The 72,089-nt window shown below is 39.7% G+C and overlaps 2 protein-coding genes across 5 annotated transcripts; both read right to left on the bottom strand.

Annotated features, from left to right (window-relative positions):
* Positions 1-14,258: 14,258 nt before the first annotated feature.
* On the bottom strand, positions 14,259-46,998 carry CAV1 (caveolin 1). Of its 4 annotated transcripts, none has more exons than XM_024555774.2 (3): positions 46,699-46,998; positions 45,149-45,313; positions 14,259-16,459 (listed from the first exon to the last, which is right to left on the bottom strand). In XM_024555774.2, exons 1-3 carry the CDS (start codon positions 46,726-46,728, stop codon positions 16,118-16,120), a joined length of 537 nt encoding a protein of 178 aa, XP_024411542.1. In that variant the 5' UTR covers positions 46,729-46,998; the 3' UTR covers positions 14,259-16,117. The 4 variants fall into 4 exon arrangements, with proteins under 4 accessions (XP_024411542.1, XP_024411543.1, XP_045047524.1 ...); XM_024555775.4 differs by having other exon boundaries at positions 46,689-46,827; XM_045191589.3 differs by lacking the exon at positions 46,699-46,998 and adding an exon at positions 46,090-46,329.
* Positions 46,999-62,194: 15,196 nt separating this feature from the next.
* CAV2 (caveolin 2) lies at positions 62,195-70,043 on the bottom strand. The gene is made up of 3 exons (XM_024555376.4): positions 69,770-70,043; positions 69,268-69,455; positions 62,195-63,944 (listed from the first exon to the last, which is right to left on the bottom strand). The coding sequence occupies exons 1-3, from the start codon at positions 69,917-69,919 to the stop codon at positions 63,794-63,796; spliced, it is 489 nt and encodes a 162-aa protein (XP_024411144.1). The 5' UTR covers positions 69,920-70,043; the 3' UTR covers positions 62,195-63,793.
* Positions 70,044-72,089: the final 2,046 nt, after the last annotated feature.

Raw genomic sequence — 72,089 nt, 5'->3', positions numbered from 1 at the left:
CTAGTTTTGTCCTGAGTGGAGGTGAGTGTAATATCTACCAACTCCACCACCATCCTGTCATCTTATTATTTCAAAAAGTTTGTTTCTTTCCATCATTGAAATTTCTGTCCTGGAGTCTGTATATCAACTCATCACTTGGTCATTTTAGTGTCTTGAAAGTCATTAAACTATAATGTGATAGAGTATACACTATTAAAAAACACTTTTTATGTTGTAAAAATTTATGCTTATATTTAAGTCTTTTTTTTTAATTTTTGCTCAACTACAGTTGTCCCACCTTTTCCCCCTGTTGCTCTCCCCTGCCCTGCCCCCCCATGCTGCTCCCGCAGTCAATCCCTACCCCATTGTCCGTGCCTGTGAGTCCTCTATACATGTTTTATACTTTCCCCTTCCCCTTCTTTCCCCATTATATCCCTCCCCACTCCTCTGGTCACTGTCAGTTTGTTCTTTATTTTCATGTCTCTGGTTCTATTTCACTCATTTGTTTGTTTTGTTGATTAGCTTCAATTTAGGTAACTCCATGAGAACAATTTAATTTTAGATTTTAGATGTAAAATGCTTTAATTTGCCTTACTTGTTTTCAGTAGAGACACAACTTGCTTTCTGGTTGTTGGCATTATCAGTAACTCTGCGGTTTATTGCAACAGTTCAGATCCCAGACTCTAAGCCAGTCTCCATGTGAATTACTGTCTGTGTGACCTCGGGCAAGTTATTTTACTTCTCTGTGCCTAAATTTCCTAATCTGCACAGTTGAGATGATAATGACAGTACATACCACATAGGGTTACTGGGAGGATTAAATGAACAAATATGTTAAGTTATATAGAATAATCCTTGGTAAACAGAGATTATTATGAGTTTTAACTGCTATTATGTAACTATTGCTAAAATTTACTCCAATTCTACACACATTAATTGCTTATTATGTATTTAAGCGTACACAAAATGACTCTGTAAACCAGTAGGAAAAGGAAACCTTATGAAGGGGAGGAAGACTTAGGACTTAGAAACCACACAGAGTGGGAAGTTAGAGGAAGTGGAAGGATCAGGGCTTTGGTGTCAGACTCACCTGGATAAAATGAGAGCTCCAGTGCTTATCAGTTGTGTGTAATTGGTGACTCACTGAATCTATGTATCATTTGTAAAATAAGGACATCAACACCATTTGGCAATGTTGTATAAAAGACTTAATGCCTGTACAGTGCCTGATGGGCACTTGGAAATGATGCAATTATTTTAATCCCCTCCCTCCATTTTTTTTAATCCTCACCGAAGGATATGTTTATTGATTTGAGAGAGAGAGTGAGAGAGAGAGAGAGAGAGAGGGGGAGAGAGAGGAGAAAGAGTAACATTGATGTGAGGGAGAAATATTGATTGGTTGCTTCCCTTATGCACCCTGACTGGGAATCAAACTGGCAACCTTTTGGTGTATAGAATGACATACCAACTAACTGAGCTCCTAGCCAGGGAACCCCTCCATTTAAAAAAAAATGTAGCAGCATATTTTACATACAATTTTTAACTTTACTTTGAAAGTTAACATATCACGAACATATTTCTATGTCATTAAATATTCTATTACATAAAAATATTTAAAAACCTACCTAGTAGCCTACTAAATGTATCCAGGGGTGTCCAACCTGCAGCCCACGGGCCATGTGCAGCCCAGGATGGCTGTGAATGCAGCCCAACACAAAGTCCTAAATTCACTTAAAACATTATGAGATTTTTTTGTGCTGACACATTGCGATGTATGTAACATGTGGCCCAAGATAACTCTTCTTCCAGTGTGGCACAGAGATGCCAAAAGGTTGGACACCTCTGGTAATTTACTTAACTTATTCCATATTTCTGAATATGTTGTTACCAGTATTTTCTACTATTGACAATCAAATAATGAGCATCCATGATGATGAAACTTGGTGTGCCTCTATTATTTTTATTTAGTAAATGAAATTGTTAAATCAATCACATATACCAATTACAATCACTGAAGCACTGATGAATGTGCTTGCTTCCCTGCAGCCTTGCCAATTTGGATATTATTTTTATTTTTGTTCACTGCAAACTTAGGCAAAAATGATATCTCATTGCTTTGGTTTGTAGTACCTCATTACTAATAACTTTTTTCATATTACTATTCTCACTTTTGTGTTACGTTAAGGATGTCTTTCTCTACCCCTCTCTTTCCCTCCCAATTTTATGTGTGTTACAGTTTATAAACTAGACATGTAAATGTCAGCACCTGTCTCAGAGAAGGTATGAGTTAACTATTCATATTGAATGACATTCTACTAGGTTGTTGAGTATTATTATGTAACTAACATTTACAAAATGTGGGAAGTATGATGCTGTTTATTCCCAATATGGAGTAAATAGCCATGTAGTTATTTGTGCAGCCAGAATGGAACTGTTTCATGTGTGTGTGGCTGAACCAAAATATAAATAAATAAAATCTTGACTTAGTTAATATGCATTTATTTAGAAACTAAAATAATAAAACCAATAAAAAGATAACCCTTTTGAGTCACTTCAATAATTTATCTTGAATTGGGGGCATAAACTTTGGCTTCAGTCTCATACTGCTGTGGCCAGAAGCATGTCTCTACACTTGTTGGGTCAACATAAATACCATGCTGGGTTACTATATCAGCAGCCTCAGTGCTTGCTTGAGAGACCAAGAAAGAGAAGGACTCTGTAAACTACATGAAAGGAATGTCAGGATGAGAGAAATTAGATCACCTCTGCAAAATTTTGTTTGGAAACTGCGATGGTCAATCTTCATGTTAGCTTGACTGGAATGCCTAGATATCTGGCCAAACATTATTCTGGGTGTTGCTGGGAGGGTGTTTGGGGACGATATTAACATTTAAGTCAGTAAATCAGATTGCTCTCCTCTGAGTCATCCAAAGAGTTGAAAGAGTGAATAGCACAAAAAGGCTGATCTTTTCCTGAGTCAGAGAAATTCCTCCTGCCTAGAACTTTTTTTTCTGCCTTTGAGCTCATATGGAAACTTCAGCTTTTCCTGGGTCTGGAGCATGCCAGGTTTTAGACTGGCACTACACCATTGGCTCTCCTGAGTCTCTAGCTTTTTGACTTATCCTGCAGATCTTGAGACTTGTTAGCCTCTATAAATTGGGCAAACCATTTTTTTATAATAAACACCTTTAAATACATATTATTCCACTAGGGTCTGCTTCTCCACATTCTCTCCAACACTTGTTGTTTGTTGATTTGTTTATGATGGTTATTCTCACAAGTGTGAAATGGTATCTCATTGTGGTTTTAATTTTCATCTGTCCGATGGCTAGTGATGCTGAGCATCTTTTCAAATGTCTCTGGCCCCTTTGTATGTCCTCCTTGGAGAAGTGTTAGTTAAAGTCCTTTGCCCATTTTTCAATTGGGTTGTTTGTCTTCCTGGAGTGGAGTCATGTGAGTTCTTTATATATTTTGGAGATCAAACCCTTGTCCGAGGTATCATTGGCAAATATGTTTTCCCAGACAGTTGGTTCTCTTTTCACTTCAATGCTGTTTTCTTTAGCCATGAATAAGCTTTTTATTTTGATGAGATCCCATTTGTTTATTCTTACCTTTATGTCTCTTGCTCAATGTTAATAGCAGCACAAAAATTTACAATAGCCATGTACTGGAAGCAACTTAAGTGCCCATCGGTAAATGAATGGATCAAAAAACTATGGTACATTTACATGATGGAACACTATGCAGAAGAAAGAAAGAAGGAGCTCCTACCCTTTGCAACAGCATGGATGGAACTGGAGAGCATTATGCTAAGTGAAATAAGCCAGGCATTGAGGGACAAGTACCATATGATCTCACCTGTAAGTGGAAACTAATCAACAAAACAAATAAGCAAGCAAAATATAACCAGAGACATTGAAATTAAGAACATACTGACAGTAACCAGAGGGGAGGTGGGAAGGGATAATGAGGGAAAAAGAGGGAGGGATTTTCAGGAACATTTATAATGGACACATGGACAAAATCAAAGGGCAGTAGGATCAAGAGTGGGAGGTGTGGATCACTGGGGTGGGCGGGAGTGGTAGGGGGAAAATGGAGACAACTGTACTTGAACAACAATAAAAAAATGGAGAAAAATAAATACATATTATTTCTATATTCATATAAATTTCATATATATATATTTTTATTGGTTCTATTTCTCTGGAGAACATTGACTAATATAAAAGCTCTGATTTTAAATTTACCCAAGGCCAAAAAATAATTGTTTCTGAAATGTGCTGTTTAAAAATTTCCAGTTAATGTAACAGGGTGTAGCCAAGAGGGAAGCCCCAAATAAAGATTTGTAATGGGGTCCAGAACTCAAGATGCCCAGGAAATATTAGAAAATATATATATATATAGGATGTGCTCACCCCCACAAGTCTGAGCCAAGGGAAGGGAGACATGCAGCAGGGTCATTCAGAGCTGTTTTGCATAGCAACAGCTGTGCAGCTAATCTCTGGCATGGTTATTTAACATATCTATAACCTTTAACTGGTTTCATAGATATGTTAAATAGAGAGTGGAAGATGGCAGTGAGATAGGTGGGAGTGGAGTCCACTTCCCCTTGGCACCAGTGAAACACCTAGCTGATCTGAGGAACAGAGCGAACAGCCAACAGTATTCCAGCATATATGAAGATCATATATGAAGATCGGAGACCAAAGATAGAGGACATTGAAAGATCTGACAGTAAGAAGAGTGCTTAAGGACAATAAGGTCCCTGGGGCCAGCTCGGGGACCAGGGTGGCTGAAGGCCCGGGTGGAGGGTCTGCTGCAGGATTCGTGGGAGAGAGCCAGGCTGGGCTGTGTGAGCAGCCAGATGCTTGTTTGGACCAGGGGGGCTTGAATAGGAAGAATTTCTCAAAAAGGAAAAGAGAAAATAGAGGTACTCAGTAGCTAGTTAGAGAAATCTCTGTAGCAGCCTCTGCCTCTGGTGCCCTTCCCCCCTCAGCCCCTGGACTGTGAACCCAGGATAAGCAGCCCCAGCCCACCTGAAGCCCACAGGTGCGCACCCAGATCAGTGGACTGGGCGCCCACAACTGAAATTTCGGGTGGGCGTGCCCCCGATAAGTGGCCTGGGTGTCTGGGCACACAGGCCTAAAGCGGCGGATTGGCCGTGCAACCCAGGCCCAAAGCTGCAATGGGCCTCCCAACCCAATCAATGCCCTGGCTGCCTACAGGAGACCACACCTAAAAGTACCGGTTCTGAACAACTCCTACCTAGCCTCTGCACACAGAGCCCTGCAGGGCCTACTTGCTCTCTAGGAGGAAGGCAGAATGCCCAGCAGAGGGGAGCTGCAGGGCTAGGGGAGACTGCAGTCCCCACAAAGATTTGACCCAGTAGGGGCTGAACTACCCTGAAGGAGCACCGAGAGCCCCTAGCATCTAGGACAGCAAAGAGCAAGAACGTGTGAGTTGCCCCTAATTGGTGCACCTCAAGGACAGCACAACTGGTGGACTAAAGACCTAGGGGGGAGGAGAAGCACCCTGAGGGACTGGACTGGAGGCTGAACAACAGCGAAGAGTGTGGCTCAGGAAGGGAGAAAAGTGAAACCAATCCCTCCAAACAACCCCTGCCGTTCCACAGACAGGACGACCAGCAGAACTAACCTGACAGGTTTAAAGAGAGCAGAAGACTTTTTTTTTCCCCCTTTCCCCCTAAACTCCTTCTTCCATTCTGTCCTTCTTTATTTTTTTATTCCTTCTTCCTTCCATCGTTTACCTTTTTTATTCCTGCTTCCTGCCTTCTTTTAATTATTCTTTTGTTTTAATTTTTGTTAAAATTCCTTCTTCATATCTTTCCTCCAATCTTTATTCCTTCTTCCTTCCTTGCTTTCCTTTTCTATTCCCCTTTTCCCTCCTTCCCTTCTCCTTTTTTTCCCCCTTCTTTCTCTTTTTCCCACAGGTGAGACAATAAAACCTGGAACTCTGAAAAGACCAGATTTAGATTGTGTTAGACCCATAAACGTCAGCTCAAGACCAGTGAGCACAGGAGATTAAGGAGACGGCACCACTGAATCCCATTGGCATTCTACCATAGAAGTTCATAACATAAACCCAGGGAGTCAGAACACATCAATTTAAGAAACAGAGGCTAACAAGAAGAGTCTCACAAACAATGGGAAGACAAAGAAACAATCCCCAAATGAAAGGAAAGGAGGAAGTCTCAGAAAGAATGCTAACTGAAAAAGAGGCAACTCAACTATCAGTGAGTTCAAAGCAATGGTTATAAGGAAGCTCACTGAGCTCACAGAGAACTACAAGAAACTACAGGGAAACTACAATGAACTCACTGCAAACTATATTAACATGAAAAAGGAAACAGAAACTATCAACAAGAGCCAAGACGAAATGAAGAATACAATTTCTGAATTGAAGAACACAGTAGAAGGAATCAAAAGCAGACTTGATGAAGCAGAGAATTGGATCAGCAAGCTGGAGGACAAAGTAGAAAAAAACACCCAGAAAGAGCAAGAAAAGGAAAAGAGGCTCAGAAAGAATGAAGAGGGATTAAGGGAACTGCAGAACAACATGAAATGTAACAATATCCGTATAATAGGCATACGAGAAGGAGAAGAAGAAGAGCAAGGGATAGAAAACCTGTTCGAAAAAGTAATGATGGAAAATTTCCCTAATCTGATGAGAGAAAAAGTCACACAAATCCAGGAAACAGAGAGAGTCCCAAGCAAGAGGAACACAAAGAGGCCCACTTCAAGATATATCATTATTAAAATGGCAAAATTCCAAGATGAAGAGAGAATCTTAAAGGCAGCAAGGGAGAAACAGGAAGTAACATACTAGGGAGCCCCAATAAGGTTAGCAACTGACTTCTCAATGGAAACGCTCCAAGCCAGAAGAGAATGGCAAAAAATATTCCAAGTAATGAGAACCAGAGGCCTGCAACCAAGACTACTTTACCCAGCAAGGCTCTCAATCAAGATAGAAGGCCAAATAAAGAGTTTCCCAGACAAAAGAAGTCTAAAAGAATACAGCTCCACCAAACCATCTCTGCAAGAGATGCTAAAGGGACTGCTTTAAGGAAAGGAAGGAAAAGAGAAAGAGAGAGGAACACAGGTAGGAAAAAATGGCAATGAACAACTACCTATCGATAATAACCTTAAACGTAAATGGATTAAATGCTCCAATCAAAAGACAAAGAATAGCTGAATGGATAAGAAAACATGACCCACACATATGCTGCCTACAAGAGACCCATCTCAGGACAAAAGACTTACACAGACTGAAAGTGAAGAGCTGGAAACAAATATTCCAAGTAAACGGACAGGAAAAAAAAAAAAACAGGGGTAGCAATGCTCATATCAGACAAAATAGACTTCCAAAGAAGGGCCATAAAGAGAGACCCGGAAGGTCACTTCATAATACTCAAAGGAACAATCCACCAGGAAGACATAAACATTGTAAATGTGTATGCACCCAACATAGGAGCACCCAAATACATAAAGAAAATCTTGGAGGACTTCAAGAAAGATATTGACAGCAACACAATTATAGTAGGGGACTTTAACACCCCACTGTCAAAAATGGACAGGCCTTCCAAACAAAATATCCACAAGGATATTGTGTCACTTAACAATACCCTAGAGGAAATGGACTTAACTGATATATAGAGAGCTTTTCATCCCAAAGAAGCAAAATACACATTCTTTTCAAGTGTCCATGGAACATTTTCAACGATAGACCACATGATAGGACACAAAGCAAGCCTCAACAAATTCAAGAAAATCGAAGTCATATCAAGCATTTTCTCTGACCACAAGGGCCTGAAACTAGAAACCAACCCCAAAGGAAAAAACCCAAAACACTCTAAATCATGGAGACTGAATCGCATGCTATTAAACAATGAATGGGTCAAGAACAGGATTAGGGAAGAAATCAAAAACTTCCTGGAAACAAATGAAAATGAACTCACAACAACCCAAAACCTATGGGACACAGCAAAGGCAGTCCTGAGAGGGAAGTTCATAGTGATACAGGCCTACCTTAAAAAGATAGAAACATTTCAAACGAACAACCTAACCCTATGCCTACAAGAACTCGAGGAACAACAACATAGACAGCCCAGAGCAAGCAGAAGGAAGGAAATAACCAAATCAGAGCAGAGTTAAATGATATAGAGACTAAAAGCACAATTGTAAGGATCAATGAATCCAGGGGCTGATTCTTTGAAAAGATAAACAAAATCGACAAGCCTTTAAGTAGGCTCATCAAGAAAAACGAGAGAGGATCCAAATAAACAGAATTAGAAATGAAAGAGGAGAGATTACAACTGATACCACAGAAATACAAAGGATTATAAGAAATTACTGCGAAGAACTGTATGCCAAGAAATTTGAAAACCTGGGTAAAATGGACACATTTCTAGAAAAAATAATCTTCCAAAACTGAATGAAGAAGAAGCAGAAAGCCTGAATAGACCAATAACAGCAGACGAAATAGAAGCAGTCATCAAAAAACTCCCAAAACACAAAAGCCCTCGACCAGATGGTTTCACAGGAGAATTCTACAAAGCATTTAAGGAAGAGCTAACCCCTATCCTTCACAGACTATTCGACAAAATCCAAACTGATGGAAGACTCCCAAACTCTTTTTATGAAGCTAGCATCATCCTAATCCCAAAACCAGATAAAGACACAACGAAGAAAGAAAACTTCAGGCCAATATTGCTGATGAACATAGACAGTAAAATCCTCAACAAAATATTGGGAAACCGCATCCAGCAATACATTAAAAAGATCATCCACCATGACCAAGTGGGATTCATCCCAGGGATGCAATGATGGTACAATATTCGCAAATCAATAAACATAATACACCACATCAACAGCAGAAAAGACAAAAATCACATGATCATATCAATAGTTGCAGAAAAAGCATTTGATAAGGTACAGCACCCATTTCTGATAAAAACACTCAGCAAAGTGGGAATAGAGGGAGCATTCCTCAACATAATTAAGGCCATATATGAGAGACCTACAGCCAACATCATACTCAATGGACAAAAACTTGGAGCTTTCCCACTAAGATGAGGAACAAGACAACGATGCCCTCTCTCACCACTCCTATTCAACATAGTATTGGCAGTCCTAGCCACAGCAATCAGACAAGAAAAAGAAATAAATGCATCCAAATTGGAAAGGAGGAAATGAAACTGTCACTGTTTGCAGATGACTTGATAGTGTACATGGAAAATCCTATAGACTCCACCAAAAAACTACTTGACCTAATAAATGAATTTGGCACTACAGCTGGATACAAAGTCAATACTCAGAAATCAAAGGCATTCCTGTATACCAACAACGAAACTGCAGAAACAGAAATCAGGAAAAAAATCCCATTTGATATAGCAACAAGAAAAATAAAGTACCTAGGAATAAACCTAACCAAGGAGGTAAAAGACCTGTACTCAGAAAACTACACAACACTGAAGAAAGAAATTAAGGAAGACACAAACAAATAGAAGCATGTACCATGCTCATGGATTGGAAGAATTAACATCATCAAAATGGCCATACTACCCAAAGCAATTTATAGATTTAATGCAATCCCTATTAGAGTACCCATGACATATTTCACAGATATAGAACGAACATCTCAGAAATTTATATGGAACCATAAACGACCCCGAATAGCTGCAGCAATTTTGAGAAAGAAGAACAAAGCAGGAGGGATCACAATACCTCATATCACACTGCATTACAAGGCCACTGTAATCAAAACAGCCTGGTACTGGCATAAAAACAGGCATGTAGACCAATGGAACAGAACAGAGAGCCCAGAAATAAACCCAAGTCTTTACGGTGAATTAATATTTGACAAAGGAAGCAGGAGCATAAAATGGAACAAAAACAGCCTCTTCAACAGATGGTGTTGGGAGATGTGGACAGCTACGTGTAAAAAAATGAAACTCGATCATCAACTTACGCCATACAGAAAACTAATCTCAAGATGGATAAAAGACTTAAATATAAATCGTAATACCATAAAAGTCCTAGAGGAAAACATTGGCAGGAAAATCTCAGACATTCCACGCAGCAACATCCTCACAAACATGTCCCCTAAAGCAAGGGACATAAAGGAAAGAATGAACAAATGGGACCTCATCAAATTAAAAAGCTTCTGGATGGCTAAATAAAACAGCACTAAAATACAAAGAGAACCAACAGTATGGGAAAACATATTTGCCAATGATACCTCAGACAAGGGCCTGATCTCCAAAATATATAAAGAACTCACACGACTCCACTCCAGGAAGACAAACAACCCAATTAAAAAATGGGCAAAGGCCCGAACAGACACTTCTCCAAGGAAGACATACAGAGGGCCCAGAGACATATGAAAGGATGGTCAGCATCACTAGCCATCAGAGAGTTGCAAATTAAAACCACAATGAGGTACCATCTCACACCAGTTAGAATGGTCAACATAAACAAATCCACAAACAAATGTTGCAGAGTATGCGGAGAAAAGGGAACCCTAGTGCACTGTTGGTGGGAATGCAGACTGGTGAGGCCACTGTTGAAAACAGTATGGAATTTCCTCAGAAAACTAAAAATTGACTATCCGTTGACTCAGCAATTCCACTGCTGGGATTATACCCTAAGAACCCTGAAACACCAATCCAAAAGAACCTATGTACCCCAATGTTCATAGCAGCACAATTTACAATAGCCAAGTATTGGAAGCAACCTAAGTGCCCATCTGCAAAAGAGTGGATCCAATAACTATGGCACCTTTACACAATGGAATTCTATGCAGCCAAGAGAAAGAAAGAGCTTATGCCCTTTGCAGCAGCATGGATGGATCTAGAGAGCATTATGCTAAGTGAAATAAGCCAGGTGGTGAGGGACAAATACCATATCATCTCACCTTTGACTGGAACATAATCAATAAAATAAAAAAGCAAATAAAATATAACCAGAGACATTGAAGTTAAGAACAATCTAACAATGGTCAGGAGGAAGTGGGGAGGGGACAGTGAGGAGAAGGGATTACAGGAACTACTATAATGGACACATGGACAAAATCCAGGGGGAGGATGGAAGTGGTGTAGGGACTTGGGTTCAGCTGGGGTGGGGTGGAGGGATGGGGAGAATAGGGATACAACTGTAATTGAATAACAATAAAAATTTTTAAAAAAGATATGTTAAATAGCTGTGGCCAGGTTTTGAGCCAGGGAGATGAAAGTGACTTCCACCCAAGATGTAACTGGGAGGCACCTCCCCCTGATTACAGTCCCTGCATGAGACTTTGGAGATGATTGGCTCCATGCCATGGAGCCACACCTGCCCAGACTTACTATGGCAGCCCAGTAAAGTTGGAAGAATATGGGAATGCTGGCAGGTTTAACTGATTGTAGGAGGAGTCAGAAATGGGGCTGAAGAGGAATATTGGCACTGGGATTTAAACCCAGGAGCAGCAGCCATTTGGCGTCTCTTTTATGGGACCACATGTCTTTTCGGGGACTATTTGGCTTTGACAGAGAGTTAGGACCATGCAGCTTGAGACAAAGTTAGGACCTGGTGGATTTGGGGTGCTCCCTTTTGCCACGTGGCTTAGGGTGCAGGAGAGACTTTGCCTGGAAGAAAAGGGGTAAAAGGTTTCTTGCTGGTGGGCCATGAGATGGTGCCACATGGCTCTGGATTAACTGGAGATCCAGGCAGCGACACAGTGGATGGTGCCAGAACGAAGGGGCTGCCTGCACCATGGACTTCTACTTCTTTTCCTGAGATACAGTACCCTGGACTGGCCAAAGGGGAGAGGGAAGGACTGTGTACATCTCTGGGTATTCTAAAGGACTTTAGTATTCTAAATGAAGACATTAAATCATTACTCTAAGTCTGTATAGCTTTTAAATAAATAATTCCTTTCCTTCTCACCAATCTCTGGCATTGAGAGATGTCTTTCCTCTGGCAGCGGGCAATGCGAACCTAGTAGGTGTGGGGGGGCACCGGAGAAAAAGGGGGGTCCTTTTGGTAACAGTATATTATACACCCCCCCTTGGGTCTGTTCTGTAACATTTTTTTTTTTTAAATATATTTATTGATTATGCTATTACAGTTGTCCCATTTCCCCCCCCACTCCACTCCATCCTGCCCACCCCCCTCCCTCCCACATTCCCCCCCTATAGTTCATGTCCATAGGTCATACTTATAAGTTCTTTGGCTTCTACATTTCCTACACTATTTTTACCCTCCCCCTGTCTATTTTCCACCTATCATCTATGCTACTTATTCTTTGTACCTTTCCCCCTCTCTCCCCCTTCCACTCCCTTAATGACAACCCTCATGTTCTAGTTGTTTGACTAGTTTGCTCTCGTTTTTGTTTTATGTGTGGCCGTTAATAACTGTGAGTTTGCTGTCAGTTTTACTGTTCCTATTTTTGATCTTCTTTTTCTTAGGTAACTCCCTTTAACATTTCATATAATAAGGGCTTGGTGATGATGAACTTCTTTAACTTGACCTTATCTGAGAAGCACTTGATCTTCCCTTCCATTCTAAGTGATAGCTTTGCTGGATACAGTAATCTTGGATGTAGGTCCTTGCATTTAATCTTGGGTAATGTAATTATGATGTGCCTTGGCGTGTTCCTCCTTGGGTCCAGCTTCTTTGGGACTCTCTGAGCTTCCTGGACTTCCCGGAAGTCTATTTCCTTTGCCAGATTAGGGAAGTTCTCCTTCATTATTTGTTCAAATAAGTTTTCAATTTTTTGTTCTTCTTCTTCTCCTTCTGGCACCCCTATAATTCGGATGTTGGAACGTTTCAAGGCGTCCGGGAGGTTCCTAAGCCTCTCCTCATTTTTCCAAGTTCTTGTTTCTTCATTCTTTTGTGGTTGGATGTTTGTTTCTTCCTTCTGGTCCACACCATTGATTTGAGTCCCAGTTTCCTTCGCATCACTATTGGTTCCCTGTACATTTTCCTTTGTTTCTCTTAGCATAGGCTTCATTTTTTCATCTGTTTTTCGAATAGATTCAACCAAGTCTGTGAGCATATTGATAACCAGTGCTTTGAACTGTGCATCCGATAGGTTGGCTATCTCTTCCTCGCTTAGTTGTATTTTTTCTGGAGCTTTGAAGTGTTCTGTCATTTGGGCCATTTTTTTTTGTTTTTGTCTTGGAGCGTCTGTTACTTTAAGGGGCGGAGCCTTAGGTGTTCACTGGGGCGGGGTTGCGCTGGTCGCTAAGCTGTGACGCTGTACGTGCGGGAGGGGCCGAGTGGGAGCAATGGCGCCCGCCTCACTCTCCTCCGGATTTCAATCTTTCACTCCGATACCCACAATCAAACTGGGCCACTCTGGTGCTGGTTCCCGAGTGGGTGGGCCTGTGGACGCCCTAGACCCCTGTGGGTCTCTCCAATGACCTCTCCTGTGAGGCTGGGAGTCTCTCCTGCTGCCGCCCCAACCCCCACGGGCGTTTTCAATCAGAGGTTTGAGGCTTTATTTCCCTGAGCTGGAGCCCTGGGTTATGCGGTCTGCTTCGCTCCCTGCTGTTTGTCGGGTTTATCTGTGGGCGAATGTGGTGCCGCGGAGTGCTACCCGCTGCTCTGCCTGCCCCGTTCTCCGCCGCTCTGAGTCCGGCCCTCTGGGTTTATCTGCAAATGTGGGGTCGCAGGGTCTGCTAGAGCTCAGACTGCCTGCGCCATTTGTCCCACACTCCGCCAGTCTCAGTCCCGCCACAGCCACGCGAGTCCTCTCCACCCCGGTGCCCGTCTCCGCCTCTCCTACCAGTCTGGATGAATGGTTATTTTCTATTTTCTTGGTGTTGGTCCCCCTTGCTGTTCGATTCTCTGTCAGTTCTGGTTGTGCGAGGAGGCGCAGTGTGTCTACCTACGCCGCCATCTTGGTTCTCCCCTGTTCTGTAACATTAAGACATGGCAAAATGTCTTATGTGTCACTTACTGAAGGAGACTATGAATGTCCATCACACAAAGTTGTTAGGGGCTCACATTAGATGACATACAATAAAGCATTGTGCAAACAGTTAAATCTTGCTTATGAATTATAACTTTTATCTAAAGTAACTCATGATGGCAATGGCCTTCAAAGAAAGATCCCACTTACATGGGAATGATTACAATGGTAATATTTGAACAGTGGAAGACTCCTACCTCCCACAATCACCCTACAGATGTACACACCCACCATGTGCATGACACTACACACACAGGCACTGACACAAATACGTCTGTTTTCGGGAAAAACAATAAAGCTGACTGTAGAACTGTTAAATATTTTTATTGTGTAGACATAAGCTTTACAGGGCATGCAGGATAAAAAAGTGTAAAATATATCAGTAGGCATATAAAATTTTAGCAACCTTTGGACCAGCACATAATTTGCACAAGAGACTGAGATTATATGTAGAACAGACATGTCTTGGGATACACAGTTTACAGACTGAATCATAAAGCAATTTCCCAGGTGATTTTCCCCATATAAAGATAAAAATATCTTTACATTTAACAAGTATGCAGTATAGTACATGTAGTACGTACACAGATTAAAAGTAAAACTATGTCCATGCCAGTGTCTGTTTTAAATGCAAAAGTTCAAAGTAGGTAACAAGTAGTTAAATAACGTGTCAGGAAAAGTGTAAGAGGCAAAAAAAAAAAATGGTAAAACAGAATTCCAACAGGTATATGAAATGAAAAGTAAAAGCATAACTGAAGGTTAAAAGTAAATTCCCCAAGGACAGAATCTTAATATGAGCAGGAGGAATAAAAAGCCTTTGGAGGCACCAGGCAGCTTCTGTATGACTCAGGTTACAGGTAACATTCCTCAGTTTGAGTTTAGAAGAATTTGACTTTATTCCAGCAAAACTACTTCAGTCTTTAATTACTGTCTCCTCCCCCATCTTCTCTCTGAGCAAAGTGATGCTTGGATTAGGTCCAAAGCTCCTGGCAGGAAGAGGGGCCATGTGTCACAGCATAATAGACGGTTGCAAGTGCCTTACTTTGAAGGGGTCACACTTGCAACAACACTGACAGTTTCACACAATGGCCTCCATTTTATGAGCCCTTCTCAGGAGGCCCACTGATCAGCTGAAAAGAGAACACAATGTTCAGCCACTAAAACACCCCAGTGATGGATTAGTTTGGAGTCAGGAAAGCATGATTATTCTCTGAAACAAACGAAGCTGAATAGACATGGTGACCTCATTCAGCTGATGAGAGGCAGGGAAAGTTGGCTTTTATTCCTGCCAGCCCAGAGAGGACTTAGCCTCATTTGTCCACTTTAATTCATTTTATGGGGCTGATGTGGACCATACTCAATATGGATAAAGATGGTGCATGATCAAGTGCAGACACGAACTTCATCTGACTTCTCAGAGTCAGACATAAGTGTGGAGAACAACGTAATAAATTTTCTAAGTTTGGTGTCCACGGAAGTTGCTTCCCTAATGAAAGTTGACTAGTTGGACCCTATTTGAGAAGGAAAATAGGAAGAACAGGAAGGCACTTAGGTGTCATTTTCTATGTAACAAAAATATTCAAGCACAGAAAATACCACAGGTTAAAATTTAAGGAAGGGTAAGGCATTAGATGGTGTGAATGCAGAATATGTTTTGTAATTTGATGAAGATCACTAGATCCCACTGAATCATTAAAATGAATGGCAGCAACCCACTAACACTTTAGATGGTGAGGGAAGAATTTGTTTAGAACCAGCCACATACCTGTACAATCAATGGCCATAGCCTGAAATTCTTCCCTTACCATAAAATGATCATTTTAGAATAGGCAGTTGAGGTCATTGGTTCTTCATGTTTCTCTCAAATTATCTTTCAGCAATAGGTTCCTATCTCAGCCAATAAAACAATGACCCACATGCAAATAAAAATATAAGGAAAACATTTTAAATGAGTTAAAAAAATTCGGATCACCAAAAACAATAGATGAAATAGCTCAGTAGAGACAAATAATAGTTATGAAAACTGAAATAATGATTTTCTTTGTTATGAACCAGGAAAATTCATTCATATATTTTTGCTATACTAGCAACTTAAACCTTGAAATTGGCACCAAGAAAATTAAAAGGAGAAAAAGAATCAGGTATACTTCTATCCTTAAAAAGTTATTTATATTTCTTTCTGCATGTTGATGCGGATATTGCTGAATATTTTGCCAAAAGCCTCAAAGAGTGGGTCACAGAAGGTGTGGACGCAGATGGAATAGACACGGCTGATGCATTGAATCTCAATCAGGAAACTCTTGATGTACGGTACAACTACCCAGATGTGCAGGAAAGAAACGATGGCGAAGTAAATGCCCCAGATAAGTGCCATTGGGATGCCAAAGAGCGCAGACAGCAAACGGTAAAACCAATACTTTGTCACAGTGAAGGTAGTGAAGCTGGCCTTCCAGATGCCATCGAAACTGTGCGCCCCTTCTGGTTCTGCAATCACATCTTCAAAATCAATCTAAAAGGAAGAAATAACAGAATATGAGCATGAAATAGTAGAAAGGAGAAAAAACCACTACTGAGTATCCGTAAATATTTAAGAGAGTTTTATGCATAATGTGAGATGCTTGAAGGCACCCAGTAGCATCAGCATCACTTTGAACTTCTTAGGAAAACAGATATTTGGGCCCCACCCAGATCTTACTGCATCACTGTGGGTGGAAACCAGAACGGTTAACATGTTTTCCAGTTGTTTTTTGATCATGTGAAAGGTTGAGAACCATGCTCTAGGGGAAAGCAAATGGATATGATAAAATTCCTGCCTTCAAGTAAAACCTGGCAACGTGGATAAGTATGCAAGGTGCTCAGTAAATGACGTGATCTAAGTTAATTGCACTCTGAGACAACTACACGCACAATGTTAAGGCATAGTTAGTTAATTGATTACTGACTCTTTGAATATTCCCCTGTTAGAATTTCTTCAGTAAATTAGATCATTGTGAGCTGTAGGGTGGTGGGTCTTGAGCAAGGCTTGGGAAATGGGGTATGATTTGGAGAGGAAAGAAGAAGGGGCCTTGGAAATGGTGTGAGCAATGCTCCAGGAATAAGGAAGGATAATACAGTAAGTGCCATGGGCAGATAGACCTGTGTGGCCATGGCTGAAATGGCAGGTTGAGGCTAGACTCAATTTTTTTTACTTACAGTGTGTGTCGGGGGGAGGGAGTGGGGGGGAGTCTATTAAAGACATCGGAGCAGGAGAATGCAGCCTGCAGCCACAATCAGTGCAGTCATTTATCAAGATGAATTTGACAGCTGTGCGGAGGTTGGGGAAAAGGGAAAAGAGACTCAGGGCAGAAAGATTATTGCTATGTCCCAAGTTTGAAATGGTAGGTCCACAGCTGAAATAGTGGCGATGGAGAAAAGAAAAAGAAAAGAAAAGAGAAGCATGAATTTTAGGCATATTAAAGAAAGAATCCATAGAGCTTGGTTACTTCAAGGTTGGCATAGAGAAAACCTAGAATGAGTTTTGAGTTTTTAATTTGCTTTTTAGGGAGAACAGGGGTGACATTAACGACAAGAGGAAAGTTAGAAAGGAAGGCAGTTAAAAATGTTAAGAGAAAACTTCACTTTTGAATTAAACAGTAAAGTTTTCAATAAGGATAGATGCAAATATCAGAGGTCCTCCCTAAATGAATCCTCTAGTAGTCTTTTTTGGGTGACCACTAGGTAGTAATCAAATGAGTTTGCAGTCACATAGCACTCAGTAGTTACCAAGTGCTACTTCATGCACTGTTTCCATGCCATCTGGGAGTGTAGGTTGTCATTTTAAGAAGGTAGGGCCAGAATGCAAACTTGACCCTTTCCTCAATAGCATTCTCTCTCATAGCACATGTTCACCTAAACAATTAATTTTCAGATTTTATCCCCCTAGAAGGACTTATATAGACAAAAACCGAAGCATAGGATTAAAAAAATTACCCCCAAAAGAGTGGGACAGAGCCAGCTCAACTGCTTGGTGTTGGCAGATATATGAACGGATCAAAGTAGATCCCCAAACAAGTTGACGACTGCTAGCAGCAACATTACCGCCAAGTTTAGGATTAGGGAATAAAAACTCGGTGATTCCATGGAGCCTCTCAGTGCCAAGAAACCACCCTGGAGTCAATGCAATAAAACATTGTTTGGAAAAGGTGCATGATGCTTATCAATAGTTAAAGTATATTTTCTATAACATCCTGTTTCTCGATCTATTGTCCAATGTCCCAATAATGTAATATATAAAAATGATATGTCCCCAATTATGTAAATGAACTTATAGATTTATTGTCATTCTAATTTTTCTCTGCTCATTTAGATCTAGACTCAGAAGTAACCATTAACTTTTGTTTTTTAAAAATATGTATGAAATATGTAGCAAGTCAGATCAATCCTTTAATAAAGTTTCTGTGCAATTTACTTAATTATCTACTATGGGGTTTTGTTCTAACACTGCATTTCCTCAAAACTATCAAAAATAAAGGCCTGCAGTTTTCCTTCATTCAACTGCAAGATATCCAGATAATTTTATTTTTTAAAAATGACTTTGTTTTGTAAGGAGATTTGGTGAAGTCAAAATTAATGCACTAAAGCAGGCATTCATACTTTGGGTCAAAGGATGGGCAATGGTGGTCCATAAATGCCCTGAAATGGGTATATATGTTTTGAGTATACAGTGTACAAAAGTACATTACTTTTATTTGAAAATAAAGGGTCAGTTACCAATGGAGTTGGGAAGGACTTTACTGCAGCAGAGAATTCCTATTTCTTTACAGACCAGACTTGAAGCACATCTGCCTTGAGATTCGTTTCCATGGGAAGAGAGAGTCACCAACATTTGTTGATTGGCTGTTATGATCAGACACTATTCTCATTTAACTCACAGAAACTTAGTAATAGTTCCATTTTATAGAAAAATATGAGGTTCAAAATGTTAAATTGTCCAGTTAAGTAAGAGGTGGATTTGAGTTTTGAGTCTGGCCCCAAAGGTATCAATTCTTTCTTCAATATCACATTGCTTTAAAAAATATTTTAAAAGTTTATCTGAGGCAAATTTTAGTATTTCACAATTATTAATTTCACAATTAATAACAAAGAACTTGCTGAATTTAACCCTTGTGGTAACTGTAAGAATTCCCTCAGTGCAGTGTCTGAGGACAGCATTACAACAAGGTCATATACATCATATATATAATTGGTTATTAGTGAAGATTTCTGAACATATGCCTGTGTATAAGATTTCTTGATAATAATTTTATTTTTCTATGCATAAATATAAATGCTTTTTAGCAATGACCATAATGGAAATCCTAAAGCTTTAAGTTGCTTAGAAAATTTCAGGATGGCTTTTTTCAGTTCTTTCCAGAGACTGCCAGTGATCATGATTTATCCTCATGATATTCAGGGCAAGTCTCCAGGGTTGGACAACAACATGACAAAAATAACATATTATATAAACATATTCAGTCAGTTGCTGCTTTAGTCTTGAAAAATTAAGGTGCCTTAAGAGAATACTAACAGCCAATTAGATGTAGATGAGAAAAAGAAAGCAAGGCACGTTAAGGAAAGACAATGAAGCCAGAAATAAAGCTTGGTTTTTCTCCACCTCCATTTTCCTGTCAGGAGTAGTAATAGGTTTCTGAGAGGAGTACATGAGATAATTTAAGTAAAGCCCTTAGCATGGGGATAGAGCACTACTATATCATAAATGCTCAATAGATGATAGTGTTAAAAATTCCTTGCTCTGGGTGACTAAAATTGTCTGGGTGACAATTGTAACAAGAGAAACCATCAACTACAAAGTACACAGTGGCTGTGACTTCAAACCCCACCAGTGGCTCAAAAGAACTAACTTCCATTTATAGTTATCCTTACCACAATCCTCTGGCATGAATGCCATTATTCCCATTTTACAGATGAGGATACACTGGGAGGTTAAGCTATTATTCAAGGTCACACAAATGCCAAGTGGCAAACCTGGAACATATCCCTCTTCAGGTCTGATCTCTTTTTGCTCATGTATTCCCAGGGTGACACACCCTTATAATAGTCTTATTTGCTTAATTTTCACCCAGATAGATATGCTTCCTAACACATTCACATTTTGATTATTAAAGGAATTAGTCTTGTTAACATTTCCATTTTAAGTTAGGACGTCTAGTATCTAGGATGTTTTCCATTTTGGGGACTGGTTGTATTTTCATGGCCCTGCACAGTATGTTCTCACAATCCTGGGCACCCAGCCAAGGACTCTCACTCTAATTGGCAGATAAGGAAACTGAGGCACCAAACAATTAAAATGAGCCAGACATTCTCAAGGTCCCAAGTGAATCAGTGGAAAAGCTGAAATTAGAACTCTAACTTCCTGATTCCCAGGCGTAGGTCCAGCCCTGTGCTTCACACAATTTCCCTAGGAACTTACATCTCTCTCCTGATGTCCCTTCTCTGCCTACTCCATTCATATCTCTAGGTTTCCTGTAAGTTTCTAATTGCCTTCTAACAGACATCGGCTTGTAAGGTATCTTTGTGTGAGGTTGGGAGAATGTCCTTTTCATAACATGAGCACAAACATTTCTGTACATCTATCCAAGGTGAAGAAAACTGGAGGAAATTTTAAACTAAAATATCCTCATTGTACCTTTTTACATATATTGATAAGGCACTGAAACCTAAAAGTTCTGCTAGTAATCAGTCATTCCATTTAAGGGAAGTTCAAATTCCACATCAATCGAAATAAAGTTGCTTCAGCAGATTCACAGATATTTCAAGCTGAAATGGAGTCTCACTTTGAGATAGAAAAATTGATGGCCAAAGTCGTCATATGGCTGCATCAAGGTTACCTTCCCATTGAAGGGCAGACTCAGGATTGGAATTCAGGCTTAGAAACTGTCCTGGGCTCTTCCATTACTACTTCAGCTACCACCACATATCTTCAGTGAGTCTGGCTGCTACATTCCATAGCCAATGCAAAAGGCATCTAGGTTTGCTTCCATTTGTGAACATCATCTTGCTCTCAAGAGGTCCTGCAGGTCTACTGTTGAGTGAATGGTGGTGTCTCTCTCTGACAATCCCCAATGTGCTCATGGTTCCCATACATCACTGGTTTGATTTATTTCTCATCAAAACTATCACTCTGAAGTTCTATTCACTCAGAGATTCATTCCTCTTATGCCTTACAGGAGGGCGGGTCTGACCTGGAGCAGAACTTTACCTGGTCATGTATATTTGGAGCAGAATAGGGAATCAGGATTTGCTTTAAAAACAAAAACAAACAAACAAAAACACAAGAAGTGCATGTGTCATTTAGTTTCTTAGAATAGGATCCCTCAGATGAAGTTGAGCTACTGCTCCAAGAACTTATTTTCTGTTCCGTAGTCTATGGTACAAGTTGTACTTCTGGCAAGAATTGTTATGTAGATCTCAAGATCAAAGGCATGTGCTTTAGTAGTATGTCTGTGTCTTAATAGATGCTTTAGAAGAAGTTAACAGTTTATATTACTAGATTTTTATAAATGGCATTAAAAACCTTTGTGCAACAATGACCTATGATGCTACAATTTCGGAAACACAAGTTAACGATCTTGCAACAGACGTCAGGAAAAACTATCTGTCTTGTTGTGTTTTGACAAGACTGGGCTAATACAGTAAGCCTCAGAAGATTTCATCTTGTTCAATATATCTGATGGCAATATTTAAAAAACATTTTATGTGTACACAAGATTAAAAAAATACATGGGGTCATTTTTGTGTCTCAAAATCTGGATATTTTATTCTGAATAAGGAATTTTCAAGAAGGAAACTTTAAGTACATCTAGGATTTCATTAGCAATGATGCTTGCATATTATGTTTCTATGGGAAATTATCTTTTAAACTCAGTAGAAGTTGTGATTGTGTTGGATATACAGGAAACATAAATAACACACAAGATGTTTATAGAAGACTTGTGTGTTGTGTGTCCAACATCAAGTTCTACTTTTATACCAACAGAATCTTCATTACCAGGTAACAGCAACAATTCTCTGATCTCAGAGATAAGTCATAGCTGATTTATATTGCCATGGTAATGTTAGTCTCCTTGGTGAGTGATTGGCTTATGGTAGGCATGTGACCCAGTTCTGGCCAATGAGATATAAATGGAAATCTGCTGGACAGGACCTCAAAGAAAGCTTTATCTTCCTTCTGCAAAGAGACAGAAGCATATAGTGGGGCTCTTTGCCTCTTTCATTCTGCTCAGAATATGATATGTAGCCTTAATATAAAGAAGTCATCTTGTGACCATGAGGTACATGCATTATTAAAAGGTCAAAAGAATAAAAGGTGCTACTCCTGCCATTATCAAGCTGTAAAAACAATGCCAATAGCTGTTCATCTTTAGACTTTTCCTGATGTGACATATACACACTTATTTTTAAGCCAGAGCTATTTAGATTTTTAGTTACCTATAGCAGAAAGTATTCCTAAGTGGTGCAGTAGCTATTTCCTCTTGGTTGGCATAGAAAGTGTACATCTGAGTTCCAGCCAAGATGGAGGTATAGGTAGAAACCCTTCACTTCCTTGCACAACCAAAATGAGGATAACAACCAATCTAAAAACAATAAACAACCAGAAGTGCCAGAAAAATCAAACTGCATGGAACTCCAACAACCAAGTAATTAAAGAAACAGTCAACCAGACCAACTAGACCAGTGCACTGAGACAAAGAAATAGGGCCCAAATGAAAGGACAGAGCAAAACTCCAGTGAAAGAGCTAAGCAATGAAGAGATAGCCAATCTATCTGATGGACAGTTCAAAATCCTGATAATTAAGATGCTCACAGAACTGATTGAGCTTGGTCGCAAAATGAAAGAACAAATTAAGGCTACCCAAAGTGAAATACAGCAAAATATACAGGGAACCAACAGTGAAGGAAAGGAAACCAGAACTCAAATCAACAATTTGGAACAAAAGGAAGAAATAAACATCCAACTGAAGAAACAAGAATTCAGAAAAATGAAGAGAGGCTTAGGAACCTCTGGTATAACTTTAAATGTTCCAATATCTGAATCATAGGGGTGCCAGAAGGAGAAGAAGAACAAGAGCAAGAAATGGAAAACTTATTTGAATAAATAATGAAGGAAAACTTCCTCAATCTGGTGAATGAAATAGACTTCCAGCAAGTCCAAGAAGCTCAGAGAGTCCCAAAGAAGTTGGACCCAAAAAGGAAAACACCAAGACACATCATCATTAAGTTACCCATCAAAGAGAAAATCTTAAAAGCATCAAGAGAAAAGGAAACAGTTACCTACAAAGGAGTGCCCATAAGGCTATCAGCTGATTTCTCAAAAGAAACCTTACAGGCAAGAAGGGGCTGGAAAGAAGTATTTGAAGTCATGAAAGGCAAGGACCTCCATCTAAGATTATTCTATCCAGCAAAGCTTTCGTTTAGAATGGATGGACAGATAGAGTGCTTCCGAGATAAGGTCAAGTTAAAGGGACTTATGCCATTGGTATAAGGGCATCATGACCAAGCCCTTGGTATATGAAAAGTTAAAGGGACTTATCTAAGAAATTGAAGAAGATAAAAAATTATGAACAGTAAAATGACAACAAACTCACAACTATCAACAACTGAACCTAAAAAAAAACCCAACAAAAACAAAAATAAGCAAACAACTAGAACAGGAACAGAATCAGAGAAATGGACATCCCATGGAGGGTTTTCAGTGGGGAAGAGGAGGGGAAGAAGAGAGGGGGAAAGGTACAGGAATAAGAAGCATAATTGGTAGTCATAAAAGAGATGGGGGGAGGTTAAGAATGATGTAGGAAACAGAGAAGTCAAAGAACTTATATGTACAACCTGTGAACATGAACTAAGAGGGGGGAAAGCTGGAGGGTTGAGGGGTACAGGGTGGAGGGGGATAAAGTGGGAAAAATTGGGAAAACTATAATAGCATAATCAATAAAGTATACTTAAAATATAAAAAATTAAAAAGTAAATAATAAAAAAAAGAAAAAGAGAGAGTGTACATGTCCTCATTTTGACATCTGAGCGCAATGACGAACCTGAAAGTTATGACATTCAGGTTAGTCATTGAACTAACTTTCAACAGTACTAGACCAGTGATTTTGAACATTTTTTAAAATCTCATGGCACATATAAACTAATTACTAAAATTCTGTGGCACATTGGAAAAAATATTTTGGCTGATCTGAGAAAAAATAGGTATAATTTTGATGCATTCACACCAAACAGCTATAGTTAAGTTGGCTGTTGTCATTTTTTAAATCTGACAATCTAAGGGAAAAGAGGTCAGTGCCCCTGACTAAATAGGCAAGCGTTGCATGTTTTAAAAATTCTTGCAGCACACCAGTGTGCCTCTTGCAGCACATTGGTGGAAAACTGTAATGCACTGTCACAGGGCTCCTCTTTTCCTAGGGGTTCTCAGCAGGGGCAGCGTGGCAAAGGATCAACTGTGGGGTGAGTGTGGGGTGCTTTTTAAAAATGCAGATGCTTGGGCCTCATTTCAGACTCAGATCTGGGGTAGGGCCTGGGGACAAAATTTCTCCTTTTTTTTATACAAAATCAAGAGTATGCCATGCTCCTTTCAATTTAATCACTCCTTTGGTCTATGTTGCTGTTCCCCCTTGCTCCCTGGAAACCCTGGTTGGCTTTCTGCTCCTTTCTGGGGAGCTCCTCATGTGCTAGATGGCATCTGGGAGTTGGTGGATAAAGAATGGGAATTCTTTTTGAAAAGCTTTTCCCAATTTAAGCCAAATATGTGTTATTGGAGAAGGATGAATGACAATTATTTATTATGAAAAGCATACAAACTGGCATAGAGATCCTGGTTTATTTTCATGATTCTAACAAATATAAACAAATGCACATTTGAAAAAATCAAGCACTTCTATAATCCTGATTTGTGTACCAAACCCAGACATTCAGAAAGAGGGACTGGACATTTCAAACTCCATTTACTGTTCTCACACACATTTCCAGCATGTTGAGCAGCCTTTGAAATCATTGGAATAAATGTGCATGAGTGTGTGGGTGTAGAGAAGGTTGAGAACTAGCACAATTAAATGTTACCAGACACAGGAACTTTGCTCTAATGCCTATGTGTTTTGTCAGGAACAAGGGCAAATGCCCATGTGTTTATTAGGGAAAAGGTTGCAGTGTTGTTACAGCCCTGACTGAAAACAGACGGCCTGGATTGTGTTGCTAATGCCTGCAATTACTTGGATTCCCAGAGGATCCACATGCAGCCTTAGAAAACATATAAACCTGGGAGGGAACACTGACATGTTCTTAAGCTGCCTTGGGGTGGCAGATACTAGGCAACTTACCCCGCACAAGAGCACAGGATTGTCTTTGGAGGACAGAGGGAGAAGGCTGCATTACTAATCAGGGTTTCAAGCTGGAGAGGGTAAAATGTGGGTATTTACTTAGCTCTGTGAGTAAGATGAGAGGTTTGGGTGCAGGGGTCGGGGTGCAGGAGGTGGGGTGCAGGAGGTGGGGTATAGTGGGATTTTCAGTCCCTGGCCTGGGTCTCCAGCTGGAACCTTTGTCTTTCCCTTTGAACTGACCTCCCTCTTGTTGCTTTCCAGACATTACAGAGGCCTTAGAATAATATTTTACATTTATAGTGCCCATTCATCTGCTTCTGCTCGCAAACTTGTGAGGTTCTGTTTTATCTTCATAATAAGAGTAGGAAATAGTCTTTTATTTTTCCCACTAAGGAAATATTCACTTAACTAATAAGCAACTGGACTGAACCAGAACTTAGGGCAGGTTTGTGCTTGTTGCTCCCATCTTGGTATCCTCCACAATAAGTAGTATTACGCACTTACTAATTAGCAAATAAATATTTCCTTAATATGTGTAATATTTTAAAGGAGCTATAAGTGTCTTCTGAAAAGGTGTAGGATACATAACATTACGCTAATCAGCATATTGTCTCCTATGAATTCTTTGCCTGGTATCACAAGTATACTTTAATTAATTAAATTTTGGTATCCCATTTTATCCAAAATGATCTTCTTATTCTCACTATAGCTCTATAATATGATGACCATTCTGACCAAAGTAAAGTAAAGAGATGGTTATCACTGAGGTGACTTGGGCAACACGGAAAGCCTACCAAAGAGGGGGAAATTCAAATCAGAAGATTTAATTTTTCAGAAAAAATATTTAGAAAATATTTATTAAAGCATGTTTTTGCTTGGTTGGGTTTTGCTCCAATGATCTGAATAATTACAGTTGTGTAGACCTGGCCCCAAAATAGGGGGCACACTGAAGTATGATGAGGTAAGGCCTCAAAGAGGAAGCTGGGGTGAAGCAGTGGAGCAGCCAGGCTCATGCTGCAGGCCATTGGCAGAGCACCCCAATGGGAAGGGGGCATGGTGAGGAGAGTAAATTGTTCTTTGGTTACACTTGTCTCATGTTTTCCTGTGTGTTTGTCTGTGTGTCCCCAGTTCAGAAAAGGAGGCCTGAAGTAATTTGTACTTCAGAATGAATTTGGGTAACTATGTTTTCTTTTTTGGCAGGGGTGCACGTAGATGTGCAGAGCAAAGCAGAACATCATTGTCAATTGTCCTTTATGTGGCATTAATGGATTCCAGGCACCAGTTCAGCAGATGGATTCTGAGGCAGGGTTTTACAGAATTCTCAGAACAACAACAATTTGTATTACAGGCACTATACACCTCCATGAGTTCATATCACATCCTGTACATGAGGACCTGGAAGGCAGGTATTATTTCCTCCATTTTACAGAGTAGGAGACAGCGTCAGGGAGGTTGTACTCAGTGACTGGACCAAACCAGGACTTAGGTCTCTTGGTTCTTCAGTTAGTTCTCCTGCCATCATACCGCCGTTTTTAACTCCACACCTCATTCTGTTTATGCTCATTCAAAGTCATGTAGAGATTTCTGAACCTGCATGTTCTCCCTTGCCTGCCCCCAAACTTCTCATCCAAACTGATAGAAAATACCTTCCCTACCTCAGCAAATAACCATTTCCACCAGGAAAGGGTGTGTGATCCAAGGAAGAGGATGCTGCTGGCCTTTCTCTGCTGTCACATGTTCAGCATTATTCTCACTCCCCTGCAACTGAACTTCTCTCTGGCTAGGGTCCTTGGTTTGTTTCAGTGACCAGGGTCCCCACTGCCTTCTCATCTCTCCCTGGCTTTTCCTGGTTTACCACAACATTGTATCTTCTCCTTATTCCATTCCTTTTGGGCCAGTGGTTCTGAAACATTAATGTACTCAAGCATTTTCTGGGGATGTTTGTTAAAATGAAGATTCCTGGGATTCTGTATAGTGTTCTAAGGGTAGGGTCCAGGAATCTATACCCCGTCCCCCCATTTTCATTCTGGTGGTCTAAGGAGGACACTTTGAGAAACTGAAGCTGCCTTGGGCTTCATTCTCTGCTGGATGACAGGACCTGATGGGCATGATAGTAGGTTAGTCACTGTGCTGCTTACTACTTTTATGAAACAATATAAAGACCTGGTTGATAGCATGAGGGCTGGGTTTGAATCCCTGTTCTGTTGTGTTATCTCACATATGCTTCTCATCTGAAAAATGCAGGTATAATAGTACCTACTGAATAGGATCGCTCTGTGCATTAAATAAGTTAAGCAAAATGTTTACAGCATTGCCTGGGGCAGTGGTCAGTGCTACATCATGAGCTTTGGCCCAGATGCCCTGACCAGAAGTGGGAAAATGCCAGAGATCACAGTAACAAGCATTGGGAGGACAGAAGGGATATTTTGGAAAAGGAGAACTTCCTGGCATTCCTGAAATTGTTTCATTGAGGACGCTTATTTTTCATTCTGCCTTTAGGTGAGCAGGGTTTACATTATCTCTAGCAAGTGCGTCAGCGTAATAAACTCTGGAGTTTATTACGAACATGAGGCAAAAAGTGACCAAATATGCCCTGGGGGAGAAGATGCCCCCACTGACTGAGCACCTGTATATGTCAGAGAGTGGCTCCAACACCGACTAGATGGGTTTTATTTGCTTTGGATTAATTCCCTCTTGGGCTTGATTTTTACTTTCCTTTTGTACAAAGGTAATTCCTAGGTTTCTCCATCTTTTGTTTCTAGAAAGGAGAATGAATTACCCTAGGATTTGTATTATACCTTGAAAATTTAAGCTAAATTTTCTATTTTTATAACAGATATACATTCCTGGTTTACATCCTGCTATGCATTGAATTGTATCCTCCTCAAAAAGATATGTTGCAGGCCTAATTCCCAGCAGCTCAGGATGTGACAGGGTCTTGCAGATGTAATTAGAAAGAGGTCATACTGGAGTAGGGTGGGCCTACCATCCAATGTGGCTGGAGTCCTTATGGAAGATGGCAATGAAGACACAAAGGGAGAAAGGCATGTAATTGGAGTTATGCAGCTGCAAGCCAAGGAATGCCAAACATTATGGCAAACCACCAGCAACTAAGAAAAAAAAGGAAGGATTCCCCTACATGTTACAGAGGGAGCATGGCGCCGCTCACACATTGATTTTGGACTTTCAGCATCCAGAAGTGTGAGACTATAAATTTCTGCTGCTTTAAGCCAGGCAGTTTCTGTTCCTTTTTAAGGCATACTAGGAAATGAATACATACACATTCCTTGAAATTGCTAAAAACTATCCTCAATGACACAATTGTATCAGGGTCCCTACTCCTTGAGCAGGCTGGCCACCTTTTCTTATGGAGATCCTCGGTGGGAATAAATGCCACATTTGGTGCACTTGAGACCAGCTGGCCATGAGCCTGATTCAGGGACCTGGAACCATCTCTCCTGACCACATAGCCTCACATTTTTATTATCACAAAAAGCACCTAAGTTTCACTATCACAAAAAGTGGATGGCTCCTTACAAAGCAGGGTGCATATCTTTAGATCCCTTTTTAATACTCAGGCTTCCAGTATCAGTTTGGTGGCACTTGTTGAGTGTCACCAAACAACTGACATGGAACTGTGAACAGTGCAAAAACAGGCCACACAAGGACTAGTGATAGGAGCACTGAACTTGAACAGGGAGGAGCAATACTTTGGGGGCACTTCCGTTGCCATCCTTGAGGAGAAATAACTATAGCCCTTCAAAGTGTTGTGAGTTCTCTTCCCAAATAGAAAAGTCCTGTATTGTTTAATGCATGGAAATCTTATTTTATGCAACTATAAGGATTAAACATGCAACTATAAGGATTCATCTGGAGGCCTCACTTGCTGACACAATTCTGTGTTTATACTTGGGAGTTTGTTATTCTTTAAACTTCTGGGTGTGTCATGGGACAAATATAAATGATTTCTGCACTAAAGAAGATAAAAGCACTTCCCATTTTATCAAAGACCCAAGAAGTGGAATGGTCTTCACCATTTTCAGGCTACCAATTGGTCCTCATAAACGTTTGCTTTAACCAGAGCTTTTTAAACACTGTTAACTTCTTTTCAGTTTCTACAGTTCACTTCCTGATGACAGAAGTGGTTTCCCACCATTCAGTTAAGTCAAAGTAGGGTTGCTAGTAGCTTTCATCTTACCTCACTGTTGGACTACTTTTCCCGCCACTGCTTTGAGTCTGTTTATTAAACAGAAAATGAATGAAATAAATCTCTGAAGGTTTGAAAATTGCTTGGCAAGTGAGGAAGAGGATCTATACAAGAGGAAGAGGTTCTTGTAAGGTCCAAGCAGGGGTAGTCACAGCCCATCATATGGCTCTCGAGACACAGCCCCCAACCTCTACCGCAGGGTTTCTTCTTTGGGCACTATTGGCATTTTGTCATGGGGGGGTTGCTGTCCTGTGCACTATAGCAGTCCTGTCCTCTATTCACTAGATGCCAGTAGTACCTACTAGATTTCCTCCAGATATTTCCAAATGTTCCCTAGGAGGGAGGGGAGGATTATCCCGGGTTGAAAACCCCTGGTCTAGAAAAGCAGAATATGATGTAATGAGACAGAACCTGAAATTTAGAAATATTATAGCCTAAAATGCTTGTTTGTTAATTGCAGAATTTTCTTTTCTTTTTTTAGTATTTGGCCTTGTAAGTTCGTTCGTTCATTCATTCATTCATTCATTATTTATGAAGCACCTACTTTTTGAGGATAGAATAAGTGAAATGAAAAAACAGAGCCAGGGCAGGGTTGATGAGTTGGCTACGTGCCACTGAAAAGGGGACAGTGCAAATAAAATCGAGACAGCCTGTGGCTGCCAAAGGTCACTCCGGAATCATTGTGACGTAGGGCGATGCCCTTCCATGGTTCACTCCCTACTTTCAAGGTAATAGAGGAAGTCACTTATTTGCACCTCCCCAAATCACTAACCTCTTACATTTAGACTGATATCTTGAATAACTTCCCCCAGGACAATGGGCCAAGACCTTTCCTGCTTCAGAAGCTTCTATTTGCTGTTGGTTTTACTGAGATCACTCCTTCCATCATTCTTTACTTGTCTAACTTGGAGTTTTTTGTAATGTCTTAACCTAAATATTCTTTTGCAAAGACGTTTTTCTGGTCTCTACCCCTTTTCTCACCTAATCTTCTTTGTCATCCAATCTATCACACACATATTTAATGTTGTGATTGTGTGTGTGTGTGTGTGTGATTCTCTGCTACTAGACCGCTCCCTGGAATGTAGTAGGTACTAAGTTAGTATTTGTTGAATAAATAAATGAGTTCCTGTATGCTACCATTTGCTACATTATATTTCTCTTCCTGTTTACAAGAACACCAAGCTGATAAAATCTCCTTTAAGAAAAAAAATCTGAATATGTTATTATTTAGCTAAAGGGTTAGTAATCACCTGAATTTGTTGCATTCACTTATTTTAACCCAGTCACAGTAATTTTGGTAAAAAAGTGGACAAAAAGTGGCTAATGACAAAGAAGACTGATTAATTCCATTTTTTCTTATTGTGAAATTGGATTCAAACCTACAGATTTTGACATTGCTTTGCTTAGGGAGCTGATGAGTTCCCTAAGAATGTTCAGGTGGTCTGGAATTCAAACAACTTTATATTTACCTTCAGAATCACACAGCTGGGGTGCTATGTGATGGGATTAAAATTATACAGGCCCCTCAATGCTTAACTTTATATGGGTCAGAGAAAAACAAACTCTGTAGAGCTGGATAATGGGAAAATCTATCTGAAAATAATAGTTCTTCTGCCCTGTACTTCTTAGTGATCTGATCCTGTTGCTCACAGATGGCCTGTTAAAAGAACTTCAGAAACATGGCCACAGGAACTAGGTGAATTTGACAGTCCTTAGCATTCAGAAACTCCTAAGCATTTCCTTTCTACCTTGTCCTTTTTAAGACCGTTGCTATAACTAAAGTTGCAAGTAATTATACACTTCTCTGATACATGAACTAAGAGGAATTGGCTGGTTACAAAAAAACAAATTACTGAAAGCTTATAACCAAGTGTGGAACTAATTTTCTGATCCATCTTGAACACAAACAGCCAATTTGGAGGTAAGGACAATGAAATGGAAGACCACAGAGTTCTGAGCCCAGATGAGTGAGGAAAAGAACTGCAGCTCTTGGTATTCTTCGGTACCAGATGTTTACTTGTAGTATATTTGCACCCAGCATGCTATCCATTGTTAGCTCAGTATTTCAAAGATGATTTAATGAAGTCCAACAGCCTGCATATTAAGAATGAGAATGCCAATTGGTAAAGTCTAGAAAGAAGGTCTTTTACAGACTTCCATTCTTTTAGATCAGAATCAAAGATTTTAGAAATGAAGGTGACTTAGAAATCTTTAAGTTCAACTTCTAGATTACTTTAGATAAAGAAACTGCTGTCTAGAGGGTACAGTAACTTTTCCAGTCTCAGAGTCTTCCTTTGAAGCTTAGTTTCCCCATCTGCTCTGAGGAGTGACTGGCATTAGTAAAGCACTTCTCAGTGACTTGGGGTCTCTTCCCTGTGCCAGGCACTTGAGAAATGAAGGACACTTGCTTGTCCCTGGCTCCAGTGACACTTCATGTAGCCACTGGCAACACAGGAATTTTGATGCACCATTAAGGACAAAACAGGGGAATGTTGTCAGCTCCATTTCTAGTATGCCTGAGCCATGAGCAGAAGTAGGAAAAGGGGGATGTTCATGACATTCTGACACTCTAACCAGCCGAACTTTTGCTTGGGGAATAGCAAGAATGAGAAAAGAAAAGGGGAAAACAATAGGACCGGATTACATAGTGACATGGGATTTATCTCACATACAAAGTCTACCTTATGCTGTTGCTACATCAGAGATCCAGAAAGTATTTTTTGTAATGGCACAAAACAGCCACCCTTTGCAGAAACCACACTCTTTCATGAGTTTTAATCACAATAGGGGTTTATACAAGCTGCAACACTGTGTGAATATGCAGTGTGTGGGAGGGAGTGGATGGGCAGGCTTGCCATAAAGATAATGTTTCATACTGACATTTTGGTACATACAATGCATGCATTTTGCAGTGTTCTACTTTCAGATGTTTACCACTTGCATTCTCAACCACTGTTGAGCTGCCACATAAGTTCCTCTTTGCTCCCAGACAAGCCAGGTATCTTGCTGGAATAGAGGAAAGTGTTCATATACTTTCCTGTGGTTAATGAGGAGGCTGTGTGCCATGTTGTTATATACCAAATTGTAACTGTAGAGGGAGAAGGAACGGAGAAGTTACACAGACAAGTAAAGGATTTAACACACAACTATTACAAAAAAACCTCATGTGACACAGTCCTGGGATTAACCACTCATTAACTGAAATTTCTTCTCCCATGTAATTTAACAGTTAAAAAAAACCCCCAAAACTAAGTGTACGTTCCTTCCTCCATTTCTCTTGTCTGAATGGTGATTATGTGTGAGCAGTATTTTTCTTGTGAGCCTGATAATAACCTGACAATAACCATAGCAGTTGTCATTCCATGTTCCCTTCCAACTCTTCTAACAACCACCCAGGCAGAACAGTTATCTCCTTCCTTTTGCTCTTCCCAGCATCTCTGTCTAGCTCCCTCATATGATCAAAACAGGAGCCCATTTTTTAATGTCTGACCAATAGCAAAGTGAGAATCTTGTATATGACATTTCTTTTGATCACACTGTCCTTTTGATCCCATTCATTATGCTTCCTTTAAAATATCATTACATTATTGAGATGTTTAATAGTCAGGAGCAATTGACAGACTTAGTTTGGATCCTCTATTGCTCAAGGGGTATTGAGCATGGTGAATTTAAGGATGAGTTTATAATAGTGATTTTTACCTTCGAGATTTTGGTGTCTTGGAAGCTGTGGGATTATTATAAGGGGTTTCCATGTCCATTGTGCTCACCAGGCACCTTGGTTTTCCACATCACAAGCTCCCACAGAAATGACAACCTTCCCCTGGTATTTTCTTAGTTTTCATGCATTTACCTATTTATTTCCTATTTAATATTTCTATGTGTTATTCCTGCTCATAAAACATGATCTTATTTAGTATTGGTCTTTATTTTATTTTTATGGGCTATTTGCAATCTATCAAAATCACTTTGACATTATTTTTACCACAGATGCTAACAAGGTCATTGTAATTGGTGTCATTTGTAAGTTGAGAGTCCTCTTAACTAATTCATTTCAATCATTGATAATATATCAAATGTCAAAGACTGAGATCCCAGCTGTATCTTCAATGCCACTCACACCTACATTTACACTGCACATCATCACCCTCTCTGATGACTCTCTCTTAGTTCTACTTATTCTCAACAGAACCCTGATCCTGATTTTCTATACTTAGCTTGTTCATAGGTAAATTATTTGGGATAAAATTGACAAGCCTTACTTTTATACATATTACCATAAATCCAACTTCCATCATAGGAGATGAGAGAAGGAAACATGCCTGAAAAAGGAGGTAAAAGTTGCTTTGCTTGGCACAGACATCAACAATGAAATGAATGTCTGACCCCTTCTACAGGTGCTCAAGTATTTTGACTGGGTTATTTTTTCTGTAGAAGGGATTTTTTGAAATGTATGAGAGACCACCTCTGAGGGACAAAGAAACTTCTATTTTGTTGGAATAGTGGGTTAATGGTCGGCACTTCCCAACTAGTAAAATCTCAGAGCTCTGGGTACTTAATGTCTAGAAGTAGCAAAGCCAAAAAGAAGGAAGAAGAGACCCTGGTTCTCAAAGCTGTTGTCCCCTTCAGGCATGGAAGACTTTGAATTTTTTTTTTCAGGGATGTCTGCTGACCTAGACATTCCTCTGATGTTTGCCATTGTCTGCGGGCACATGGGGAGGGATCCAACAGGGAGTCATTCTACATCTCTCTTGGCAGGGGGATTCTTATGTGGCCTGACAACCAAGTCTTAGCTTTCACACCTCTGGCCCCAAGAGGCAATGCCAAACAGTCAGATGGCATCTCTTGGCATCCTGGGAATTTGCCTGCCATGGTTCCAAAATACTTAGGAAATTAGCCTTATCCTCCAGGCCCTAGGATGCCACAGAGACAGGTATTTGTGTCCTTCTCAAAATGGAGATTAAAACAAAAATATTAATAAACATGCACATATTAGAACATGTTTTTTCTTTATGATAGTAAATAGAGTGAATGTTTTTGAATTTCTTTATTAATTATTTGGATATGCTTTTTTACAAGATTTTAAATGTGGCTTTTATAGAGAAACAAGGTAAAGGAAGACACTCAATAATAAGTCTTACTGTCTTTTCATTTAGAGGAGACCTTCAGTTACTTAAAGAAGAATTTCAGATTCTGTCAGAAGATTCAATTTGGCATCCATTTTCTATGGCAGACTCAGTGTGGGGCCCTCGGCAGCCTTGAGGGACTCAGACAAGAAGTGGGAAGAGAAGTGGGGAAGAGAAGTGGAAGAGAAGAGAATTTCTTTCCCTACTAAAAATTCTGATGCTCTGTTCACCTAACCAAAATAATCGGTGGTGAAATCCAATGAATGTACTTCCATTTCCTTGACATATTTCCTTGACATATTTTGGTATGCTCATTTCCAGCTTTACATTATCACTGCTAATGATATAGAAAAGCCATGGTTGAGAGAACATTTTAATTGCTCTGAGAGATTAATGATCTCTTGTAAAAAACACTATTAAGTTTGTTCCTTACTGCTGGCATTTGTTTTTGAGAACAAATATATAATAACTAGGGAGGAAGTCTCTGAGAAACTACTTTCAGGATTCAACATGCATTTCTTCCACTAGCATAAAACTAAGGATTTTTCTTAATTGTTTCCTGTTTTTACATGTTGCTTTAGTGGCACAATTGCCTGTAGAAATCCAACAGGCAAATTGAAAACCTTAAATGAAGCTGTTAATACCAAGTGCTTGTCAGGACCTGCTTCATTCTCTGACACACCTACATGCAAGCAGGATCAGTGACGCCCCAGGTGCCATGGCTGACCTAGGCAATCAGGGTGCTTTAAAGACACAGGTGATTCAATACAAGCTAGCATTGCAGCTTGTCTGGTTCTGAGAGCGTGTTTTATTTCTAATCATTGAGACCACTCTCCACTTCTCTCTGGCCTTTAGGACTTGACCCTTCCTGCCTTGCTGGGAACTCATCCAGCATCTACATTTCTTGAGGTCTGAGGTTTCACCCTCTTCTTACATGGGTCCTTTACTCTTTCCCCAACCCACTTGCCAGGATCTAGAGCCTGACTTTAGAACTGCAGGTCTATCATTTCCAAAATAGATCACTTCTGGAATTCCTCTTGCGAAATGCTGTCCACCCACTGTAAGAACACCATCTTCTTTTTGGACACTATGGAGACACCACTGTCTGCTTGGATCATGACCAGTTATTCCAGAGAGGCACTGGAGTGCAGTGCTGAAGAACCTGGGCCCTGGGGTCTCACTATCTGCATTCAAACTCTGACTCTACCACCTCCTACCTATGTAATACTGAGGAAATGGCTAAGCCTGAGTCTTCTTATCTGCGAAACGAATATGATTGTGGATAGTAACAATAGCACCCTCTTCAAAGGACCATTGGAGGAGTAAGTAATGCGCGCCATGGAGCTAGCCTGTAGGAGGTGCTGGAGGTAGCATCCCCTCTCCTGTTTCATTTCTGCCTGCACATTTAGCACCATTTAGTTTGCCTCATTGCACTGAAGTTAGGCCTTTTAATTAGTATAAGCTATGTCTCATCAGGTCACCTCCTGGTGTGAACATACCTTTGTGAGTTGCTGTGGCTTACAAGGGAACAAATGCCTCGGAAGGACACAAAGGCCCTGATGATCTGGTTCCTGCTTGTGTCCCTTGCTCTAGCCTCACTGACCTGCCGTGGGTGTGGAAAACACGCCAAATACCCTCAGGTCTCTGGGCCTTTCTGCTCCTGCTGTTCCTTCTGCTGGACCAAAATAGGGACGTTTTTGCTGCCTCCAGTGCCTGCTGAACATGCATTTGGCTTTGGAGGCCACTGAGAATCCTGCTTTGTGCCCAATTTTGGCCTATCCCTTAGTTACACGATTTCACTCAGATGTGTTTCCCTGATAAACTTTAAACTTCTTGGGGGCAGGAGCAGTGAGTTAATACTCAGTCAATGCCTGAGCCCGATCACACCTTAACCATGGTAGCACTGTGCAAAGCAATGGATGGAGGATCCTGGAGTTTGCATGTGCAAGTCCAATCCAGCACAAAGCAGGTCACAGGACAGGGAAGAGGGGGCCTTGTGGGTTTTCCTTTACCTCTGCTTCTTTTCCTCCCAATCTCCTACTTTCTCAAGATTTGTGTCCAGATATCAGCACCTTGTCCAGTTAATCATTGTAAATGAGAAAATGTAATTGTATTTGATACTTGCAACATACCCAGTGCAATTTCTAGATGCAATTTATCTTTCTACATAGCTTCCATCAATATCCACTAGTACTGTAATGTCCTTGCTGGGCTCAGGAAATATATTGAATGCACCTTTTATAAATTGTACTCTAAAATTACTATGAGATTAAGCACCTATATTTACCATCAAAATGTATTTTGCCTCCATGAAATTAAAAGTGCCTGGCTTTTAATTACCTAAACAGCTCACAATGGCTAAAGGGAAGATTCTTTGTGTTTTTAGGAATATGTACTTCCTCTGCCATGAAATGATGACCAATAAGAGACATCTTGTCACGTTTCAATAAAGAAAACACGATGTATTTCATATCTGAAACATCAACATGTTCCTGTGAGAGGCAGGAAATATGTACTTTGTGCAGGTATAAATCTGTTCTACCAGCTAATTCCCTTGGTAGTTTGTACAGTACATGGATCATGCAGATTTCCTTTAAGACAAAATTAAAAAACACTTCCTCCACCCTAAACAATAGTTCATGTGAAAGCATGCCATTTTTTTCATTTCCTGAACTAACTGAAAAATAGTTTACACATTTTTATCTTTGGTTGAGTAGTTGACAGAAGGTGTGATGGAAGGATGTAAGTTTTATTAACCCTGTGCTGCAGGGAATGAAACTGAGGTCTGGGGGTAGAGTAGATTGGTGGGGGGTTAAGAGGTCCTCTTCCAAATTTTAGTGCAGCTTGATGGCTGTGATGAAGGGCAGGAGAGAGGTGACACTGGAGAGTGTAGAGGAAAGAAAAGTACAACATGCCTGGAATGTGGAAATTTTGTCCATTTGGCTAGAAAAATAGTGTGTGTAGGGACTTCCAATGCATTCCAGGCAGAAGTCAGGGACAGGTTATTGCCAATCTACTTGTGACCATGTAACTTTTCTTACAAATGGGGGTATTTCTGAGCATAAAAGGAGGCCCTGTTAATAGTTACTCAGGCTGGCCAGCAGTAACTGTCTATATAGTCTATATGGGACAACTTAGGACATATGACTTTGCAGTTGGCTGTAAGCCCATTTGGCCTCAAGGGATGAAATATCGTTAAGCATGGTCAGTTTGGGAATCCTCTGTGGTGTTTCAAAACGCTCTGGCATGGTTTAAACTGGCCGACCCTCAAGTATTCTTCTGGCAGGAAGAACATCTGGAGCTACACAGCATGACTCATCTGTTATCTTTGGGTGGAACCATCCAGGATGTATATCTTTAAGCCAACCTTGGGTACAATTACTTCTAAACCTGACTTCACAAATGTAATCATCTAGGGGGCTTTGAAAAATGCAGTTCCGTAGGCCCCATCCCTAGAACTGTTAATTTAGTAAATCTATAATCTGCCCAGGTATCTGTTAAAAAATTCCTGTGGTGATTCTGATGCCCAGCCAAGGTTGGATTTGTAAAGAGGCTATGAGGTTTTAAAGAGGCTAAAAATTTCAAATTATCAATAAGAATATTAGAACTTGAAACCCAATGTGGGAAGAGAGAATATCAAAGAACTGAAATATTGTACATAATTTAATTTAAATTTTTGTAGAACCAAAACATGGGCAAATTATTTTAAAAATATGTTTCTAATTTTTGTCAAGCCTTGTTTACTGGCTCAGGAAAAATTCAGGGCATTAGAGATGTTTTTGAACTAATTAGAGATTTTTTGAACATTTTTTAAACTAAACCCAGAAGATTATAAGGTTTTAACAAAGAGCAGAATTTGGTAAAGGAATTTCGGCAAAGTTTTCAAAGGAAACTGCCAAAGAGAGGCAAGAAGATAGCCACAAACCCTGGAATTAGCTGGCAGAACAGATTTACACCTGCACCAAGTACGTATTTCCTGCCTCTCACGGGAACATGTTGATGTTTCAGATATAAAATATATCTGGTTTTCTTTATTGAAACTTGACAAGATGTCTCTTATTGGTCATCATTTCATGGCAGAGAAAGTACATATTCCTAAAGACACATATCTGGCCAGTGCTCCTATTTATCTTGTTTCTTATTGAAGCCCCTGACACTTAACAGTAGATGTATAATAATGATTTATTAAAAGGTGAGTGGCTTTGGGGTGGGGATAACATTATAATATGAGGATGACTCTCATTCTTTTCTTTATAGTTGGAAAAATTGAAGCATAGAAACATAAAATAGCTTGCCCAAAATAGTTTTAGGACTGGTATTTATTAGCTTTTATTATCCAAACACGTTTACTCCCTGTTTATAAGCCAAACTCTCTAGGGCTACTAAAGAAGAGAAATCTATTGCCCTAACACCCTTCACCCTTCCTTCTTTGGTGTTAAGTCACACACTAAATGTACTAGAAGTTTTCTAGTTGAAAGAGAACACAAAAGCATTAGACCCTTAGGTTGAAGCCAACTGATCTGATTACTTATATGTACACATTTTCTTGACTGTTAAATAAAAAGAATTTTGTGCCTGCATATTTAACAATCATCACATTCAAATTTTAGAGAAAAAAGTTGCAAAGGTTGCAAAAGTATCTTTTCTTATCTTGGCACAATACTTTCTTTTACTCTATCAGGGTGCCTCTGAGTACCTGTGTGTTAGGGATATTTCTAGGCCTGAGAGCTTATTTTTGTAAAAAAAGTAAAGTATGCAAATTTTTCTCCAGGACATTTGTGTACAGTAATGAAAATAAAATATATACATGGTCCAGACTGTGGAAGAAGAAAGAGTGTGTTTCTTGGCATAACCCATCTTTGAAGATAGCAGCCACACCCTCTTCCCACTGCACATCCAGATGATCGAATCATGAAAGGGCCTAGAACCCCACAGGTAACCAAAGCTCCATTCTCCTAGGGACCAGTTCTCTCTGACCATATCATCCTAGAGAAGCTAGGGTAAACTAAAAAATAATTTCATTTGGGTCCTCGCTGCTGTGGTTCAGTTAGTTGGAGGGTCATCCTGTAACGGAAAGGTTGTGGGTTTGATTCCTGGTCAGGGTGCCAACAAATCAATGCTTCTTTTTTGCATCAATATTTTTCTCTCTCTCTAAAAGCAAGAAAAAAATGTCCTCAGGTGATGATAAAAATCATAATGATAAAATTAAATAAATAAAAGGCAGTTTCACTTGAAATATGAAAGTGTCTGTTATTTTTACAGAATCGAGTGGGCAGGATGCATAAGCAGGTGGGTTTTGAAATTACTGGACTTCCAGATACTGCTTGCTGCTGCAGCTGTTCTTTAAGCCCCTTTAAAATGCAGCCAACATTGCTGTTAATTGAGAGAATTACCCACATCATGAACTGTTTCACAATTCTAGGATATTTGGTGTATCTTGTCTTAAATAATATAATATTCTTGTCAGAACCAAAATTTAGCTAATTCTTCAATGTTTTTTGACTACAATCAGGACATAAAAAAGACTTTCAATAAGCATTTAAAATGTGTATCATTGTTAGCTGAACTTGAAAGTGTTTCAGATGCTTAAGAATGAAAAGTATCTTTTAGTATAGTTCTCTGCTCAATGATGTGGGGATAATTTCCCTCCAAAGATGACTAGAATGCTCTTTTATAAGCTGGGGATTCTAAATTCCATGCATGATCTCCCGTGTGGCAGCATATCAATCACCATCTTGTGAAGTTATCTCCTAACTAAACGAACAAGCAAAGCCAATACCAGTCCCAAAAGAAGAGAGCCTTACCACGGCACTGAGTGCTCTGAGACAATCTGAGCTTCTAAATCTTATTCTTTGATTATAGGTATATCAAATAAACTTAAAAAATAGTATTATATTGGCATTAATCATCAATCACTCTAGAATGCTTTCCAGTTGAAAAGGATCACAGAGGCTGTTATTTTGAAACCAAAACAGATCTGACTACCATATGCAAGCCTTTTCTTGACCACTAAAAATATTTTGTGTATATTTAAGAATAGTTACCTTCAAGTTTTAGGAAAAATTGTTACAAATGCATATTTTTATTTTCAAGCAAAGCTCTCCTCTCAGATGTCTGATTTGTCTCAGAGCTAACATCAGAATCATCTGAACTCATTTCTCCCCTCCTGACAATAGTCCATGAGAATCACACAATCTTGTCTATTCTTCCATTGTGATACATTTCAAAATATCTTTTTGAACAGTAACCATGTGAAAGCATGGATAAAAATTTTAAACTTCTTTAGCCCTTAAATTTCTCCTAACGTTAAAAAACAGGAATTGGAAGTTAGACTGGTATAATCATTATGTGCCCTTTTAATTCTAAAATTCTGCCCTTTTGTGCTTATGCTATTTTATATCCCCAGTGTCACAATATACTGTCCTCATTTTATGCAATTACATTGTAACTGTTCTCTGTTCATCCAGACTGGCTATGTTTTATTACGTTGTGCACCTGAACCAGTCAGCTTCCAAAATGCCCACCTTCAGCTTGCAGTCTTCCTGGTTTCTCACTGCTGACCTGATAAGGTCTAAACTTATCACGTGCACTGGATGCAGGACTCTGCCATGTGGCCATGATGTGTCTTTTCATCTTTATGACCTACCTCTCTGTCACATGAACTCTAATTCCAATCAAAGCGTGCTATTAAACATTTCAGGCTCATGCCCTGAAAGGGCATTCCCATTTCCGTGCTTTGCTCATTTAGAACGCCCTCCTTGCTTTTCTCAGCAATCCGTGTTCCATTTGTCCTTTATGACCCACTCAGATTGCATCTTCTTCATGTTTTTCTTTATTAAGCTATTTCTAATGTATCTTCCTTCTTTCTCTCTAATAGCCTATCCATAGTAGGCTTAATATCACCCTAACACTTAATATCAATACCATTCACTTAAAAACCTTATTGAGGAATAACTGACAAATATAATCATATAAAAATAAAGAATACCATGTAATAATTTGGTATACAGCTACAGTGTAGAATGATTACCAAGGTCAAGATAATTAATACCATTCACTTTTAAAAACCTTTTTATTATGCAACATTCAATATTACTTATTTATAATTTCTTATAGTATATATTTGGCCTATTTCCAAAATGATGATGAGAGGGCTTATGATAGTAACCAGATAAAACAGCATGTCAGTTAGAAAAGAAAGTGAAAATTCAAATCCATATGTGGGAGACAATAAGTAACATAGATTAATGAAACTTAAAATCTAATTATATGTTTCTTGGCAGTCAAAGCAGCAACAACAACCACAACAAACCTGGAAACCACAACAACAACAATGACAAACTACTAGTTACCCTTTGGCCGTGACTTACTGTTGTGATAGTGTGTTTCAGCACTTTTTTTTAACTTTTCATCTGTATGCCTCTTGTCTTATAACTCTAATAATTGTGATTTCTAGGACTTACTTTAGGAATTACCCTTTGTAGTATGTAGCAAAGTTTTTAGCATATGGAAAGAATTTAATAAATGAATAGATTGATAGCTAATGTGATATCAGAATCATAAATCTGAAACCACTTTATTTATGTGGAAATTCTAAATACATTCATAATGAACATATGAATGAAAATATGAATGTAAGAAGAAGGCAGAAATCTTGGAGGGAGAATGAAGGATCTGAAGTTGTGAGTACTTTATTAGAGGAAATTTTAAAAAGCATTCATAGCCCACCATTTTTTTATAAATGTCTATACAGATATCTGATAATATGGAGCAGCAAACCTTTAGTAAGATAGGAAACAAATTCAGTGGAACTAAATGGTATAGACTAATGTATGTCATTATCACCAGTGGAATAGGTGGCAAAACTCCACCTTCCTGAAATATATATTCATGACACACCAGCTTCTGAGTTATTTCCTTCCCTAAATAGCTGTTTTATGGGACTGAAAGGATACTATGCAGATAACACTATGCTGTTCCTCACACTGTGTATCAGGGTTTAATTTCTTCTCTGTCTAGAGTTCTTTTTCTAAACTTGGTATAGGAGCCTATGTAAAATGCAGGGAACATTCTAGTCTGACGCTGTCTAATAGCAATTTCCATGATGATGGAAATGCTCTATATCTATGCTGTCCAGTGTGGTACCCACTAGCCGCCGGTGCTGAGAACTCTAAATGTGGCTGATGTGACTAAGGAACTAAATTTTACATTTTATTTACGTAACTTACTTTAAATTCAAAGTGGCTAGTGACTACAGAATTGGACACAGCCACTTTTACAGAGCTGCTTGCCTTTAGAACAGAAATTTCCTTACCTGATTTGGTACTTTTAATAGTAGATTAAATTGATCACTGCTTCTTTATATCCACGTGAAGTTTTAAGCTATCATGCATTAACCGCGAAGCTTTGGATGTCTTTACTATTTTAAGAAGTCTATGCCATCAAAATAAAATTTAGGGAAGTTCATTACTTACTGTCATGGTAACATGGAAAGGATCATCCCTGTTTCTGTCATTATGTTTGTGTTTGGACTCAAAAGATTTTTACAAACTAGCAGTCTCTGTAGGGTGTAGGCTCCCTTCACCAGCCCTACTGGCAGAGGGCACTCTGGGTTTCTCTCTGCAGGGAATTCGGACTCTTAGAGAGGGGCCTCTGAACACGTGGGCCTACCAAATTCTTCTCAAGGTGGATTTCTCTGTCTGACTCGGGTTTGCTTCTGGTTCTGTGAGCAGTGGGCGGGGTTTGCTTTCTCTAGGCCAGCAGGAGATGGCACTAATTCTTCCTTTTAATTTCTTTAATATGAGGATCCCCCCACTTGCTCTTTGAAATGCTATTTTGTAAACCGCTATTTCCTCTAAGCCTGTTATGCCTTTTTTCCATCTGTGCTGGAGTCTCTTTTCCCAGCGGGCCTTTCTTTCTCAACTTAGTCATGCTATGTGTGGAGACCCACATCCACACTACAGGCCTCTCTGACTCATCTGGGAGGCTTGCCTGCTCCAGGAACCCCACTCACACTGTGGTGGAACAACAGGGAGGCTCCAGCAGAGCCAGCCCTTTCTGAAGTCTGCCTCTCTTCCTGGCACCTCTCCTTCTTGTCCAAAGCTACAGAAGGGAAAAAAAAACAAAAATGCCCTTACCCCTTTTAAGGTAATGTTTTTAGTAAATAGTTTTTATAGCAATTCTAATTTTCAGCTTATAAACTACTTTTGTTATTGCTGCTGTTTTTAAATATTCCTTAATCTGGCTAGTAAAAAAATCTACTAATGCTCCAATTTTCCTTTTTCCTCCACCAGCAAGCCAAGAGAGTCAATCCTGACAGTTACATTTTCCTTCCAGTTACAGATTAAATTGCTCTCCTTATGAATATATTATTTATAAATGTGAACAGTCTCTAAATTATAACTCCTTCCATCCATGGACAGGAGGCCTGGTGGGTGGAAATTGTTCATCCACTCCATTGACTGCTCCGGGATTGTACAGAACTGGGCCTTCACACTCTATCTTCCAGGCCAGGACTTCCCTTGTCCTTCCTGGCCCCTCAAGAAAACCCTCTGCTTAAGGATGACTCACTCCCATGACTTCACAATCCAGGTGAATTCAAACAATCAATTCCTCTGACTTGATTTGTTAAACTAGTCAAAGTTGAAAACATAATAAAATTTAAAATATGACCAAGTCAGATCTAATTTTGGCAAATAACATGTTCAATTAACCTGTTTTTAATCTCACCAAGTACATCTGGAAAGTACAAAAAGGAACTCCAACCAGCATGTCCCATTAGCTCAGGGAAAGCTGACCGAGGTAGTCACTAAAGGAGCAACTTTTCACATCGAACTAGAGGTGTTTATGGGAGAAATCAAGAGGTGCACATTATTTTGTATTTTGTAATTTTGTTTAGCTGTGCACAAATGCTGTGTTTTTCCAGTTAAAATACCCTTCACATACATGAATATGTATGATTATATATGTATATATATTTGTATAATTTAGTCTTCAGTTGAAAGCATTTCTACTCACTGTATTATTTTTAAGGAAATCACTTAACTTTAGCTGAGGGGAACATGCCCACTCTGTATTTCAGTCTTCACCTTTGGCATCAGACCTTACAAAATGACCTTACTGCTTTAATTCTTTGGTACCACCCTTCTCTAGATTTTTTTCAACCTGGGAATAGAGAGAGGGTGACCTATAGCATAACCATTTCACCCTTCCAGGGAGTGAGAGTCTGTCTGTTGTGATCAGGAGGTTCATTTGCGTGAAGAAGAGTGCAGATGTATGAATGCCTACATAACTCAAGTCAGGTAATTCCAGCTGAACTAACCAGCAGAAGTGGGGAGGGGATTTGAGACATTTCTGACGACCCAGGGAGTTCCCACACATCAAGCCCAGAAAATGGTGTGTGCGTGGCAAAGGTAGAGAAGGATGCACAGGCTTTTCGCCAGAGGAGAGCTGTCCCGGCCCTGACAGCATCACTTCTGCGGGACATCCCTTCCTCGTTGGCCGCCTTACCCTACCTTGACTATGTCGTCGTTGAGATGTTTGGGGTCGCGGTTGACCAGGTCGATCTCCTTGGTATGCGCGTCGTACACTTGCTTCTCGTTCATCTCGTCTGCCATGGCCTTGTTGTTGGGCTTGTAGATGTTGCCCTGTTCCCGGATGGGAACAGTATAGAGATGTCCCTGCAGAGGGCGGACGGCCAGGAAAGGGAGAGGGGCACCAGCGGTCAGAAGAAATTTTCAAAAAGAAGAACGGTCAAAAGTCAGTCTGGAGACAGAGCAAACCTCCAAGCGTAAAATCGAACTAACCGCGTCAGCAGCAGTGGCTCCGCGCGCAGTAAACTCCTTGGCGCCGCAAGGTTTTTAAGAGGATCGGGGAGAAGACACCACACCCCTCCTTACCAGGCTGGGAGCGCCTGCGTCCAGAGCCAGCCGCCAGGGGTCAGGGCAAACCCCGCAGTGCGGTCAGCCCAGGCCCCCGCCCAGCGCATGCTTTGCTCCGTGTACCCCGCGGAGACCCCGGCAGCTAGCGGACCCGACTTCCGATTTTCTCCAGCTCCTGTCTCACCCCGAGTGCTTCACCTGCTCCATTTTCTCGTCTCCCGCCCCTATCCCACCTCTCTCCATAATCCTTCCAGGGTCATCCTAAAGATTCAACTTGAGCCCTCCCACTCATGTAATGTCCCCATTTCGTTGCTTCCCAGCTGCATTTCCCTGGCACCTGCCTGCGTCCTCCACCGTCCTTCTGCCCTCTTTGTTCCTCCACAGCTTCCCCACCCCCCAGGGTGGTTACAGTCTCGCAGGCCCCCATCTCTGGGCGGAGCCCTGTGTCTGATCCCCCTAACTCCCTAGAATGATATCACCTGTACAACTACTACCCGACCCACCCTCAGGTCACTCCCGGGCTGCCCGCCTGCGGCTGAACGGCGGCTGCGTTGGGGAAAAGGAGGTCTCCTCACTCGAGCAGGACGGTGTTGGGAAGGGGTAGTGGTAGTTGGGGGAGGGAGGTCTGCTCCTCTGCAAACACCCCCCGGCCAGGCGCCGACCAGCAGGAAGGTTCCTGAGGTGGGCTAAGAGCTCTGGAAAGTGCAAACGCCGCGCGCGCTGCCTCCGGGTCCAGCCGGCCCGGGCGCCTCACTGGGAGTCACTGGGAGCGTCCTCCGGACGGCGGGTGAACGACCTGCCACCCAGCGGTCCCGCTCCCCGCCTCCCATCAGGCAAGGGCCGGACTGTGGGGGTCCCGCAATAAGGCAGCACCTGGTGGACCCATCTAGAACCGCGTCCTCAGCCAGGGAGACCTAACCCAGAACCGCGACCAGCTCTTCTGTGTCGCTCTAGCTTAGGGCCTCCCGGGTCCCTTCCCAACAGGAAAACAACAAAAAATATTTGTGTATCCTCTTGGCCTCCCCGCCCCGGCCCATTCCTCAGCAGTGCCAGCCGGAGAGGAGTGCTCCCAAGTCGAGAGCGGGCTGGGGCCGGGAAGGCAGGCGGAACATTTGGAGTGGGCGATAGCAGAAGTAGCTCTCCCTGCACGCCCCGGAGGCCGGCGCGCACTCACCCAAGCCTACCTCGGAGTCTACGTATTTGCCCCCAGACATGCTGGCCGGTGGCTGGCTGAAGAAGGCTCAGATTTCCCTGGGCTGTGATTTAAGGGAACTGAGGAAGAAAGATCTTGTATTGTGTGGAGGGGGAAAGGCGCTGGCGGGAGGCGGTGGCTGGGAGGGAGCCTCCTGGCCACCTGCCAAGGGTTTGTTCTGCTCAGGGTTGGTCGGGACGTGAGCTGTGCCGGGCCTCGGCACATCCCCAAAGTTCTGGCAGCGGAGGGCGGGGAGCGCCCGCGGGGAGCACAGAGCAGTGAGACAACTTTTCACCCGCGCTGGGCTGCTTGGGCAGATATTTTAAACCCGGGGCAACATTTTCTCAGCAAGGAACCACTGAGAGGCGTCCTGAGGAGAGCGAATGTTTTCTCAGTGCATCATCCCAGCAAGGGTGGGGAGTGGAGTGATCCCACACTCCGCAGAAATAGATACCCAGTAAGGGCACCGGAGCTGTAGTCCGGAGCCCTGTTCTAAGCCGTTCCTTCCTATCGCCCACGTCCCATCCCTGCCTAAGACACAATTATCTCCCTGTTTCACAGAGGAAGGGATTAAGAAATGGATCGGAACCTTCAGTTGCATTTCACATCTGAATACAAGGAAGGAATCTGTGTGGATGCGTGTGACACTGGTTTACATCCAGTCTGTGTGGATGGAAACTTGGAGAAGCAGGCACGCAGAGTAATTTGTTTCCCAACCGCTTCTGAAATGTCTCCCAAATAATTTGAAATAAGAAACGAAATATGAAACTTTTCTATAATTTTATTACCGATCTTTAATGGAACAAGGAAATTTATGCCAACAGGTTATGCCATAGCTATAAACTATTTATAATTATTAGTAATTAAAATATTTTATCTGTTCTGAATTTGGGGCTTCTCTCTTTATCTTATAAAGTACCTTAGTATAAAGTAGCGCAAGATGAATTAAACAAAAATAATCAATCATTTTTACTTTGGGGCTATAATAAGGAAATTTACTATCTAAAAATAGAAAGGATTTTTTCTCTTAGTTTTCATATGCAATCAAAAGTAAAATTATGACTTGAAAGAAAAACGTTGGGAATATACCCGAAGGGCACATATTACATTAAAAACACTGACAGTCTAGAAAAGCGGATTGGGGGGGGGGTAAAAAAAAGCTACTACATGGCAGGGGAAACGTCGCAAATGTTGGCACAGCTTTAATTATGCTGGCTAATCATCATTAGAATGCTAAAGATCTTCCAAAAGTTGTTTTTAAAATTTTATTTCTGCCAAGTTGCATTTCTAAATTCTTTGAACAAATTATGTGTTAACAAATATAATATGCTAGAAAAGGGTTGTGTTGGGTAGTGCCCAGCGTACTTCTAATGATTGTTAAAAGATTGCTGTTCATCTAAGTCTGCCTTCATAAATGTTGACTGCAGAGTAGTTGGGGTTATGTTCTATGGAAAAATGTGGAAAGTCAGTTCCCATCTATTGTTATTCAATCTTCAGCTGTGATGAGTAATCTTGACTGAAAAAAGTCAACAGGAACAGGGAGAGAGCGTGTCCTGCATTCCAGCGAGGAATGGCCTTTCTGGGGAGGCCTGTGAGTGAATGCTTAACTAGTACTCAAAGGAAGGAAAGCAGCCTGGCTGGGGAAGTTTATGTCTAAGTGGAATCAACAGCAGCACATGGAATTATAATGATCAGTGAAGCGTTGTCAATGCCAATATGAATTCCTAATGAGAAGAAAAACCACCAGTCTTCATTAACCTGCCTCAACAAGAAGTTGGCACAGAGGAGAAACAGATCTTATTGTGGTTATAATAGCTGAGTTAGAGAACTGGCTCCAACTTTATAAGAAATAAAGAGAAAATGAAGAAGAACATTGTTAGCATAGTACAAGAATTGAAATGAATAGATGATGTAAAAACACAAAAAGTTTTTCTTTGATACCCACAAACATAACTTTAGGCATGGGGGCAAGTTAATAGCTTTCTCCAATCATTTACTAAAATATGTGTAAATGATGACTCATTTTCCCTCTATTTTTTTTTTAAAGAAGCAATCTTAAAGGTCAGCTCATGTATTATATATTACTAAAAGTATAGAGGGCCACAGATTATGCAAACCAGCCATTAGAGAGATGAAAAAACTGAAGTTTAAATACATGATTCATTCTTAAGGGGTTTTGTGGGTGTAATAGAACATTTTCAAGTTGATAAATAACTAGCACCTGTTAAGAACTCACAGGAGACAGGATTCTTACCTAGTCTAGTGAGGGCCTGCTCAGAGCAAAATTGTGATGTTAGTTGCTGTTAGTGTTCTCTCATCTTCTCAAGACCCCCCTTACCCCATGGTACAGCTTCCTCTTCCAGTTCCCACTATCCCAGGTTCTCTTCCTACTTTCAGGTGGTTCCATCTAATTCCCACTTTAAGATTAGGAATCCAAGGTTGGATCACTTATAATGATATCAAGGTTTTAAGAAGCAGGCATCTTTCCATTTCCCAAAACTCAGAAGCCTGAGGCTGTCCAGATGTGCCTTTATTAATGAGTTCATGAAAGGGAGTATAGCTTGGATTACAAATAGGGTCATCACTGGATGTGATATAAAAAAATTAATAACCAGTATGGTAGAGGCACCCAGCAGTCACTCCAGACTTGGGTCCCAACTCTGGAGCTATGCCTTAGAGTCTTGCTTGTTGGCTGTTGGCTCTTTGGGAGGGTGGGTTCCCTTAGGGCAAGGGTGAGAGAGGAGGAGGTAGGGTGTAATTCAGAGACTGATTGTTTACATGCAAGTATACAAATGTCAGTATTTTTACAATCTGTGTGCTCAGTTGAATCTTTACCCTAATTATCACCAAGATCACCTCATACACCTTCTCCTAGTCACCCCTATTCACCAACTTCTATTCCAGCCTCTTTCCCATACCTACAATACTTCTTCCATATTTTCCATTTTATACATGAAAAGATACTGCTTCCTAGAATAAGACTTGCTTTATCACCTGATCCTTTCTTATTTCTGTTCTGGCTTGAAGCCCCACTGGAATCTTCCTTGGTTTGAGCCTTCCCATTTTGAGATTTTAAATAATTAAAAAAATTATTTTCTGAAAAAGTAAATAATTATTTCTTTACTTTAAAAATCTTTCAGACCGAGGTGACTAAGAATGTATTATTTTCATGCTGTTTCTTTAAATTAGCTCCAATTTTTAAATTTGTAAAATTAAAAACATAATTTACATCTACCCAATAGGGGCACTGTGAACATTTAATGAGGTGATACATTTAAAGCACTGAATATATTGCCTAGCTCATAACAGATAGGGATTAAGGATACACATTTCAGTCCACAGATTTAGGATTAAAATAAATGTATTTTACTTTAAAGTATTTTTATTATAAAATAGTTCACCATCTAAGATATATGGCCCATAGTATAATGAACACCCACCCTCAAGCCTGATCAAACACTAATTTACTTTATTTGCTTCAGATTTTTTGAAGTGGCAAACATTACAAATACTATTGAAGTCCCATGTGAGTTGTAACTTTCTCTGTAACTGAACTTAATTTCTTCTGCAACTTCCCATTCCTCCAGGTGGCAGAACTTTCATCTCAGTCAATTCCTAGTTTCTTTCATTTTGTTGGGGTTGCATCTACATTCCAGAGACTTCTGAATTGCCAAGGAATCTCCAGGTGGGTCTGTGGAGGAGAGGCTGTTTTTTGGTTGTGATGATAGGTATTTCATTCTGTCTTCAGTCATTGGTCCATTCAAGACATTGCTACAATGTCCTTCATGCTTATTCTCCATGACCCTTAGGGCTAGAGATACTTTTTCTACATCTGTCCTTTTCTTGGGGCTCTATGCAAGTCTGAGGAATCTGAGTAGGCGTGCAGAACGCAGCACCACGGAGCCTTCCACGTGAGTGTGATGTAGAGAGCAGAACAAATGCCATGCCATGGTGTGGGGCAACTCCAGGAGGTAGCTACCTCCATGGCCCTACCTAGAGCAGGAGGCACACATATCTATTTTCTTAGATCCTCCTAACTTATCTTGGCTTGTGCTAGGGACACATGTGTCTCAAAAATTACTTTGTTTATTTTCTCAATTTCTTCTCCCTTGAGCAGGAAACTTTGCTCATACATCACCCAACAATTTTTTTTTTATGCCCTGAATATCCCCAGGACCATATTTTTGCAGGGGAATCAATAAAAGCCTTATCTCTACTTTTCTGCTGTAATAATACTTTCCTAGGCTTGGGTACAGGTGGAGAAGGGGAAGGCTCCAGGGGCATCCAGAAAAGAACATTAGTAAACATTTCAGAAGTATCATTATTCAACAGTTTTCTTCTTTCCCTTCAACCCAGTCCTGCCGAGATTTTGCCAGTAATATCTATAAAGAACTATCTGGTATTTCTGAATTATAACAAACCTTCACACTCAAATTCCAAATATATAATTTTAGAACTTCTGCCAAAATTTATATTTCATCAATAGCCTTGCATTAAGGCTTTTATCCTTCTAAATTAACTCAAAATATCAATAGCGGAATAATATACCTGGCCTTTATCACTATGTCAGTTTACTTTACAATTTTCTTATCAAATCTTTTGTTATTCAAATCCAAATTAATCTTTTTGTTTAATTAATATAATTGAAATAAAGCTAATTCTTGGGGAAACTTCTGGAAAGCAAATCTTGTATAGGAAAGTACAACTGTATTCAGTGTTCTAATTATAATTGGTAAAGGTATTTTAAATACTAAATCAGTGCAGAGGAATCTTTACAGCTAATTAACAGTGAAAGATGATGTGACCAACACATTTTTGTCCTCATATATCCAGCATATATTTTAAAACTGAATTTTAAGGTGTATCAAGCAATTATTGCTATAATAACTGAGCACAATAAACTACTACAAAACTCAGTGGCTTTAATGAACAATGATTTATTCTCACAGATCTGTGGCTGGGTGGGCTGGCACTTGACTGATCTAGAATGAAGTGGCTGGGACAGCTCTGCTTCTCACCGCTTCTCTGTGCCGGCTCTGTTCCATATGTGTCCATCTTCTTCGGACCAGAAAGCTAGTTGGGGCAGGTTCTTCTCCTAACCAAAGTAGCAGAAAAATACGCAAAATTTCTGGAAGCCTGGATTTAGAAATGATACACCTTCACTTCTGCCCTTTCCTGTTGGCCAAGGCAAGTCACGTGACACAGCATAAAGTCAAGGGCTGGGGAAGTGAATTCATGAATGATGAGGCCCTGGCAAGGGTGTGAATATAGCAAGGTGTGAAGAGCCCAAAACTACATAAAATGCACTGGTCACCAGGGGCTTGTTTTTGACTTTCAATCCAATTTCTGATATATATCATTTCACCCTCTTTTATTTCATTTTCAGAAACCTATGCAGTACTAAAAATCTTTCCAATAAACAGCCAGTAACAAAAAATCCCTTAATTTTAAATTAGATGCAAACTTTTATATGAGGATTCTCAAATACGATGTGTGACAGAGGGCCTGGACATATATTGTCTTGCCTTAAAACAGAATGTGATTTTTCAAGGTAGTTGACAATTTATCCTACTTTCAAAAATTAGACCATCAAAAATGACAATGACAAAATTATTGTCATTGTCATTATTCTTCTTCCGGATTTAGATCTCAGTCTAATTAAATTTGTGATTTTCTTTGAAAGTGAGGCAAAATTTTATCTCTAAAAGTAGGTATTCAAAATTTACAGATGTGCTTTTATCTATACATTTGTCTTTGAGATTTTTTTCTCCACAAATTATATTCAAAAGCAAAATCACAACACAACCTGATTTGTTAGCATACAAGTAAATTTAAATATTGAGAAAATATTAAATGATAAACACACATCACGTGAGTTCCTTTTCAATTGTGCGTAAACGTCCATGCAAAATTCCATGTCAATCAATCATATCATCATGACAACATATAAGAAATCAAACAACCTGCCATGAAATTGGTTGATCCACCTAACTTCACTATTGTAATAACTGGATTGTAATAGCCCTACCATAGTAACCGCCCTAGCATTCTTTAGCAAGAGGAAGTCTTAGTCCAAACACTAATATAATGAAAGGATAATGTATTTAGAATACATGAAATGAGAGATAAATACTTGGCATATTTTTTATCTAGGTAGATTTATATCAATAATAAAAATAATACAGTCCTATCCAATCCAAGGCTGAAAATATTTAAGACTTGGGCATAGTAATTTTCAGAAAAAGTGGGGTCAAGTGGTAAACAGGATTAGTATATTAAGTCTAGTTGAGAGAAGTAGAATATTCAGATAGGTGGTCAATGACTATATCCTCCTATTCCAGTAAAACTAAATTATGACCACACTTTAGAAGTATGGAAACTCCATAAATCTTACCCAAAGTGTGACTCACTCTCAGAAAACTTAATAGGACAAGAAACTATAATATAATATGGTATGATATAATGTACTATAATATAATCTGATATATTTACCATTTAATGGAATACTAACAGAAAGTTTAAACAGCATACTGGAAACATCACATGTTTGATTTTAACAAATAACTAATTTAAACATTCCATTTTAACTGTAATGAAATTATAAAGAATAAAAATGATATTAGCTCCTGAATACTCACATGAAATTATATGTAAAAGTCCTACATTTTTCTTAAGTTAATGAATGTAAGTATTTGGGAGGAGTCCTTCACAAAAGCACTTTGTTTTGCACCAACCCATCTGGCTTTAAGTCAGAACTCCATTATTTCAACAAAGGAAACTGTCTTTCCTTTTGGCCCTTTCCCTAGAAAATAAACTATTTACCAGGAGTTACTTTTGCCTTGGGGATCCCTACAACCACTACCTTCAAGGCAATGATGCTTAATTATAAAGTATTTCACTCCTTAAAAAGTAAATATCAGTTCATATTGATTGGTCATTAAGTGGTCTGGTCCTTACAGAGATCTTTAATTTCTTATAATCAGATGAGTTTCTTCTTTTCTGTCTGCACAGCGGCATCTGCATCTCTCTCAATGCCCTGCTCAAGCTAGTTACTGGGTCTTGCAACTCCAAGTTTCCTCAGGGACCTGCAGCAGTCAGCCTCATTATGGCCTGGGGGCTTGTTAGAAACCAGAATCTCAGGCCCATTTCCGGACTGACTGAATCTGAATCTGCATTCCCCAGGTTATTCGTATGCACATTAAGCTGAGAAGCAGATATCTAGGACATACTTGAAAAATACACATTTTCTGAAGACATTTTCTTTTTTTACTATTTTCTTTTTTAATAGATTTTATTTGGGGGGGTATATTTTTTGTTGTATTTTTTCCATTACCATTTAATCCCATTATACCCACCTCCCCCCAGCAATCACCACACTGTTGTCCGTGTCCATGAATCCTTTTTTTTCTTTTTTGCTTGATCCCTCTACTCCCTCCCCTCCCCCCACCTCTGCTGTCAGCCTGCTCTATCTATGAGTCTGTATCTGTTTTGCTTGTTAGATCATTTTGTTAATTTATTCAACATATGAGTGAAATCATATGGTATTTGTCTTTCTCTGACTGGCTTAGCATAATGTAAGGCAGAAGTTATGCCAGCAAATACTACTGTTCTATATAAGAACCATGAATGAAGAAAAATTCCCCACAAATACATTCATAAATGAGCCTTTACATCATGGGAAGAGCAGTAGAACTGCAGCCTGGAAGACTTGCAGGGAATCCCATATCCACAAGAGGAAGTAACATACTCTTAAAGAAATGTTTGTAAGCAAATTGAAGGAAGCATCATTTAAGGGGGAACCCTGCAGGCTAAACTGGCCAAATTGCTTGCAGGGAACTGGATGTTCTTGTCATTCCTATAAACTGAAGCCTTCTTAGACTGTGAGGTCAAGAATTACAAATTGGGCAGCAGCCAAGGTGATCTTTTTATTTTTTTTTTCTATGCAAGAGCCTAAGCTATATTAAACTCTCGCAGTAACCACACGCATAAGGTATTGATCCATGGCAAAAGTTGAGGCAGCACTTGCCTATTAACTTTTTAAGAAAGTGCAGTTCCTTGGGGCTGGCTTCAAAGTAGCCCAAACCCGCCCTGCACCTTGAAGCATGCATGCTGGGCAGACTTCTTAGCAGATTTTAAGACTGAATATTTCTTCAACTCCAAAAATCATACAATCTTTAAATGAAATCCTGGTTCATCAAGCAGCGTAGAACCTGTCTGCATCTGATCTGTCTCAAATAAATTAATGCTCAACATTCCCAAAGTTATCCAGGAATATTTTACAGTCTTCATTTTGCCATTTCCACTTATTTGAATATATTTACAATCACATTTTATGCCTATTCTAATAAAATTATCACTTAAGATAACTCCACTGAGTCTGTCTCAGAAAAAATAGTTCTAATAAAATTTTTTTGTGTATTTTTCATGTTTCGCATGGCATTTTAATTACATTTAGAACAAGTAATACCAGCAACTCTGGTTCTTCTTAATCATATAGAATCTTCCTCTCGTCTAAATAAAATGTATGTAAGTCAGTTGATTGCTCACTTGTTTCTTTTACCTGATAACAGATTATTTTTTTGTGTTTTATTTCCAATGCATTATTCATGCTCTTACCCCCATTCCTTCCACCCCCTTCACAAGCCCTACACACAGAGCCCTTGAAATTGTTTGAGTATGCTAGATACTCTGGAGATTTTCATTTTGTTTCTATTTATTTAACTCTAAATAATGCGTGTGTTATTCCTGTGACTGCCTCAGCAAAGTTTTGTCTAAACTGGGTAGGGAGAGTTGGTTGCATTTTATGCTTCTTTTAACATATTCCAATGTCATGACTTCCTAGTTTCAATATTGCTCCCTATTTTGACATTTACTGCTGTCATTTTGTGAGAAAACATGTATATAAAAAAATTGCCATTACAAACATTTTCATTTGGTGATTTCTTTATTTTGGTGCATTGCAGTTCATAAAGTTTTAATCAGAAAAAATATCAAACTAGATCATTTAAGATAAAGTTATAAAGATATCAAGATAATATTGTGTGGTCCAATTAGTTTTTCTTTGTCTCGTAGCAAAATAGGTAAATGTAGCAAAGCCATTTAAACTATTCAATTAACTGGACTGCGTGAGAGCAGTAAGGAGGAGAAAGAAGAAAGGAGGAGAAAGATGAAAGGAAAAGAAGAGTGGATGAGTCTGTGGTAGCCATTGCCATTGATAGGAAATATAAAGTCCATGCCCCACGATAGGGTTACAACACAACCATTATTGCAAAGGACAGACAGTGTTACTATATTACATGTGAATGAAAATTTAGGTAAAAAATGAGCATGGGCATCACAATACCATAGAAAAATGTTTGATAAATTTTTATATGTGTAAATGTATTAATGTTCTACAATACCATGTAATACCTTAGCAAAAATTACATATGTCTATATAGATATGTATATATATATAATTTTTTGATACACATATATATATACCGATGCTGATAATGTATAGAGAAACAATCACATGTACACTACTATTGCAGTTATAAATTATACAAACCTACTAAAAAGCAGTATGGCAATATATAACTAAGCCGTTAATATAATTGTTTACTTTGGTCTTATTTTTCTGTCTTTGAAAATTTATTATGAGCAAATTATAATATCTGAGGGATATAAATTTGTGTATTATTTCCCCTAGGATTTGCAAGAAAATTAACTGAAAATAAGATTGTATCACATATTAAAAGATGTACAAACTGGCAATAAATTTCCAAATAAATGAAGAAAAATACAAAATATGATCTCTATCTAGAAAAAAATATGCTTAGTCTAAATAGGAATTATTACTATAATTATTAATATCTGATGTGTCAAGGTATTTAGTATTGAGGAGAAATATCATTGTAGTTTTTATACATATTAAGAAAGTCTTTGTTAAAGGCAGTAAGTTTTATGAAATTTACAAAACATGGGGATAATAGCATTTAAAAAATATTTTTGACATCAGCTGGAATGTAGGGCCTAGAGCACAGATCATACAGGGAAGGAAAGGGTGTGCCCAGGAAAGCAAGGTATAGGGCTAGGGGTGGGCACAGAATTAGAAAGGGACAGAGGAGGGGAGCTCTCACCACTGAGGATTTAAATCTGAGCCCATGGACAGAAGAAAGGGAAAAAAGTTGCTTCTCAGCACATGAAAGGTAACAGGACTGAATGATGACTGAAAAAGAAGGGAGTCCAAGTCATTGGAACAGTCGTACACATATTTTAGAAATAGCAGATAATCTCTATAGTAATCAAGAGCCTGAACTTGGGTGTCAGATTCTCTTGGCAGAAATCCTGAGTCCCAGTGTGATCTTGGGAAAATTCTTTGACTTCAGGGTATCAGTGTCCTCATCTGAAAAATGGGGATGATAATAGAACCCATATCATAGGATTACTGTGTAGTTTAAATAGATGCCCAACAGGTAATAAATGTTTAACAAATGTGAAGTCTATTGTTTGTACCAGAGATCACGATTCCAAGCTGTTTCCTACTCTGAAAGAAGCAAGCATGTTAATCCTTGCCACTTGCCTCACTGGGAAATGGTGTGTGTCCTTGCAACTTCCCAAATGGCTCCTTGTTTCACTGTCCCAGTTAGTTTAGCCAGCAGCTGGCTCGAACTGGTGTGCTGTTCAGCTAGAGAGGCAGGTCCTGCTTATTGCCCTCCTCTCCCCTTTTGTTACTGACAGGTGCTCTATGACAAGCTAGTCAGAGGCTGGGAAAGAAAAGAATGCTCCAAAGATGACCTGTTGCTTCGATCTCTTCTGGATCCATTTATGTGTGGGAGAAATATTTGCCCTTGGTTACATGCTGTTTCCCACTCTGAGTCACGTCTCTTTCTTTCTCTCATTATTCTCCACACCTACATTTTCCTATAATGGCAAAATGACTTCTCCAGTTGTGCAGCCAAGCTGAGTGACCTAACATGTCCTAGTGCAGGCAGATAGGTGTCTGTCCTATTTTTGGACAATTGTTCAAGTGGTGTCCTCTGATTTCTGTAACTGCTGCAGGGTCTTCTTTCTTTGCTACAGAGACATTGTAACAGCCAACAGCACAGAGAAGGGAGGTGGAAGAGAGAACGATGGTCAAAAGTTGTAGTTCAGTTTTCATTTTAACTTTTGCTTTTCTGCCATTGTCTTTAGGATACAGGATTCTAGCAGAAAGTTCACAACTCCTCCCAGGGCCCTTTTCATTCAGTAAGATGTAGGCAACTTTCCTTCATGGAAAAGTCTTTACCTGACTCCAGCTCCCTCCACTCCTGTTCAATTTCCATTGCCACCTGAACTAGGAGTTTGGGATGGGTGCCCAAGGACAAAACTGTGAAGGGTGAAGATTGTGTCATTGGAGACTCCTGTTTTCCTTTTTCTGTCCTGCTTTTCTGTTTGGTGGCATGCCTCTTAATGACTTTTCGATACTCTTACATGGTTCTCATCTGAAGGCCCTCATGCTTGCGTCCCTTATATAGTTTTTCAATATCCCCTTCTTAGATCATCCATTCCCACTGGAGTCATGGATGACAGCTAATAGATTGAAATGTAATCCCCCCTCCCCAAAGCATATATTTCACTTAAATAAGCATTAAGTTATAAGGGTTCCAATAATGGCATTTTAGGTACAGTCCAAAGAAAGTACCTGAGGAGTGGGTACAAATAATTTAAAGGTACAAGTGCCTTCTTTTGCACATTTGGCTATTTAGGGGGGTGAATAGGGGTGGTGAGGAATTGGGATGGTTAAATTATGGAAGCCTAAATTATTTTTATTCCTAAAAATATAACCTGAATATCTAGTGTATCCTTAGCTTTTGCTCCCTCCTCCTTCAGTTCCTTCCCAGGTCCTCCCTGCATACCTAGATACCTTGAAAGAAAAAATATACCAAATCCTGATTTGTGATAAGTTGCATTAGCCATGGAAATTTTTCAATGCAGCACTACCCACTTTTTAAAAAAGTTTTTTAAAGTAATGTGTAACCTTGTAAAAATTCTTTAAGCTATTGTTATCTTAAATAAATAATGACAGTTGCAAGATTTCTTTATCTTGCAACTTTTGTCTAAAATGACAAAGTTGCAAGATAAAGAATTGATCTATTATTTATATGATTTCTCCATTATGCTATTTAATTTGTCCTGGATTTAAATGAGACAATGCATGGAACTGTTTTCTAAAATGTAAAATGCTGTAAAAACAATGTCTTAACATTATAAATTTCAAAATGGGAAATAGGATAGTAAAAGAAATAGCAACGTTCTGGTCATGGCCCAGTAGCTTCGTTGGTGCCATCCTCTATAGAGGAGCATCATCCTCTATACCAAAAGATTGTGGTTACATCCCATCCCAGTCAGGGTACATTCCTAGGTTGCAGACTCAATGCCCAGTTGGGTACTGGAGGCAACTGATGGATGTTTCTCTCTCACATTGATGTCTCTTTCTCCCTCTCTCTCTCCCATCCCTCCCTACCTCTCTTTCTCTTCCTTTCTCTCCCCTCCTTCCTCTCTCTCTAAAAATAAAAAAAATATATATCTTCAGGTGAGGATTAAAAACAAACAAACAATATTCTGAAATGCCAGAAAATATGTTTCAAAATGAGTTTCTAAGTGTTAGTGTTTCCTATCCCTGAAGATGTGAAATAAATTTCAGATAAGAAAATTGGGAGTAATTATGAGAATTAGTATATTTCTTATTTAAATAATTTTAATTTATTTTTTTAAATTGTTGTTCAAGTACAATTGCCTTCATTTTTCCCCCACCACTCCCCCCAACCCCAGCCAGCTCCACTTCCCATCCTTCATCCTACCCTGCTTTGGTGTTGTCCACGTGTCCCTTATACATGTTCCTGAAAACCCTTCCCCTTTTCCCCGCTATTATCCCCTCCCTCCTCCCCTCTGGTTACTGTCAATTTGTTCTTAATTTCAGTGTCTCTGGTTATATTTTCCTTGCTTGTTTGTTTTGTTGGTTAGCTTCCACTTATAGGTGAGATCATATGGTAGAATTGGTTCATTTGAAACCCTTCTTGCAAATAAAGAAAATTATGAAGTTAAAATACAATTTTCATGTGAGCTCTGAAATCATCTCAAGTTTTCCTTAATTATTTACAGTTACTCTTTCAGAAAATATTGACTGAGATCACTAAGTGGTGGACATCATTTCAGAACCACAAGAAACAGAAAAATTCATGCCTTTAGCTCTAACTGGCAGTCTAGTGGGGTTAGTTAACAGGGTTGTTTTACAGTGTGGTAAGTGATAATTGGGGTTTGTACAAGATTTTATAAGAAGACACAGAAGAGGCACTTAATGGGCAGGAGTTTTAGAAACTGGAGGGATTAGACAGGCTGTGAGGAGAAGAGTGACGCTGGCATGGAGACAGGAAGAGCTGGGCACACAGGAGCAGCATGGGCACTTGAGTAGGGGCTACAGAAGGGAGTTGCTGAAGATGCAGTGAGTTGGTAGTGAAGGCCTTGTACACATTGCCAAAGAGTTTTGATTTTATTATAAAAGCAATCACATACAATTGATCATTTTAAGCAGGAGAATGCCATGGAAGTCTTGATGTGATCACTTTTGTTTTGAAGGGCAAGATGGGTTGGAGAAGGTCCTATTGAAGACTGGGAGTGAGGCAAGTTGTCAGGCTGTAATAACAAGCTAGGTAAAAGATGAAGATAGCAATGACTATGGCAGTCTTGCAGTGATTTTGGTAGAAAAATCTTCAAATACAATAAATTTTAATTATTTTAAAATACAGAGTAACATGTTACTTTGGGGGAAAATGTCACAATAATAAAGACTTAAAATTGTTATAAATTTAGGAATCCTTGTCATAAAGAATCAAAGGCACATAAATAGTTTCACAACCAACTGAAGGGTGCAAAGCAAATGCATTAATTATTGTAGTTATAGCACACCATCCCTCTAATTGATAGAACATTTATGATTTTTAAAAATTTCTGGATTGAACAAATAGATAGGTTTTCATATACATAGCCAAGACTTTACCATACTGAATATAGCAATGAGCTAGAGAGGTCCTGAGAGATTTTATTTTAGTTTAATCCTTTCATTAAAGATAAGAAAATTGAGACCTCTGAGCCTGAACCACTCCCAGGAGGTGACACACCTCAGTAACGGGAGTGCTGAGACTGGAATCCAGATGCTTGACCTTGAGGGTAGGGCTCTTTCCATTTCTTTCCAACAGCTTCTGAAGAAACCCTCTAAATTCACGAGATGTGAATAATTGTTGAAAAGAGGGATTTTTAAAGTTCTTTGAAAGGATAAAGAGCATTTTAAGATGTGGCTCAGTGGACTGAGTGCCGGCCAGTGAACCAAAAGGTCGCGGGTTCAATTCCCCATTAGGGCACATGCCTGGGTTAAGGGCCAGGTCCCCAACCAATCAATGTATCTCACACAGATTGATGTTTCTCTCCCTCTTTCTCATTCTCTTCCCCTCTCTCTAAAAATAAATAAATAAATAAAATCTTAAAAAAATTAAAAGTTATATACCTACTCTGTTATTAGAGGTTGGTCAATTTTCCAGATAAAACGACAACAAAATCTATGCCAATATCAGCAACTATTTTCACATACTCACTTTCCAAAAGTAATTTTACTGTCTACTCTGGCCTCGTGGTACCAGTATCCAAAATGTGATTTATATTGTTTTACTCTCTTATTTTAAGAATTGAAAACAGAAATATCAGTTTATTCAGGATTAGCAAGAGACTCTATTTCATGAAGAGATGAAATATGAAGGGTTTGTGAAGAAGTAATCCATACTACTTATCAAATGATAGAAAAATTACTAGGGAGCACCTTTAAGTGTTGGGAAAACAAAGAATTAAATCACCCATTCATCATTTTCACCAATACATTCCTGAATAAGCAATAACTCATGTATTTTTAAATCTGCTATGAGTTTTTAATAACATAAATTAGTTTGAAAGGGTTCTTTATTGATGAATTCTACATTTAATGTAAGACTAACAATTAATGCATCTATGGGTTTTTAGAAAGTGTATTACGGACATTGGGAAAGTCTCCTCATCACCTACCTCTTACCCGCACCTCACTGAAAGAACAAACCTGTTTGCACATGAAACCTGGGTCCACTTGGCACCACATTCCAGTCTTTAAAATAGTTAATGGCAAATCTCAATAAAAATTCATTTTTAAAGTATTCAATGCTATTGAGAAACAAGGTGCTCATATATATCATTGGTTAAAAGTTATTTGCTATATGACTACATGTATGTATTTTGGCTTTAAAACTTGCCGAGTTTTTTTAAATGATAGAAACTCATGATTTATTTAAATAGATATTTTATTAATCAAATGCTTTGGCCAATTAACATGTCCAAATATTTTTAAAGAACACTTTCAATACAAGGCATAGTTATAAAGTTACGGGCCTGATTATTGACTACATTATAAAATCTAAACAGTTAAACGAGTGGCACATTTTAAGGTAATGATCATGAGGGTCTTTTCTAAAGTTGTTATAATGGCCTGAGACAGTTTTAAAAGTCTCTTTTGAGGCTACTTTCAGTAAAATACCAATTTCATAATTTAATCATTCATTTGCTTTGGTCTCCAATAGTATTCCAGTTTAATCATCCTTTATCTCACCAGTTCTGGCAATTTGGAAAAATAAAATTAATCTTTGAATGAAGACTTGCCATCTATGAATGTATTCAAAGGCATGTTAATTCTGGTTCTTATAGTAACTCTCAAATTTTCGCATTTTTACACTTTTAAGATTTGTAAATTATAGCAACCACTCACATCATAGATATCCTTTGTATATACAATAATTTTGGAATAATGAGATTTTTAAAACAACAGCAACTTATAACATTGGAGTAGGATTCTACAGTTCATAATGATCAGAATAATTCCATACTGTGTAACAAAACCCATATTAGACAATATATTGCAAGTTTATAGCTGTTAGTGTTTAATTTATATATAATAGTTCAGTGGCACGGACCCAACAAGTTGACAACTTTCTTGGAAGTCTCTCTACGTGAGTCACTGTAGTTGAAATTGTACTTAAGTGTCAGAAATAGGCTTTATTGTAAAATGTTATTAAATAGCACCAATTAGGAATTGCAGCATACAGGTTTAATTTCTAAGTATAAGAGAGAAATTATCTCCTAGACGAAATAAGAATTAGATACAGATTACTTTAAAATCCCAGCCAGATAAACATTAGTTATAAAACATTTCATGATTTTGCTTGGAAAAGTTAGAAACAGAAGCCAGTATTTTACTCTTCTACATTCTCTTCCCAAAGAAGATACATATGTTTACATAATCAAGACAGTGCATCTCAGAAATGAAGTTCCTTGTGGGAGATATATTTACTCTCTGTATATATTACCTCAACAAGAACACAAATATAATAAAAGTGCTTTAAAGCAATCTGATTAGAGCAACATTTACATTAAGTACAAAATATACAGTAAAATGGAAACGTTAAATAGGACTACAGATTAATAATACCTTATCTAAAGGAACACATTTGCATGAATCTATTTTCACATTTATTTTATTATATTTGATAGCCTCATCACCACTGTATGCTTTCATTACTGCACTTTCTAGGCTCTTTGTGTATCTTATTGCTAAGTGTCCCCATCACCTGCAAAGGTAATTTAAAAGTATTACTTCCAGAGTAAAAAAGTAAGAAAATCCCATATTTCTATGTGCAGTTGTAGATAAAACCATTGTAGTATTTGAGGGAAATGTCCTTTGATCATTATAAATTCATCATGATAAAATGTATACATTTGTACTAAAGCAAAAAGTATCTGTCTTTAAAATTAGTGTTGCCAATCTATTGTTTAGTTCTGGTTATAAAGGTAGATATGAAAGCCTTGTTATTAATTAGAAAAGCATTATTTGAAAAGACTTGCCAATAAACATTTCTAAATGTGGTTTGCCCATCTTAATAGTTTTCTTATGTAGAACAGTTGGGGAATGAACAGAACAGCAGTGCGTTTATTAGGGCAAATCTTTACAAAGAAGTATTACAGTATCCAAATCTCCAGACCTGGGGGCCAAGTGTTCAGTCATGGCTCAGCTGCAAGCTGACAGAAGAGAAGATGCGTCCTGCACTTGTACACAATGGGGCAATGACAGCATCTGTCACACTCTTCCATACTTTCTGCACTGAAGGCAGAACCATTAGGCAGGTCTTTACAAAAGGCATTATAATCCTGGAATGGAGGAAGAGAGATGTAAGGATTATTGGTTGTTAGCAAATAAGGCCACTGACTCTTGCACATTTGTGAAAAGATAGAATGGATGGCCTAATTCACCTGAATTTGGTTGAACTTTTGAAACAAATAAATGCAGTGACCCACATAGTGATAAGATGCACAGACGATATATTGCTTAAAAAATAAACAGGCACGTAGATGATAAGCAGTAATCTTGTTTCCATTGGTGGCATGCTATCTGAATCAGTAAAACAAAAAATCAAATAGTAAACTTATCTGACCTCTGCCCCTAAATACTAACTTGCCTAACTCTACATATTTCCCTGTGGTTCTACTTCCTGGTAGCCTTTCCTGTTGCCAAATTCTACTTCCCTCCCCCTTGGGTCAGGCAGGGTCAGATACTTTTGTGTGTGTGTGTGTGTGTGTGTGTGTGCGTGCGCTTCTAGCATACTGAAACTTCTGGATCCTCAAAATTATCAAAATGTATCATAACTAGATGCTTATATATGTCTTTCCTACCAGAATGGAAGTTCTTTGAGAACATCATTAACCCTCAGTAAATGTTTGAGGTGAAGTGAATTTAGCCTTCTGTTATGGTTTATATTTGTAATTTTTCATAATAACTATATATACTGAAAAGGGCTGTGTGGCATAGTTTAAAAGAGCCTTGCAATTATGTCAGAACTCTTAGGCAAGAAAAACTAGACAGCTGAAATTATTTTTTCATATGCCTTTTCTTTTTTTTCCATTTTTTAAATTTCATTGTTGTTCAAGTACAGTTGTCTGCCTTCCCCGCCACCGCCACCCCCACCCCCACCACACACACATATGCCTTCTCTTAAGATAACTGCATATTCTTTATTCTTCAGGCTGGTTTTCCTATATTCCTCTCAATAATATTTCCCGTTATAGTACTGCTCTTTGAGCACACAAGTATTTGTGAATTCTCAGGCCTTGCTGGTAACCTCAATGGATTTTTCATTACATGGGTGGGCACCAGGAAGTAACATTGAATTTCTTGGTTTGCTATTAAAATGTGACGTAAATAAAGGTCTGTTGTACTTAGTCCAAAGTGAAGGGAGATCAGGCAATTGTCTGAGATATTTTTAGAATACTGAATTATTCATACTGGCTGTTTACTACCCAGATTATATTTATCTTGTGTTTTGTTCTGAGCGCTAAAGACTTGAAGCAATCTTTTTATTTATTTATTTATTTATTTATTTATTTATTTATTTATTTCCTCACCTGAGGACATTTTTTAATTGCTTTTTTAGAAAGAGAGAGGGTGAGAGGAAAGGTGAGAGAGAAATATTGATGCAAAAGAGAAGCATTGATTGGCTGCCTTCCATATGCACCTGGACCAGGGATCCTATGTATCTGGACCTGGGACCAAACCCCCAATCTAGGCAGCAATCGAACCTGCAACCCTTTGGTTATGGACAAAGCTTCGACCAACTGAGCCACCAGGGCTTGAAGCAATCTTTAAAGAAAATTAGTTACTAGGTGTTTCAGTGCTAAATAGTTAAGTGGAAACCTGACGGCAACTTTCGACTTCTTATTCCATTATGTTTCTCATTTTATGTGTGGCTTTGGGTAAATCACTATAAATCAAACCATAAACTGGAAATCTTACAGACTAGCTATCAGGATTTACATTATTATATGCCACTGAAATGTCCAAATGGTGCTGTCATTATAATTCATAATAAATGGAAGCATTCTGAAGTCAGAATAACGAAAACAATTTTAACAAAATAATCTCAAATTGATATACTATAAGACAAGTTTAGATCAGAAAGTTTTAAACCACTTCACTCAGAATATAATTTAAGCTAAGAATTTTCTACCCCCATAAATTTGTTAGATGTCCATGTCCTAAGAGGGAATAAACTTGGGGCAAGAGTGGATTTTCCATTTCCGCCAACTGCAACAGACAACGGCTGAGGACTTCAGTCCATAGGATATGGTGAAATCATTTTAATGCTATTTACTGTAAGTTGTTGTTCTCTCACTTTGGATCAAAGGATCCAATGATCCTCTGATATCAAACAAACAGTTTCCTCAGCATCCCAAACAGTACCCCTTCAGAAACTCCAGGCAATTTGGAATGGCTAAAAACTTGACTGAGGCTCAATGTGGCCAAACAAACCCTTCCTAAAGAAAACTTATAATTTATAAGATTATATATTCCTCCACTGGATAATAAAGCCCCTAGTATAGACACTTTTATTTAGTTTTTTTTAATTAACTATAGTATCAGGCATGTTGCATTGTCATAGCAATTTACTACATTAAAAAATATTTTGGAAAACGAGACTGCTACTACAGCATTCCCATCGGTGGAACCAGGTATTTGAATTGTATCCCAGAGAAAATAATAGGTAAGGGAGCTCTAGCCATACTTTTTTGGTATGATTTACTTATGGCCAATAAATAACTGGTAGTTGGCAAATGGTGGCTATCTAGGTTTGACTGTGGTGTAAAATCAAATGAATTCCCTGGATCCTAATGACCTGTGCTCTGGCCTAGGATACACCACCACCAGACTGAGCTGATGGTATTTTTTTTTGTTGTTATTTGTTTGTTTAAAGACTTTAAAATCAGATCCATTGTGATGATGTGAAGTAGTTGGAAGACCTACTACTTCATGTTTTCATAGCTTTGGTCACACACATGCTGCCAGAAAAGAAAAAAAAAAGAGAGAAAGAAAGAGAGAAAGTTTACGCAGACAGATTTGCTCTTCTCTAAGGTCTCTTCTTGATCCATTCTTACATCTTATAGTCCACCGATGATAAATCTATTTTATCAAGTAATAAACTAATTTTAAGCATTTTTGCTTGAAGTTATTCCTCTACTTGCAATGACAGCTGTCTGAAGACAAATGTATTATGGTTAAATGTTAATGTCTCACATGAATACAATTTGAAAAACTGCATTCATGTGGGACATTAACTGCTCACGTTAAATAATACATTTTATGTGGCTGAAAACCAAGTGGTTTGATGATTCATCATTGGAAGCACTACACAAAAACACCTATCATTCTCAGGACAGCCAGGTGGAGCGAAGCATCATTAGGTTAATTGTAGTTTTACTTATATCTTTCCAGCACTTAGAAAATGAAAACCTTTTGTTTTCAATTCTTCCACAAGTGCTTTAGAGAAACCTAGCTTTGCTGACTATAAACAAGGCACTCTATATGAGGGGGGAGCCACAAAAAATGGAATTTATTTATTAAAAATTGTGTATTTAGTCTTACATGTTTAAACTTCTACATTTGATACAATACATCTATCTAGATGTTTTTTTTCCACTCCTCAAAACAGTTTTTGAACTCATTGATTTTGATGCCTTTTAGTGCTTCTACCATTTTTTGTATCACCTGTTCCACATAGGCAAAACTTTTCTGTTTGAGGACTTTTTTCATCTTGAGAAACAAAAAAAGTTAGCTGGGGCAAGATTGGGTGAATAGGGAGGGTGGGGTTCGGGGGTGGTGTCATGCCATTTTTTTAGTCAAAAACTGCTGAACACAGCCCAGTGTGGACAGGTGTGCTCATAAATAACCCATCATGAAATGGGTAAACTGCGTTGAAAGAGTCTTCAAAAAAAATTCACTGAAGCCGTACATAACCTCTCACAACACCACCAGCTGGTATACCGATACTGATAGGTCCCTAGAACACTCATGTAGCTGGAGAAGCCTGTATCACAAGGGCCCCATTCTCAAGAAGATAACTGTTGTTTCTTTTGGTTCCCCCTTGTATTTCCAAATAGCTTCATAGCCAACATTTCACAATATGCTCTATGGGTCACTCAGTTTTTCACATTTTGAAAGTGAGAAAACTAACACAGAGGTTAGATGACTGGTTTTAGTTAACTAGAAATGCAAAATTTTATATGTTGACTTAGATTATCTTAAAAAAGATCCATGTGTTAATGTTCATTAACATGCTAATATGGCAGTCTTTTGGCATTTCCATCATAAGTTCAGTTGTTTAATTATGTTCATTGTTTATCCTTTAAATATTTGGTGAATTTTTCTTTAATCTTTTTAAACTTTTTTTTCTACATAGCCTTCCCTGTCCTCTCTCCTCCTCAACAGATTTAAGTGAGTTTTCTCAGCATCCTCCTCTATACCTAGCCAGCTCTCCTTGGCTGTGAGGAAGCTGAGACAGATCCTGCATCTCAGTCATCCTGGGCCCAGGGCCCTGCATAAAGTAAGCACTCAGTAAATGTTTTTGGTTGAACTAGACAGCTAGCTAACTGACTAAAGAAATTGATTCAGATGAAACAGGGAAATGGAGAAAAGTTTTGTAACTTCTAACAAAGAACACACTGCAAGTTAGGGTGCAGCAGTACCATATACCGGGTAACGTGATTAGGAAAGACGTGGAGGTGCCTGGGGTTCTGCATTTCCCCAAGCACTGCCCTAAAGCTCAAGCTTGGTGACTGTTGCTGTACTATGGATGGTCTCAATGTTCTTCTTCTAGGAATAAAGTGGACATCTTTTAAAACAACACCACACTTTGTAGTAAAATATGACATATTCCTTTAAAAAAATTTTAATACCTAAAAACTACCTTCCAAAACTTTATGATGTATTTTGAGTGTGAATAAAGTTACTCAAAACATCCTACCAATGTCCAGTAGGTTCTATATTTATTTTCCTTTAGAGTTGTTCCTTATAGGTGAAGAAGTAATTTGGAGGCCCTCTCATTCCATTTCCCTGAGGTTGGAGTTTCCATTCATTTGGTCTTATCCTTGCCATTTGCCCCTGGCACAGCTGGAGCAGCCCCTCCACAACACTGCTTAACCAGCTCTGTCTTACATTCTTCTCCAGTGATACTGTCACTGGCATTCTGCTCAGAGATCACTCAGTTTTGTTTTACCCCAAGCACAGGTGGTGACTGAACAAAAGGTGACGAAGAAAAATGAGAGCCCTGCCCAAATCCACAGGCACAAGTCAGAACACAGTCTTAAGAGAGCAGCAGCCTGTGGCAAGAAACATGGCCTCCAGGTTTCCACCTCCAGTCTGCTGGGCCTTAAGGTTCAAAGGAAAATCATATTCGAGAACAGAGTGACATTCCTTCCTCTGTTTAAACTCCTAACTCCACCCATGATTCTCCCCCGCCCACCCCCAAACTATGATTGTAAAGAAAGCACACTGTCTTGCCTCCCATTCTTACTACCTTATCAGGAGCTGATGTGAGTTCTTCCCCCTATAAGCCCTCCTGGCAGAAGGGGAGAACAGGGGGCAAGCGTCAAAGTACATTCCTATGTTTCAGAAAGCTGGCCCACCCCAAGTGCCCCTTCTCACCAGATGTGCAGACAGCTGAGGGTGGCAAAGAGAATTCCCGCAGCAAAGGCCAGGGGGATAGCCAGGAACACTGTCAGGAACTTGTAAATCACGTATTTGCTGATTTCAAAGAGGGCATGACTGCAGATCCACACTTTGTCCAAGGAGTGCGTAGACTCGGGCTCTGCGATCACGTCCTCGAAGCCCACCTGCGGAGACAAGACTCGGGGATCCTAACTGTCACCCAATCTGCCGCCCTGGGGGCCAGGGGTCTCAGGGCGGAAGAAGAAAGAAGGACTTGGCTGGGGTCCCCCACTTTCTCTTAGGGTCACGGTTGGCCCACAGGAATTTGGCTAAGAATTCCTGGCTTCGCAGGCGACCCCGCTGCTGGTAGATTCCTGGCCCAGCAGTGAGGGTGGGGGTTGGGGTTGGGATTGGAGTGGAGGGGGCACACCGCATCCCCAGACTGGGCGAGGGTTTGGACTACTCTGCGCCCCGGGATTTGGCCCACCGCAGGCTTCACCTTAAGATTCGAGTTGAGCCGGTTCGGATCCCGATCTGGGCCGGAGTCCGCCAACTTCTCAGGGTCGCCGTACTCGACGCAGCTGTGGCGGCTGTAGGAGTCGTCCTCCATGAAGAGCTGGACGTCCGCCTTCTCCGTCTCCAGCCCCATCGCGCGTTAGGTGCACGACGGCTGCAGCCGGGCTCGCCTCGCGCGGCTCCAGGCCGCTCCGCCTCCCCTTTCCCTCCCGCGGGCCGGCCCCACCCCGCCTCGCCTGCCCGGCCTGCCCAGCGCGGTCTGGGCGGCGCCGCTTCCCGCTGACGGCTCCCGCAGCGCGCTCCGGCTTCCGACCCGGGCGAGACCCGGGCCCCGCCCGCTCGCCTGTCCGCCCCCCTTGCCGGGAACGCAGGGGATCAGCCAGAGCAGGCACCTCCTGACCTACACAGGCGGGCGAGACGTGTCTCGGGGACCGGGACCCGCCTGCGTCCCACGGAGGGTCAGGAAGGCCTGGGCCACGTCGCTGGACGCCTAGAACTGTGATGCCTAAGAGCTGGCAGGTTTTCCAGGGATGATGGACTTATTGGAGGGAGGCAGCTTGATGGTTAAGAGCGCGGGTACAGATTCAGAGGGTCTGTCTTCACCTTTTGGCTCTATTGCTCACAGGTGTGCACTTCAAACCTCAGTTGCCTTCTTATAAAATGGGAGCAAATGGTACCTACGTCACAGAGCCGTCGCGTGAGAACTAAATAAATTTATGTAAACTCTTATATAGTCCCCAACACACAGCCCAGACCACGTTGTTGCTGTTGCACTGTGAGATTAAGAAGCCATAACACACCTGATTGCCAGGCAACCCCGCAAATGCCGTGACTCCCCAAGCATATCAGCTACTCAGTTACCCCAAGGCCCACTGTGTGAGGATATGGAGTTGGGTAGGTGAGCCCCCTGCTCCTCGAAGTTTGCGCCATCAGACCAGGAGGAGAGGGCTGATATTTTCTAAATTATAAGTCAAGTTTCCTTTGAATCAGACCCTATTCAAAAATTCTTGGCAGTCGCATTTGCAACCGGTTTGTTGGAACGATGTCAACAAACCCCTAGCAAAAACCCACTCAAAAGTTTCTGGGAGAGGTTTGAAAGTCCACAGAGTGTTTAAGGTGTGGTGGATTTAGATGTGTGTTTGGAGAGGAAACTTGGCAAAAACTAAATAATGGCTCCTAGACTTGAGGTAGTACCCGCAGCCTGTTCAGAGCCTAACACACAGTGAGAAGACGTCGTGCTGCTGAATGCACTGCATTTTCAACTCGCTGTGTCTTCCAGATCCCCTTGTGTGAACTGGATTTAAAGAATTACCTCTTCTGAAAGAAGGAGGCTATTTTTGAAACAATAACAATTACAAAAAAGAACAGCATCTAAATTGGAAAAATATTTTGGAACCCAAACTCATTATTTCTAATAATTAAGTAAAAAGTTTACCTACTGCTACCGCTCGCTGTGAATGGATGGCAGTGCTGAAACACTATATATGTTACACTTGGATCTGATGCTTAGCCATCCACTCCTTTTTCTTTATTTTTCCTTTTAAATATATATTTTTGATTACGCTATGACAGTTGTCCCATTTCCCCCCTTTCTTCCCTGCTGCCCTGCACCCCCCTTCCCACCACTGTTCTCCCCCTCCCCTTAGTTCATGTCCATGGGTCGTATATATAAGTTCTTTGGCTTCTACATTTCCTATACTATTCTCAAACTCCTCCTGTCTGTTTGGTATCTACCATCAATGCTTCTTATTCCCTGTACCTTTTCCCCCATTTCCCCCCCTCCATCTCCCTGCTGATAACCCTCCATGTGGTCTCTGTTTCTGCGATTCTGTTCCTGTTCTAGGTGTTTGCTTAGTTTGTTTTTTTGTTTTTGTTTTCTAGGTTCAGTTGTTGATAGTTGTGAGTTTGTTGTCATTTTCTGTTCATAGTTTTGATTTTCATTGTCTTAGATAAGTCTCTTTAACATTTCATATAACAAGGGCTTGGTGGTGATGAACTCATTTAACTTGACCTTGTCTGGGCAGTGCTTTATCTGCCCTTCCATTCTAAATGATAGCTTTGCTGGATAGAGTAATCTTGGATGTAGGTCCTTGCCTTCCATGACTTTGAATACTTCTTTCCAGCCCCTTCTTGCCCATAAGGTTTCTTTTGAGAAATCAGCTGATGGTCTTATGGGAACTCCTTTGTAGATAAGTGTCCCCTTTTCTCTTGCTGCTTTTAAGATTCCTTATCTTTAATCTTGGGTAATGTAATTCTGATGTGCCTTGGTGTGTGCTTCCTTGGGTCCAACTTGTTTGGGACTC

This window comes from Desmodus rotundus, chromosome 6, assembly GCF_022682495.2.
Source record: "Desmodus rotundus isolate HL8 chromosome 6, HLdesRot8A.1, whole genome shotgun sequence".
Lineage (NCBI taxonomy): Eukaryota > Metazoa > Chordata > Mammalia > Chiroptera > Phyllostomidae > Desmodus > Desmodus rotundus.
This window is presented reverse-complemented; position numbering and strand designations above follow the sequence as displayed.

Bases quoted from the DNA above. Each gene is read 5' to 3' on its own strand.
- CAV2 (XM_024555376.4), bottom strand. From the start codon at position 69,919: ATGGGGCTGGAGACGGAGAAGGCGGACGTCCAGCTCTTCATGGAGGAC. The intron at 69,456-69,769 runs GTGAAGCCTGCG...TTGTCTCCGCAG, and splicing joins GGCTCAACTCGAATCTTAAG to GTGGGCTTCGAGGACGTGAT. The intron at 63,945-69,267 runs GTGAGAAGGGGC...CCTCCATTCCAG, and splicing joins CTCAGCTGTCTGCACATCTG to GATTATAATGCCTTTTGTAA.
- CAV1 (XM_024555774.2), bottom strand. From the start codon at position 46,728: ATGTCTGGGGGCAAATACGTAGACTCCGAG. The intron at 45,314-46,698 runs GTAGGCTTGGGT...CGCCCTCTGCAG, and splicing joins GCAAATACGTAGACTCCGAG to GGACATCTCTATACTGTTCC. The intron at 16,460-45,148 runs GTAGGGTAAGGC...TCTTCCTTTTAG, and splicing joins TCAACGACGACATAGTCAAG to ATTGATTTTGAAGATGTGAT.